A 69,209-nucleotide genomic window follows, 5' to 3' on the forward strand; every position below is an offset into this window, starting at 1 on the left:
AAATTATTGTTTTCTTTGTTTGCAAAAGATTCATAGATAGAATATCTTCCATACACAATAGAAGGTGTGATTATTTATATCATAGTTTCTGTTTCCATATTGATTGTGCTGTATTTTTTAGTTGGAATGATATGTAAAATATTTAGGAAACAAAATCTGAAGTAATGATATTTTTAGAATTTTTTTGGGATTAAATTTGTAAATAAGTTTTTTAAAAAGTACAAATAAAAGGGTAGAACCCAAAATGTACTTCGAAAATGTATACATAGATGGTTCTGTTTTTTTTTTTTTTTTTGATTAGAAACAGAGGGATTTAAGAAACTTTTGAGTACCTAATATATCTGGATTTGCGTTTATTGCAGTATGTTGATTACTGAGTTGTTTGGTGTTTTGTTATTATTGATACAAGTTTTTTCAAAGATTCGAGTGTGGAAGAGCGAGAGCTTTCTGAGTTGTTGGTGTAGTATCAGGTCTTTGATGAAGTTTATGTAATTGGTTGAAGTTTTTTTTCTGCGTGTTCATTCTCTCAAACACAGAGCATGAATAGATTCGAAATCCCCACAACCAGAGGAGTAGCGTGAAGATCGATGAGGTGAACTTGCGAATGGAGGGTTTAATGAAGGCGTTTGCACAATTGGAGAAGATAATGAAGTCTCACATCGATGAGATGTTGACGGTGCTGAGACATAACCAGGTATATACTCCTTACTCGTAACCAGGCCGTAGTGATAGGGTTTACAGGTTATAGACTTATAGTAATAATGATAATCTTGTTACCGAGGCTGAGAGAGATGCCAGTGTTTGAAATATTTTCATCATTATGGTGGTAGGATTTTTTGTGTAGAGAGGTTTCTTTGTATGAGCTTTAATAATCACTGTTATGTAATCGGTTTCTCTTGTATGAGTTTTAGTAATCACCTTGGTGTAATCGGTTGACTGTTATAAATTTTCATGAGTTTTATGTAATCAGTTTCTTTTGTATGAGTTTGTGTAATCACTTTTATGTAATCGGTTGACTATTTTAGGCTCTTATAATATTATGAGTTTGTGTAATCACTTTTATTGTGTAAACACTAAACAAAACAATAGTATGGATGCAGCCGCATAAACGGCCAGGAAATTTAGTTATTACTCTATTTGCAAAACATCCAATATTTAAACAAAAAATACCATATAAAATATAAATAATAATAAAAATTATATGCACGCGATGTACCACAGGTTAAAATATAGTTTAAACGAAAAATCTATTAGGGTTCTATAAAACTAATTAATGAACACATGTCACATATCTAATAATTCAGTTAATATAAAAAATGAAAAAAAAATATAACTAAAATAATATATACATACTTTTTTCTTTATAAACTGTACCGTTTGGAGGTGCTCTGAGATTTAAGTCATTTATCATGCATGTTTTTAATTAAAACCTCAAGAAAACAATGACATTTCCTTAATTAACTCAAAATAGGTAGGTCTAGGTTAAAAGAGACAAAATTTGGTTTTTTTTTGTCTAAACAAAACTAACCCAATATAGAGACACAAACCACCGTTTCAGAGCTTTCAAATTAAGTTATACAGATCCAAAGGATTCGATGGTAGCTCTGGATCACTCTATCTCAAGATTTGAGAATGTATCATTTTTCTAATGAAAAGATGCGTCAAACTTTGAATTTTTGTCTTAAATAACTTCTTGTTGACTTGTCTGCCCCAGTTGCTATCAACCTTATCTATGAATAAATGGTTTTGCTAGCTTGTAGCATAACTGGTCCTATCGTTGATTTGTACCATAATATTGTTCTATTTTCTACTAAACAAAAACGATGGAGGTTGCTTCGTTCGATCGTACCCGTGAGCTTAAGGCTTTCGATGAAACGAATACGGGTGTGAAAGGACTCGTCGAGGCAGGAATCTCACAGATTCCACGCATCTTCCATCACTCATTTGCCAATCTAGCAAACCCTAAATCGCTTCCCTTGGACTTGCTACATCTCAAGACGATCCCAACGATTAATCTTGGAGGACGGATCTTTGAAACCGCGATCGAACGCAAGAACGCGATTGAAGGGATTAAAGAAGCAGCAAAGAAGTGGGGTTTCTTCCAGGTGATCAACCATGGAGTTTCACTCGATCTTCTTGAGAAGATGAAAGATAGAGTTCGTGGGTTTCACGAGCAATCTCCACAAGTGAGGAAAGAGCTCTACTGTCGTGATTTAACAAGAAAGTTTCACTATTCAAGTAATTTCGATCTCTACACTTCTCGAGCAGCAAATTGGAGAGACACAGTTACTTGTAACATGGCTCCAGATCCTCCGAACCCACAAGATCTTCCAGAAATTTTAAGGTATATCTATGAATCCATATCTTTAACTTGATGTGTAAGTCAGCAAGTGTAATCTCTCTATTCATTTCTATATATGGCGAATTGTTTTAGGGATGTCATGATAGAATATTCAGAGCAGGTGACGAATGTGGGTGACTTTCTCTTTACGCTACTATCAGAAGCTTTAGGGTTGAACCCTAATCACCTCAATGACATGGACTGCTCTAAGGGTTTGGTGATGGTTGGCCATTACTACCCACCGTGTCCAGAACCTGACCTAACTTTAGGCACAAGTCAGCACGCAGACAACTCTTTCCTTACCGTCCTTCTTCCAGATCAGATCGGAGGCCTTCAGGTACTTCGTGAAGGGTACTGGTTCGATGTTCCTCATGTTCCCGGAGCTCTAATCATCAACGTCGGAGATCTCCTACAGGCAAGTTTGCTCAACCAAAACATTGTTCCTCAATTATGCACAAGTATCCATATAACGCTAGATTTGTTAAAAGAATATTTTTTGGTATTAATATTGCAGCTTATAACAAACGACAACTTCACAAGTTTAGAGCATAGAGTACTGGCGAACAGAGCTACTAGGGCTCGGATCTCTGTAGCATGTTTCTTCACCAGCTCCATGGGACCGAACCCTACACTATACGGACCCATTAGAGAGCTTGTGTCTGAAGAATACCCTCCCAAGTACAGAGAGACCACCATTAGAGACTACAATGCTTACTTCAATGCCAAAGGACTTGACGGAATCTCTGCTTTGGTCCACTTTAAAATATGAAACATGGCGAGCTAGGTACTATTTTCTTACACATTTACGTCATGATATGTAAAGATGTTGAGATGTGTGAACCACATGTAGAATTGATGAATTAATATTGTTATTTCGGTTTGGACGTCCAAATGAAGGTGTGATCTGATATGGTTAAACGATATGTTTCATTGTGGAAAATTAAACCATTACAGTTTATGCAAATTTCTACAAATCCAAAGGACTCAATGGTATCTCAAGATCTGAGAATGTCATTTAGTTTCTCTAGTAAAGGTTCTTAGGATTTTGATGTTCTCTGAAAATCCGACAAATCCATCATGTCCTGTTTCCGTAACACCTTGCTTTGAAGATCGGTCCAAAAATGTCTTTTCCAATTGAGAAAATAAATGAATCAGCGAGTACATCTATCTCTAAGAATAACTAAATGTGGAATAAACTATTGATGTACGGAACGGTATTTTTCTCGTCATGTATCTAGTCAGAAGCATCAATCTATATATGTTGAAGTGGCACCATTATGCACATGCCATCAATCAATAAGTATGCACTATAATCATGTCTTTATCTAACCATCTTTCTTACATCAAAATTCCCTACGAATTAGGACTTTAATTATAGTATCTACATATGATTTCTATGAACATATTACCTACAAATATTTTAAGTATGTTGTATAGAATAATCTAAACTAGGTAATAACCCGTGCTGGGCAAAATTGTTTACATGTAAATCCATAAAATGGTAATATGGATTTAATCTCTGGTATAGTTGCTCTCTGTTTCAACTTATTTAGTTTATAAGGATTTATTTCTTTGTTTTTGTTCGTTACTAACTATAGCCGGTATTCAATAATGGTTCACTTGAAATCCGGTTTTTCCTTGTATACACTAACCGACCATCATTCTTTAAGGGTTCCCGGTTGGGATAATTAAAATTAAAAATCTTATACAGTTTGTAAATATAAATTATATTACGACAATTATTAAAAATAAAATATGAACCAATCAAATATAATTATGATAATGCATCAAATATTCTGGAAAATTTTCTTGAAGACATTCCTTGTTTTGCTTTGAGGTTTTTCTTTTGGATGAGTTATCAAAATTTTCAACCCTAACTTAGAGCTCACACAAGACATTGCAACATATAGTTGACCATGAGAGAAAATAGGTCTTGGCAAATATAATCCAACATTTGAAAGCGACTGTCCTTGGCTTTTGTTGATAGTCATTGCAAAAGCAACAGAGACAGGAAATTGCCTACGCCTCATTTTGAAAGGCAGTCTTGAATCTGATGGTATTATTACCATTCTTGGTAGGAGAACTGTTTTTCCAATTCTGTACCTGTAATTATGGAACGGTATATTTCTTTGAGATTAATTTCTTAATTATATAGGAGATTATACTTAGAATTAAGTTGTAAAAGTCATACCAGTGATTATTCTAGCTTGTAGAACATGGTCTGCCATTTTTATAATCTGAAGTCTAGTTCCATTCATTAGACCACCATGTGGATCAATATTGAGCAATAACACCATTGGACATCCAATTTTTAAGCGAAGAGCATGGTTTGGAACACCAAAAATTCTCATCGTGTTTAAAGAATCTGGGCTATATGCTGGGTTTCCTGCCAATCGTTTATCAGATGGGTCTAAACTATCTGCACTTAAATAAACCCTTTCTTCTCCTACCAAATACAAAAATAGAAGAACAAAAAATTACTTTATTTTTAAACTAAATAAAACAAAAGTATAATATAAGTTTATGAGTATTGAAATACTTACCATTTAATCTTGATAGCATGTGATCATTGATAGAGTTTGACATCATCATTAGTTGGACAAAAAATAACTCTGCTTTGGAATTAACTTGCAACATGCTCTGAGGCATAAGAATCTCCATAGACTGCATTAATGATGGATTGTATTGGAGAGTTTGTTTCAGTTATAAGCAACTCTTCTGGGATTTCAATATCAGCAACACCATCATTCGGCTCACTAAGCCTACCTTCACCTACATCTAGAATCCATTTAGAAAATTCTTCAATTTTCAGCGCCTCTTTTGGACTAATGTTCTGCAGCAGCCTCATATTTTTCGTTAGGCATAAAAGTTTACAATGTTTCCAAAGGTAAGATGAATTCAAGGATGAGTTTATTATTTGTTTTCGACCAGCGCCAACAATAACCAGTAGAATCTGACAGAAATTACCACCAAATGATCTTCCCACCAAAAGGTTTATCATCAGGATTACACATTATATCTTTCAGGCTTCTATCCAAAGTTTCGAAGCAATATTTACTCATCAGAAGACCTTGACATGTTGCACATAGATGTTAATTTCATGAACATCTAGAGGAATACCAAATCTTGAATGAGTTATTCTTCCGCCTTCTAACAAAAGAGATGCTATACCGCTAGATGCTACGTTTAAGACTTTGTCTCCTCTTGATCTGATCGCTGCAGAAATTACTTTCCAAAGGAATGTTTTACCAGTTCCTCCAAAACCATATAAGAAAAAAACTCCACCTCTGTTTTGTAAAACTGCGCCTATGATATCATCATATACCTTCCTTTGCTCTTATGTAAGCATATGCAACCATTCATCATGATTCTTTTTTAAGTCAACTTGATTACAAAATCTTCTCTCATCTCCTATGAGCTGGTTTAAAACTGGTACATTCTCATGTCGTAGCTGGGGTAGTTTTTTAAAAGACTTTAAAGAACTACCATTCCTTAACAATTGTTTGTTGATCTCTGTAAGCAAAGTATCTTTCTTTCCTCATCTGTTAATGTGAGTTCTGCAAGAATAAGAGTGTTACTCATAAATTATATTGATCCATAAAATCAAATAAATGGTGACAAAAAAAAAAGGTTTAAAAACAGAACCTGATCGCTTCAATTTTTTTTTTTTTTTTACGTCTTAATATATCTTCAGATAATAACTCTCAAGTATCTTCCCATACAATATGAGACATACTCAAAACGGCTAATAGTAGCATCCTCACAAACATTATACGAACATACTTTGGAGAACACATGAAGGATGCTTCTTTGATACTTTCAATGTATTCTTTGTCATCATCTAACAACCCAAGAGCATAGCAAGCTTCAAGATACGTTTTGTGTATGACCCCATTCACTGTTTTGATGTCATCAAAACTGGTCTGACCTCTTTTGGAATTAAGAAGAATCCTCAAATGATATGCATCGTCTATGATTGGAGGAACATAATTAATTCTCCCTATAGCGAAAGCTCTTGTTTTCCTCTTGTAAAAAGCTTTATCCTTACCATCCCAAATATACCTGCTTGGTGTTTCTTCGTATAATAGCTCTCGAGCCTCCACATAGCCTCACATGCAGAAACATATCTGTGAAAGAGAAGTATTTTTTATTAGGTTGAATCATAAATTAGAAAATGTTTTATTTTTGAAAGATTGAAAATATACCCGCAATCAAAGTAATCTTGTATTTCGTTTTTTTGTACTGTCTTATTCTCTTGGGCAAGTTTCTTCTTAGGATCTTCAACTACTTATTTTTGGTGAGGTCCAACAGTGACAGTAACTCGATCATTTCCTTTGTGTACATACTTAAATAAGTACTTAACTGATCCTGTTTGGTTGCACCACTCAACATTGATATGAGCATGATATTTCAAGGACAAAGCACGATTGTAAGGAACCACATATCGATAAAGCGACCATCCTTTCTTCTTCTATAAACAGGGTATCCTTCCTTGTCAATATTTGTAGTATCAACATTAGGTTTAGGAAAAAACTTGGAGCAACTACCCTCCTCCATGGGAGAGAACGGATTCACGCTTCCGCATGGGCCATGAATCATACACTCTGATATTATATTATAGAGTTCTGGATCTTTTTCCTTGTCTGGAATTTCAGCACAAATAATTTTATCAATCTCATCGGCAGTTGAGAACTTACATTTAGCATCCATCCAGACGATTTTATGAGCATGTGGGAGACCCTTTTTTGAAACTCCACAGTATACATAGCTGCAATTCCATGAAAATATTGAACTATAAGAAGTCGAGATGTTAAATTGTTAAATAAAAAGAAAAACAAAGTGACATATGATCGTGGTAAAACTTTTGTCAAATACTCATCATTACAAATATTATTATTGTCAAATTTCAAAAACGTTTCACAACTTATTCACAAAATATTTGACATGTAACAAATTCATCAAAGCAACATCTAATAAGTAACCACGTATAATTTTACTCTATGTTTTACCATTAAAAATATGTTCTTATACCCAAAATTATTTTATTGTTAAAATATGCTCTTTATCACCACCAATAAAATGTCTTCTAAACAAATTAAACAAATTTTATGTTGCTTTACTTTTGTTTTGGCATAATTATAGTTATTATAATTACTAAAATTGTTTTGTGACATAATTTCTTTAACCATGAAGTTTTTTTTACTCCAAAGATATTTTGGATGAACAACTGGTGAAAATTATCTACTCGATTACAATGATTTTATGACTAACTCAATAAAAGTTGAGAAATTGAAACAAAGCTAATATAATATAATGAAAATAATAATTTGAAAATTATAATCAGGATGGTACATATAAGTCTTAAATAACTCATATACACAAAATAGACACTTTATATCCAATCCAAAACATGACAAATGTTATAATCACGTTAAGGATCAATGACCTATTTACTCTTCAGAAATATCCAATTGTACCAAAACAACTTAAAGCTATGACCTCGTCTCAAATATTTTCGAATCATAAATTCACAACTTATTTTTACCCGAATCAAAAGTTCACATATATTTCTCTATATACCTTATTTAAACGGTTTACGAACCTAATCTGATAGAAAACCATATAAATCCGATTTGAAACCAATTTAAAAATGGTATACCGTTCCAACTTCCCAAATTTGAAACCGCTTCTCAATTACTCGATCAAACAGTTCTTGTTTCAGTACCGGAATCATCAACATTATTCAGAAAAGACAACTCTAAATTTTGACCAAACACATCAACGACCGACTTATCTTCCAAACTTATAATGCTACTAACTGTAGAATCACTTTTGGAACCTCCATCAGTGTCTCTATCCACGATTAAATTAGCGGACTTATATACTTCGATTTCATTTCATTGCCTCTCATAGTTTCCATTAAAAACCTTGCACGAATCAAAGACCCACGTAATAGATCGACAAAATTATATCAGGAAAAAAATCAAAGATCAAAGCTTTCTATATAAACATGTAATGTTATGTAGATATAATGTTATTTTCTTAATTAGCTGTCCTAATATGTTTCAAAAATAATAATTTTTTTGACATAACTTATGTTATTCTTTTTAAATGTGTTATTCACTATTTATTTATTAACAATAATATACATGCTTAGTGAATTATTTTTTTGTTTATACATGTCAAAATCTTATTGAGAAAACACGAATAATATAAGTAACTTACAATGAAAAATAGATTAGTTTTGTTTATTTTTTTTTAGATATAAACATGTAAATTTTATTTAGATTTGATGTTATTTTCTTAATGAGCTGTTTTGAAAAATAATATTTTTTTGACACGTGTCAACATCCCATCAATGTAATTGACACGTGTCATGATCATGTTAATGACTAATTTGAAAATCCAACTTTATATAATAAAATTTTTAATATAATAAAAATATTAGTTCAGACTTCAATTCAAGCTTTTTTTCCTAAGACTGCCAATTGGTTTTTCACGATCTTCGTAAAAAAAATCAAAGATCAAAGCTTTCTATATAAACATGTAATGATATGTAGATATAATGTTATTTTCTTAATTAGCTGTCCTAATATGTTTCAAAAATAATAATTTTTTTTGACATAACTTATGTTATTCTTTTTAAATTTGTTATTCACTATTTATTTATTAATAATAATATACATGCTTAGTGAATTAATTTTTTGTTTATACATGTCAAAATCTTATTGAGAAAACACGTATAATATAAGTAACGTACAATGGAAAATAGATTAGTTTTGTTAATTTTGTTTTTTGATTTATTTTTTTTAAGATATAAACATGTAAATTTTATTTAGATTTGATGTTATTTTTTTAATCAGCTGTTTTGAAAAATAATATTTTTTTGACACGTGTCAATATCCCATCAATGTACTTGACACGTGTCATGATCATATTAATGACTAATTTGAAAATCCAACTTTATATAATAAGATTTTTAATATATATAATAAAAATATTAGTTCAGACTTCAATTCAAGTTTTTTTCCTAAGACTGCCAATTGGTTTTTCACGATCTTCGTTTTCTTCGCGTGTGCCTTCACAAATCTTGTTGCAGTACTTAGTGTCTAAAATTGGCTAACCATAGAGACATAAAATTCATTTATTTATTTATTTTGTGCAAACAAAGACATAAAATTTAATGTGTTAGATTATATATTATAATTATACGACCAAATATGGATGGCACATAATATATTTATTTTAACATATAGTGGTTGAGAATCTTTATAACAGTGAAACTTTGATATGTATGACAGATAGTATATTTATCTTAGTTGTTTTATTTTTAATATAATAAGATTACAATTATCTTGTGTTTTGTTTTACTAATCTTAATAACTCTGATTTTTAATCGTTAAAATTGACATGTGTCACGATCTGATGAACTTTCTAATTTTAATTTTTAATCGTTAAAATTGACACGTATCACGATCTGGTGAGTTTTTAATTTTGATCTTTAATCGTTAAAATTAATACGTGTTACGATCTGGTGAGTTACTAACTTTGAGAACCAAAATTTATATAATAAGATTAGGTTTCTTTGACATTGACCTTAAAAAGAACTTGTCTAAACAGAAATAAAAGCCGTTAAGAAACTACATCTTGTCAAAGTTTCTACAATAACCACAATGGACCAATGTAGTTAAACAAGAAAATGAAAACCTGCAGGCGCAATATTAGAGAGTGTTTCCATATATAGGATTATGAATATAATAAAAAGACTATCTTCTATACAACCCTATAACCTTCTTAATTCTTATCATGGTTCAACTTTTTGATGCAAAGTTTCATATCCAACCATTCACTACTACGCAATAAAATCTGAGAGCTCAACATGAAATTCTCTCGAGGTGTTTTAAAACTCAAGAATCATCTTCACCTTTGGTGATTCGTAAGTGATAATATGTGTCCAGCCACAGTATAGGAGAGATGATATGTGAACTGTCCTACTTCTGGAAAAGATGGTGCAATGCAGCCTAAAGATAGTGCAATGCAGCCATAGTATAGTCCCATGTTATACTCACTTTTGATTAATACATGGTCCCTGATGTACATTTGGGCGCTAAAGAAATTCCACGACTATACCTATACTATACATGTATCTTTGCTAGTAACTTTGAAGGTGGTGGATCGAAAACCTATAGGATTGTAGAGATTTTTGTATAAGCCAGTGTATGTACTATAAGAGGATATCTAGAAGATATGTAAATCTTCCATAATCAAATAAATGATTTGTAAATATTCTATATGATCTCATTAGTTAGGAAAGTAGGTTAGATGACATTCATATAAGCTTGTATATTGTAACGCCATTCTTATAAGAATAAATACTAAATCTTCCAATCACAAATTAATCTCATCACATTTCTACATATACAGTCGGGTTCTGGGCATGAACATGGAGAAAAGGTGCCTTCCAGCTGATGGGATGATTAATGATTTTGTCCTATAAGAGATATTCTTGGTGCAACCTAACTTTGCGTTTTGGCATGGGACAAAAACTGACTCAAGAACACTCTCCATTGCTCTGTAGCGAATTTGGCCAACAGGTAAACCACATGATGGGGACTTGTGTTATTAAGTTTGGAAGAGCAAGAAGAGCAAGTTATACAGTAAAACTTCTATAAAATTAATAATGTGGATATTGAAATTTTATTAATTTATAGAGATTTCAATTTATCTAAAAAATATTAATTATTAATTTATCGATAAACTATTAAAATATGAGTTTATGAATAGATTTTTCTATTTATATTTTTGATTTTTTTAATTTGAAAATTAAGTTTTTTTTCTGGTTCATAATATATATTCTTGTATAGTTTTTTTTTTTACTTTTACTGGAGATGAGTTTCACCAATAATGCATACTAGAAAGTAAGCAAACATGCAACTATATCTGCGTAAGTCATATCATTATCTAATTAGGAATATCGATATTTCCGATTAAAGAATAAGTTAGAAATTTAGGATTAGTCTGACAAAAAAAAAATTAGAAGTAGTCATGTATATATATATGATTTACGCAGATATAGCTGTTTTATTATTTTCCGAATAAAAATAGAACAGATAGTATTTTATATTTATTATCAAGTTTTTATTAAATCTTCGTTTCACCTCTATATACTACACAATTGTTCCTCACGAAAACGGAAAACATAATCAACTGGTGTCTGAATTTAAAGTTGAACTGAATTAATATATACAATCTTGTCTCTGCCTAGAGCTTTCGCCTTTCAGTGTGCACATAACAATCGCAATTGTAATCCCTAAAGTCTTTAAGTTAATGTGTTAAGTTTCGTGTGGACATAACAAAACTTTTAGCACTCTCTTAAACTTTAGGGATCAAATATTTTTAGATGATACCCTCGCAGTCATAAATTTCACTTCAACCTCTTCGTTCTCCTTCTAAGTGGAAAACAATAAATAACATATACGAATTCTACTTTATTATTTCTCCCAACATCAATTTCTAGAGTTTCAATTTCTAGCTGGCTAAGTTATATTTTTAGTTTACTAGTAATACTTTCAATTAAATTTTAAGAATTACTTTAACGCTGAACTTACGGATTAAAAGAAGAACGATACATAAATTTTTTGCACGACAAAACAAAACAAAAAAAGAAGAACGTACGCTACTTCCCAAACTCTGTTACTCTACTAGTTTTCCTTCCAGCCATAACATTTTACATCGAAGGGGGCTACATGGGTGATTCAACAGAGATGATAACAAAAAGACAAAAGATAACCAACACAAACGCGGTACGTCTTTCAATCTCAAACCAAACTATATTTTATTACACTTGCTTCAACTTCTTGATGCAAAGTTTCATATCCAGCGAATCACCACGTAGTAAACTGTCAGGGATCAACATAAAACTCTCTTCGGGTCTTCGGGAGCTCACTTTAAGAACTTTCCCCACCTCGGGTGATTCATAAGTCAGAGTGTGTCCATCCACAGATAAGAGAGATAATATGAGAACTGTCCTAGTTCTGGAGCAGATGGTGCAATGCAGCTTACGGTTACATACACACCACATGGCTCTCTAAAACATTGCACTACAAACAAGAGCTTCATCCTACGCTCTTTCACAATTAACATCTTATTACTGATGTTCATGTGAACACTTACAAAATTGCCACATGTGAAATTGTTTGATGAGTATGAGCCATGGATGTTATGGTGGGTATAAAAACAATAGTGAGCGTAAAGATTTCTGTATGAGCAAGTGTAATTGTAGTCCTCTATAGGGCATGAGCATTGAGTAAAAGCACATTCCTCTTCATGAGTTGTGTCTTTCCCATAAGATATTTTTAGGGCGCATCCAAAGGTGGCGTTTCGGCATGGGATATAGATCGATTCAAGAACACTCTCCATTGCTCTGCAACGATTGTTACCAACACGCAAAGCACATGAAGGGCACTTATTACTCAGTTTGGGACAGCAAGAAGAGCAAGCTAAATGTCCATTATCACACTGAAAAGAACAAGAATATGTTTATGTTATCGCATATAAAAAACCAATAAGCTAAAGAAAAGTCTTGGCCTTAACATATTGGAAAGTAGAAACGTAACCTGGAAGATAGGAATAGTGAGTGGCTCGCAACAAAGGGGACAATCGAGAACATCAAAATCAAACATGGCCGGACGTGTTTTATCCTCTGTTCGTTGCTTCTTTTGCAAGCTAATGTTGCTCGAACCATTAACACTGCTTGAGGCACCCTCCATATCTATAAGCTTAAATTCAAGATGAAAATGGAACTGAATCATTTAAACACTACGTCTACACTCTACATACGCACATATAAATAGGAGAATCGAGTCTTTTTTATATGTAAGAAAGGAAATAAAAGGGTTTTACTTTTGTAAAATCACTTTTTTTTAATATATAAACCTACTTTTGTCTTCTCAAACTCCAAAGAGTTTGATGGGACTTGTTTGTAACCACTAACCACTAACCACTAACCACACGTAAATGACTTTTACCACCAGGGTTTACACTGATTTACCACGTGTGCACTTGCGTGGTAACCATTGTTCATCAGCGTAATTACAATGTTTAGCCACGTCTTACAATGATTTGCCACGTGTTTAGTCCTGTAACAATTGCTCTTTAGATTAATTATAAATGTGTCCACAAATCTCACCAGATGATAGATAATATCTAGCGTTCGATATGAGTCGAGATTATCTGAGTTAATCTCATGTGAGATAATATAGCTAGGGGCGAAACAATATAGGTGCAAAGGATGGGTTTCTCTTCTCACTCAATGGTTTACAAATGCCTAATTTCTTTTAAGTTTTAATTAATTCAGCATAGTTGTTGTAGTTTTCTTATGGCTTTTTGAGACTATATATAAAAAACATTGTATATTGGTAATATAAATAACTCACATTCTATAACAAAATTCAATAAAATTAAAAAGTATAGAAGAATGGCTAAACTATTTTGTATCATAACTTTTAATTTTTAATGTATTTTGAACAACTTTTGTATCATAACTCAGAGAGTCTATATATGAGCATTAGTTAAAATCAGTTATATTCTTTTCAAACTACTATATTTTGTTTGATATAATATTTTGGGCAACTGATTACAATCACTATTGTTAATATATACAAACAAATTATAACAAGGAAATGTATGATGAATTAAACTTTGTCTTAAGAATCTTATAAAGACATACAAAAAGAGGGCTACGAAGGCTTTAATTGTACGTTTTATAGAATCCAATGTAACAACAATTCTTTTTGACATCTATATCACATTCTTACCTGTTATATAATTAACATAGAAGCACTACAGTTTGTTTAATTCAATGCTTAACATGATTTCAGAAACCAGGTTACACTAATTAATTAAACAATTAGTCACACCAATGAATGGTATTTCTGTATGCTATGATCTTTATTACATTAATATAACAACCCACACACAAGTAACTCTCAATTGCCTACAAAAAAATCTCCATTTACATAACAAGATAATTTATCTAAGGTGTTTTATATAATGCAAACTTATATATTTTGTTAAATGATATAATACATTATACATGGTTTTCGAATTTAAAAATATTATAAAATTTAATAGTAATTTGTAAATATTTCCAATTTTGACAGAAATCCTACTTACTATTTACACATTCTAATATTTTGAAAATTAATATCAAACTAGTGACCGGGGTTAATTTTAAAAGTTAAATTTGTTATTATGTTTGCATTATATTAAATATGTTTATAAATGTATTTTTTAATAATTTTATTAAATTCATATTCATAATTCGTACCAAGTAAAGAACACTACATGAAAAAAAACAAATATATTAACAGAAATGTGGTATGATTATTTCAAGACAGAAAACTCATTTCGTACATCTCATAATCGTAGTTTTAATATCCATTTGAGATTATATATTTTAATCCAACATATAAAGAAATATGTAAAAGATATGGCTGGGAAAAAATCATACTCGAATACATTTGAAACCCGACCCCAAATGATCGGTTCAGGCTTGGATTCAGGTATACCTAAATAATTTTTTTGGGCTCTATATTGCTAAACCGATGGGTTTGGGTTCGGGTTAGGGTAATATCCGCTATCCAAACAGGTACCCATAAAACCCAAAAATACAGAATTATCTACAATATTACTAATATTTAACACGGATATAATTCAATTATCAAAAATTGTAATTATAATTTTGAATATATCAATTATTTTTATACCTAAATACCTAAAATAATTAAAGTATCCAAAAAATATTTGTTACATATGTCAAAATTTAGTTAAATTTATTTAAATTTAACTAATTTTAAGAATTTTTTTTTGTACCCGGTAGTTTGGGTAGTAATCGGGTTCTGAAATTTGTAATCCAAACAAACACAAACAAGAGAGTATCCAAACCAAACTCAAACCGAAACACTTAAGTTACCCAATGGTATATTTTCCTAAACCGGTTTATCTGAATTCAAACGGTTAATACCCGAGTCCAAACAGATTATTCATATACCCAGGCCTAGTAAGAGAGATATTGTGATTTGAACTTATGAGAATTGCCTATAATATCATTAACTTTTATAATTTAAAATTATATTAGTGTAGTTTTCGATTTGTTTTTAGTTTGTGTTAGACAACAAGAAGACAAAATAGTTTATATATTTTAGATTATATATTTTACTAGATTAGGACCCGCCCGATGTGCGGGTTTATAATTTTTAAATTAAAATTAAATTTATCAAAGAATATAAAGTAAATATTTTTAGTAAGTAAATAGATACACCGAGGTGTCCAATGTGATATTTGATGTAAAATATGCGACTTTACTAGGTTGAAACTATTAACCACGTTTTTATTTTGAATGTCCTCGTTCGTGTGAAGTTTGGGATTTATCTCTGACTCCGGTCTTGTCAGAGGCCAGAGGATTTACCATATGAGTCGGTGTACTCGAATTTGGATTTTGTTTTCAGGAGGGACGCCTCTCAACAGGGTGATCATGATCAACTTCTTAAATTACCATGGATTTTAAGACCATAAAAAAAAATCAAGGTTAAGAGACATATGCGAATAATATAAGTACTCAGACTTTGGGTGATAATTTAGCCTGGGAATAGACGTTGTCTTTTATGGCATTAATGTCAGCTCCATCTTCGTATTCAGATGTCCAGGTTTCTTCACCTCGTTGCCAGATTGATGGTTCTTAGAAAACAACTAATGTGCATTAATGACTGGGCTGGTGGTGTTGCATTGGTGAGGAGCGAACCTTGTTGTTGGGGGTCAAGTGTCTAACACAGAGCCCCTCCCCCTACATTTGGAGTTAAAAACGTTGTTGTGAGCCATTGAGCGGATACGTGTTGAAGGGATCACTTGTCAACGTTTTGAGACTGATTGTGCTAAGTTATTCACAATGGTGAAGTCTTCTGAATATTGACCGTCCTTCTCCAACTTTCTCGATGAGTTTAACTCGCTGGAATCTTTCCCACTATTTTCCATCTCTTGGATCCCGCGTGCGTCAAATATGAAGGCGGATTGTCTTGCCCGTGCTCTGTGTTCTCTTATCTCTGAAGTTTCTTTTGTAAATCATTTCCCTCTGGTTTGGGCAGCTAACCGAAAAAATTTCCTTTTAATTGTTTGATAGAAAAAAAAAACATTAAATAGATACACTTTTAGTTAAAGAAAATAGATGTAGATGAGTTCAAAGTTATTAAAATAAAATTAAATTTAACAAAAGAATATATATTTAGTTCTTTTCGTAAGTAAAAACAATATATAAAAGTAAATAGATAAACTTTTAATTATAGAAAATAGTTTTTTTTTGCTGTAATACACTAATGTATATCTATTTACAATCTAGTATCTACATCACCACTAAAGGTGTATTTGTACTATCAACAAATTGTATTTACTACTACCAACAAATTGTATTTATCTTTATGAACACATTAAAAAATATATTATATGTCTCTTTACTTTAACATTTGTGTAGTTGCAAAAACGCATATGTTAATCTTACATACTCCTATCTTATATATTACAATAGCAGTCTTTTTGAATAGATTATTTGATTGCTGAAAAAAATATGAGACAATCTATTTTTTTTTCAACAATTTTTCTTTGTTTAAAGGTGGGTATTTACATTTTTTTAGAAACAGTAAATAATTGTATAATTTTCACAATCATTTTTTTTATATAAAAAGTAATATTTTTCTTGTAAAATTAGCAACTTAAAATTAATTTAATTAAACAATATTATAACTTCGCATTTTATAATATATATATATAATTTCCTTATAATGATTTTTTTCTAAATTTTAAAACTGTTTAAATATTTGAAATTAAATTAGGTTTTCTTTTTTCTATTTTACTTTTATATAAAACTTTTTTATGGTAGGTTTTGAATTTTTACATTTTTCTTTTTTATATTTTTAATAAATTTAAAATTGACATGTGTCAACATCTGAATGATACAATTAACACATGTCACGATCTTGTTAATAAATAATTTTGACATCAAACTTTATATAATAATATATATATATATATATATAATTTCCTTATAATGATTTTTTCTAAATTTTAAAACTGTTTAAATATTTTTAATAAAATTAGGTTTTCTTTTCTCTATTTTACTTTTATATAAAACCTTTTTATGGTAGGTTTTGAATTTTTATATTTTTCTTTTTATATTTTTAATAAATTAAAAATTGACATATGTCAATATATGAATGATATAATTGACACATGTCATAAAATTCTGTTAATAAATAATTTTGACATCAAACTTTATATAATAAGATTCCCATAGATAAGGAAATATGTTTAAAAAAGTATAATAAGATTCCCATAGATAAGGAAATATGTTTCTTCCAAAAAAAAAATTAGAAGATGGGAATATGTAAGCGATTCAAACCCACGCGTACTAAATGGAGTAGAAGTGAAGAATTCTAAGTTTGGCTAAACAAACATTTACTTTCATATTTTATAGTATTATGTTTGATATGTCACAAACGAAAAAAAAAAAAAAACAAAGATAGTGAAGGAGAAATCTTTCTTTTTGATTGGCATCAGCCTCTAGGAACCAGCTGCATCTTAGACCTCGGTGGCAGTAAAATTGTGTGCTTCCGAAGCGGCCTCCTTAGTCTCGTCGTTGGTCTTTGGTGTCACTTGTATGATTTCCAACCATTATCTTAATCTGCAACAATGTCAAACCCAAAAGAATGTCACTAAAAGTATGCAGTTTATGAAACCTCATATTAAAATAACAAAACTCACGTTTACCTTATGAACAATCCTAATGTTGATGTTAACACCTCTGTTGTTCAACACCAAAGAAGACACAAAAAAAGAAAGATAATGGTTTACATAAAAATTGATGCATGGTAATAAGAAAGAATTGAGTAATTAACTTACTCTTCTCTGTTGCCAGTCCATCACTCCATTCTTCTTCAAGATCTCAAAAGATTGTTACTGATGCAGCATATTTTACACTCTTGTTGGGTTTCAGTGTTGAGTTTCTTGCCCAACAAGTTACGGTGGTGTCGGCTTTGGTGTTTACTTATTTTCCAATTAGGCTTTATGTTAGTTTTCTATTTCTTTATGGGAGAAGAATATTCTCTTTGCTTTTAGGTTTCCTTTGTGTTAATCTACATCTCTATATATAGAGATCGTGGACAACTTGCTTTTGATTTTGATAAAAGAAAAAAACCAAAAAGAGGTAGTTTTAACTACCCAAAAGAGCTTGTCTTAGAGCCCTGCAAGGAGGACTTGCACAACCCTTGTTGAGATCGATTCCTGGAAGAGATCCCAACTCTATCTCTTTTCTTCCCCACGTTTTATCATCATCATCGTCTTCTCTCTTGGTACTCTGTTTTTCTCATACCAAAACAGAGCAACCCTCCACATTTGCTCAGTATACGTCTTCTCCGTTTAAACACCGCTCCCTATCTCTCTTGCTATAGCTTCCGCCCCTCATCAGTTACCATAGTTGTGATTGCTAAATACAGAAAGGTAGATCTAAATACATATCATATGACATGGTCAAGTTATAATAAGGAGTGTTTTACCAAATGATTTAGCAATCAGTTCTAATCGCAAATGATAATGATATGATGGATGAGTCATAAACTAAACATAATGAACAAAAACTAATTAAAACTATTAACTTTGTTGTAAAAGTGATATTTCTCATTAATCACTAAAGAGAGTACATAGGGAGTATTTATACTCTATACATGTGTATAAGTATAGAGAGCTAAAGGAGACTCAACTATACAGTATACAACCTATATACATATATACTAATAACTCAATATACCCCCCCCTCAAGCCGATAATTCTTTGTTCTCATAAAGGCTTGTAACAGACATTCTTTGAAGAAGATGATGGAAAGGACCATGATGGAGTGGTTTTGTAATAATGTCAGCCAATTGATTCGCAAAGGAGATATGGAATAGTTTAAGAAAACCATTCTTAACCTGATCTCCCGTAGTGTGGCAGTCGATCTCCACATGCTTTGTTCTTTCGTGAAAGACATCGTTGCTTGCTATGTGAAGAGCCGACTTATTGTCGCAGAACAACTTGGCCTGTGAAACGGGTGTGATGCGTAAGTCCTGGAGTATTTGTCTAAACCACAGTAGTTCCTTGGTTGTTTGAGCCATACTCCGATACTCTGCCTCCGTGCTGCTTGAACTCACGATGTTCTGTTTCTTCGACTTCCAAGATATAAGTGAGGTTCCAAGAAAGATGCACATACCAGAAATTGACCTTCGTGAGTCTTTACAAGTTCCCCAGTCAGCATCGGAAAACCCATTGAGGCAAACCTTAGAAGATGCAGAGTAAAAGAGTCCTTAGCCTGGATTGTTCTTCAAATACTTGAGGACATTGCGAGCAGCTTGAAAATGCACATCCATAGGACACGAAAGGAACTGGCTTAACTTGTGAACAACAAAGGTGATGTCAGGCCTCGTGATACACAAGTATAATAACCGGCCAATCAATTCTCTATAGGGTCGTTCATCAGATAACAAAGTTCTGGTTTCCTTTGTGAGTTCAACCTTAGGATCCATGGGAACAGAATTAGGTTTGCAACCTAATAAACCACTATCAGCTAACAAGTCCAAGCAGTATTTTCTCTGGCAAACCGAAATGCCATCTGAATTCCTGGCTATCTCTAAGCCTATAAAGAATTTCGCAGGACCTAAATCCTTTGTATTGAACTGTTTTGCTAGGCAAACTTTGACAGAAGCAACAACTTCATCATTATTACTTGCAATTAAAATGTCATCCACATAGACGATTAGAGCTATATATGAGGTACCTTCTTCTTTGACAAACAAAGTGTTGTCAGCATACGACTGTGAGAAACCATCATCAAGCAGAGCCTTTGAAAAACATCTGTACCACTGTCGAGAAGCTTGCTTTAACTCGTAGATGGACTTGTTTAGTTTGCAAACTGCATTAGGTGGTAAAGTACCGGAAGAAGGTGTGGAACCTTGAGGAAGACTCATATAGATTTCTTCATCAAGCTCGCTATGCAAAAAGGAACTTGTGACATCCATTTGAGTAAGGCTCCAACCCTTCTTAGCTGCTAAATCCAATATCAGTTTCACACTAGCAAGACGACCAACATGTGAGAAAGTATCAAAGTAATCGACGCCCTCCTGTTGTGTGAACCCTTTTGCAACTAGGCGAGCCTTATACCGTTCTATAGAACCATCTGCGTAGTATTTTATTGTGTAGACCCACTTACACCCTACAACATTCTTACCAGGTGGGAGTGAAACAACATTGAAAGTCTGGGTATGCTCCATGTTGCCCAATTCCACATTCATACCCTCAGTCCATCGCAGGGATGCTAAATTTTTAGGTTCTGTTTCTAAAGTAACAGATAGGATATAGGACCTATAGGTCGGTTTGAGATTAGAATAGCTAATATAGGATGATAGAGGATAAGGAGTGGTAAGTTTTTTTGTGGTAAGAGAACATGAAGGAGATAAAGATGAAGAAATTTGGTTAAGAGAACAGTGATAGTCACAAAGATAACCTGGTGTTCTGGATGATCGCTTGGGCCTGACATTTGATGGTGAAACAATGGTCGTCTCGGGAGACACAGTCTCATCATCATCAGAAGAGTCACCAGTGGAGTTTATGTTTGTGGATGCATGTGCAGGATTAGATGTATGAGATGCAGGAGTATGAAAATAGTCTACTGTATGAGGAATATCCAATGGCAATATGGACATATGAAAAGGATCAGATGAGTCATGTGTAGTCCGATTGTCAAAGAAAGGAAAAACATTTTCATGAAAAATAACATTGCGAGAAACAGTAATGCGATTGTCATCTAGATGAAGTACCTTGTAACCCTTATAACCAAAAGAATATCCTAGGAAAATACACTTATCAGCACTAGGGCTAAACTTGTGATGATCTTTGGTTAAAGTAGAGACATAACAAAGACAGCCAAAAGAACGTAAAAAGGAGTAATCTGGTTTCTTTTGATTAAGGATTTCATAAGGTGTACGGTTTTGTAGCAAAGGTTAAGGGGTCCTATTGATAAGAAAAAAAGCTGTGAGAAGACAATCTGTCTAGTAAGCTAGAGGAACATTTGACTGGAAAAAGAGAGCTCTAGCAACATTAAGGAGGTGTTGGTGTTTCCTCTCAACAACAGAGTTGAGTATAGGAACAGGAAAACTGGTGTATCATACCATGAGTCTTAACTAGATCAGTGAAAGCTAGTTCAGGGGCATTGTCACTCCTAATTTTTTTAATCTTTGCATTATATTGGGTAAAAACAAACTTCACAAAGGCAGGAAAGATAGAGACAACATCATTTTTATTCCTTAAAAGGTAAATCCAGGTAGCTCTACTACAATCATCAACAATTGTAAGAAAGTATTTATATCCGTCTATAGATTCAACTGAATAGGGTCCCCATATATCTAGATGAACTAAATCGAACAGAAGAGAAGACAAGAGATTATTAGAAAAGAACGGTAAACGTTTATGCTTAGCTAGAGGACATACAGAGTAAGGAACATCGTTCTTAAAACTTGATAGAGACAAAGTACCAGTAAGAAGCTTTAACTTGTCAGGGGATGGATGTCCAAGGCGTTGGTGCCAAAGATGTCCATCGACTTCCAAGGATCCAGTGAAATGAGGAGATGCAGATGACGAAGACGGTGAGATGAGAGAGGATGATGTATCGAGATGCAGAACATAAAGGTTATGCAACAAGTAGGCTTTACCAATCATCAAGCCCTGAGTAGACTCCTGAAGATAACAAGAATCAGGGAAAAAATGAGTTGAACCCTGATTATGTTGTAAAAGACTACTAATGGAAATGAGATTGAATTTGAAAGATGGTACATGCAAAAGGAGTGTCTTTGTAGGCTGAACAGAACCACAATGTGTGATATCCACCTTATCCTCATTCGGTAATGAGACTGTGACACCAGTGACAGTAACTGTTTCACTAAAAAATGTCAAGTCAGAGCAAACATGACTAGTTGCTCCAGTATCTATGATCCAACTACCATGAGGAATGTGTTTGGATAGAGATGATAAGCATTGATGTTGAAAAGTAAGGCGGTTGTTCTCAAAGCGTAAAGAGGAAGATGGAAATCTAGAGGGAAAGGATAGAGAACTACCAGAGGAAGATTGAATAGCCATAGCACCATGTTCTATGATGGAAGAGACTTGAGAAGATGAAACTGGATTCTTGAAGTTTTAACCTGAGCATTCAGTTGTTGAATCAAGGTTTGTATCTGTTCACCAGTTAGAGCACTCACATCAAGATTGACAGCAGGAGCAGGAGTAGTTTGTGGATAAGATGGAGTTTGGTTAGTGACCACATTAGCAACAGAATGTGTCTGTGGACGAGGTGTATGTCCTCGAAACTGAGTCACAGGTGCAAAACTCTGCTGATTTTTCGCTTGATAGTTAGCAAAAGTTCTCTTGAATCCTGGTATGTAACCTGGAGGATAGCCATGTAACTTGAAACACTTCTGTATGACATGTCCAGTATGACCACAGTGAGTACACAATGGCCTAGAACCTCTAGGGCGATAATTTTTTTGAATAGCAGCATACGCAACATTATCGAGAGGACCAGGATAAGCAACATTGTCTTGTACAGGAGTAGAGGTTTGGAAGATCATACTATCAGGCTTTGGTGTAATGGTCTTCTGTCTTTCATCAGATGTCACCATGTTGAAAGCTTCTTCGATGCTTGGTATAGGTTTCAGCATGAGAATATGTCGATGAGTAGCCTCATAAGATGCATTCAGCCCCATCAAAAACTTTGTAACACGACCTCGTTCCTGTAACTTCTCCCATAGAGCAGCTGCATTACATTCACATTTACCACAAGTGCAGATTGGTAGCTCAACATAATTTTTGTACTCCTCCCATAAGGTCACTAGTAGATTATAGTATGATGTGACATCCAACGAGCCTTGTTGGATAGAATTCAGCTTTTGTTCTATTTCAAAGACCCTGGGAGCATTATCTTGCTTAAAACGGGACATAAGTTTCTTCCATATGCCCTATGCGGTCGATATAAACAACAAACTAGCACCAATCTTCTTATCAACAGAATTTATGATCCATGTAGACACAATATCATTGCAGCGTGACCAAGAACCAAAATCACGATGATCATCAGGTGGTTTCTTGATCGTTCCATCAATAAATCCATATTTTAGAATTATAAAAGATTTGATTGAGTTTTTAGGAGATTTGATTAGTTTAAGGTTTTTATATTTAAAATACAAGAAAATAAATGTGACTCTATAAGATTTCGTTATTAAACTTTGGTGATTTAGAATATTTTAGAACACAAAAAAACTTTTTGTTAATAAACGAAACGACTACTGTTTATAAAGTTTATGTTAATAACATATCAAAGGCGCGACATATAGGAATCATCAACGGGATTGCTTTGCTAACGAGATCACACTTTATACAAGTATATTTCAATAATCCACATATCAAAGGATCTCTTATCGTAGTACTCTCTAAAATAATCCACAAACAGGATTCACTTTTAATAAAACCGATAAACCGTAGAATCGTAAAAACCAAACCATAACCAAACCGATATACATATGGTTTTTATATGGTTTCAAAATTTTCAATTTTATAAAACCAAAAAAAATCGTAAAACAAAAAAACCGAACCGAAACCAAACCGAAAAACCGAACACCAACCTCTAATACTACCATTGTATAAAGTGTGATCTCGACATCTCGTTTACTCTCTAAAATAAACACAGCCTCTCTTACCTTAGTACTAGATCTCTAAAATAATCCACAAACAGGATTCACTTTTAATAAAACCGATAAACCGTAGAACCGTAAAAACCAAACCCTAACCAAACCGATATACATATGATTTCTATATGGTTTCAAAATTTTCAATTTTATAAAACCAAAAAAAATCGTAAACCAAAAAAACCGAACCGACACCAAACCGAAAAACGGAACACCAACCTCTAATACTACTATTGTATAAAGTGTGATCTCGACATCTCGTTTACTCTCTCTAAAATAAACACAGCCTCTCTTATCTTAGTACTAGATCTCTAAAATAATCCACATAAAGGACGAAATGTTCATTTTTTTGGTATTGAACATATGGGCAAACTGCAATACAAAAACAAACCCAGGTTAGTGTTGAGATTAACCTGCAAGGCTGCAACAAAGAGAAAGGAGTTAGTGAGAAGATGATGAAGAAAAGAAACGAAGCACAAGGAGAAGAAGATGACAAAACAGTCTATAAGAATCTAACAACGAACAGCAGAAAAGTTGCAGCAACCAAGTACGTAATAAAATCCACATTATCCGTGTTAGAAGGAGAAACCATAGTACAATGTTTTGGACAGACCCACTGACCCACTTTCTTCTTGTATCCACACAAAAAGAGTATCTCAAAATTCGAACGTTTGTAATTTTTATCCATAATGAAGCGATTGACAAGAAAATATCACTTCTAGCTTACCTCACAGCTTTATCCATTTGGGGAGAAGAAAGCGATTGACAAGAAAATATCAAATACGACTGCAGTGCCAATACTTGGGCTTAGGCCAATCCATGTCTTTTATTTACAAAAATAGTTTCCTTCTGTTTCTTTCCTCATACACACAAATCCTCAAAACCGATTACGGTAAAACGAATATTATCACCTACAATCCAAAAACTGCTTCATTTCATCATAAAAAAATCCATCTCTTCCACAATAGCCATTGGGTAAGAAGCCAATCCAGCAGATATAGTCACAGCTTGAGCCTTCCAAAGTATTAGCCACGGTGAATAATCACACCATGTAGAGATGCAGATAAGCCTCTATAGATACCTCTAACCCCATCTTTCTTGTGAATCGTCGATAAGAGGCGTTAGACCAAGACCCTATTCCAATTGCCGAGAGAACCTGTAGACATTCCAGTTGGCGAGAGAGATGAGGATTGAGGGATACACAAGACCCAATTTGCCAGTGGTGGGAATGGAGCAAAGGTGTGGGGAAGAGCCAGTTCTGTTTCAATTTTTTTTTGCTAGTAGTAAATACATTTTTTTTTCTTGCTGCAACCCTTTCAAAATCTACCTCAAAGGATGTGATTTGGAGGGAGATATTTTTCAACTAGAATCATGTAAAATAGCATTTTATAAAAAAAGTTCTGAAATTTTGAATAATAGTAGATTTTAAGTCAGTTTTATAAATCATTGATTGAATAACAAGAGATTGTAAATTATTTTAAATGATTTTTCGGAAATCTAAGTTAAATAACATAGGATTTTAAAAGATTTTACATAAATCTAAGTTGAGTAACAAAGGATTTTAAGAATACTCTAAAATCTTTTAAAATACAAGTTCAATACCCCCTCTTTAGCTTTTTAGACTCTTCTCAGCATAACATATCATTAAAATCATTATCCAATGAAAATATTTGGATTAATACACCTAAAATTTCTAAGCTAATAATAATTCGTTTTGTTTTCTATCATTTTTTTTTTATTTTTTATTAAATAGATCAAACAAACACATGTGAGTTAAAGTCCAACAACATGTACAAATACATAAATGATTTTGAAATGATTTTGGCCCAAAAGCCTAACAAAAACTTCCTAGTGAAGAAGAATTATCATAATTATCTTATAAGAATCCACGTGTCAGCAGTAAAGAATAAGCAAAATATGTTGGGATGATTTTATGATAAACTAGATAACAACCCGCACGATGTGCAGAATAAAATAATTATTAAATAAATTATTGTAATTTTTGTTTACAAAATTCATTATAATTATCTGTAAAAATATTATTTGAAATCTAAAACTTTTTGTGTAGTGTATATATTTTAGTTTTATTTGAATATGTAAAATTTTTGTATAATAATTAAGATTTAACCAGTATGAGTTATTATAATATCAAGTTTATATTATCACACCATATGAACTAAGAGTTCATAAAATTTATTTTAAAGATTTTATGAAAGTATAATGAAAGGACAAAATTAAGTTAGAAATATAATATAAGAAATTAATTTTGGTTGTTAATTATTTTTTTGGAAAAAAATATAATGATATGTAAATGTAAATATTATTAAAAACTGAGTGCAAGTAAAAAAATAATATTTTGAATGACACATCAGCTTTTTTTAGAAAATGCTTATCTATTAATATATACTAGGATCGGATCCGTGCTACAGTGCGGAAGAATATTTATCGATATAGTATAATTTTATATTAATACGTAGGAGTAGTCAAAAACAAAACAAAAAAGTTTTAAAAAACTGCAATTGGCAAAAAATTACACACTTATTGACTACAGTGTATGTTTTCACAGACCTACTTGCAAAAAAAATCATTTGTTAAAATATCAAATCTAACCTTCTCAAACATATAATTGTGAATTTTACAAACCACATAACTCTTAGAGCAAAAATAAGTGATACTACAGAGGTATTGACATATAGTGGGTACTTACATATATTTTAACATTGTTTGTATTTAAGTATTAAAATATATAATACAGACAAAAAAAGAAAAATACTATCCATCGCAGATGAATACTTTTTTTTTGCATGTATAGTATTGGTAGATTTTAACATTGTTTGTAGTTAACATTGTGCTTAATTTTTTTTGTCAAACACACATTAATTAAAAAACCAGTCGACAATTTAAACAGCAAAATGTGTCATATAGTTTTCCAATAAAATTTGTTTTCGTATATATTTGAATAGTATATTTTGTGAATACAAATTCGTGTGTACCATCTACAAAATTTGATTGAGTCATCTACAAACAAATTTAAAGTCTGATCATTCATTAAACGATGCATACTTATAACACACCAACCGAATATTATATTCAAAAATTCTAACTAACCAATTCAGGTACATTTTCTTGAGCTTCCACTTCATAGTTAATTATTCATTTTACAACCAATTCACATCTACAATAATATGAAAATGAAAGTTACAAACTAAATAATGTCCAAGAAAATACAAATAAAAATGAAAAATGTAGTAGACTTACCAATGCTTTTGATTTTCTAGAAGAGCAGTATCCACAAATTAGACATGGTGCAACTAAATTTATATAAATTAGAGATATAGTTAAGCATATAAAAATGACTTTACGGGTTAGGTTTTGTTTTTTTTTACCTTCAAAATATTATATTTTCCAAAACCTACAATTTCAAATAAAAGGACTAATATTAAGATTAAACAAAATGAATGAGAAAATGTCATTTCTATTTTACTAATATATTAGAAAGTGAGAGCTAGAGCTTACATATGATTCGGTCAAAACCATCAACTTTGTAATTTGTCTCTCTTGTGATAGTAGAGTATTGCTCCCAATGAACGACTTTCACCTGAATTTTTTCTAGATTTGTTTGAAAGGTTTGATAGCATTGAGGCTTGTGAAACCATCATTACCAGCCATAATTTTGTTACAATTTTGCAAATAAAGTTTAGTGGGAAAATGAGAATGATATGTGAATCACACAGCATGATGCTAATATTTATAGTTTAGAGATAACCGACTATAGGTTTAGGGTTTTGAAAATATTCTTTGAAAATTACACACATTTGTTAAGATCAAATTTAGTTAGTATCTCTTTTGTGTACATAGGTATTACTAGCTCTGGGCGTTATATCCGAACCCAAATACCAGATCCGTCTCCGATCCGAAAAACTCGGATACGGATATGAACCAAAGCAGAGATAATAACCGAACGGTTATCGCTTTCTAAAACTATGGGATATCGGATCGGTTCGGATAATAACCAATATCCGATACACACCCGAACACATCCGAACACTTGCCTTATCTCCCCCGATCCTCTTTGATACACCACCTTCAACTTCCCTTATCTCTCGCGATCCTCCTTGATACACAGTCTTCCCGTTCCCTTATCTCTCGCGATCCTCCTTGATACACCTTCTTCCAATTGCCTTATCTCTCACGATTATGTACATATAAATAAAGGTAGAACCCTAAACTTTCAAGCTGGAATCCCTAATACCAATCTCGCCGCCCAAGTCTCCTCAATCAGAGGCATCAAGAAATCGATCTCTGGTATGTCTATGATTCATCTTCTTCCTTAGTTATCATCTTCTTCTTCCTTCGTTATTGTATGATTCTTGATTATTTACTCCTAATGGTTGGATTAACTTATTTGCTGATTTTATGTTTAATAATTAGAGATGTTATATGTTCTTTGATTTAAGATCAGCTTGCAACGATGTAATTAGGTGATTGTTAAAGTTCTGGTTTAGAAACTCTGTTACCTTTAGTGCCAATACATTTCTGAAACGGTTGTAGCATTAGCAATCATTTGAAAAATTTGCTGCAACTAGCAAGTAGGATTTTAAATTTTCATTGAGACTGGTTTGATGGTGATAGGAAGTGTCCGTAAATATCAGAGACAATCTTGTCCTCCGGTAATTTGAGAAAACCAAAAGCTCTTTGTATCTCATTTTGTTCAGTGAATGAATTGTCTTTTAGTTTATGTCCTTAGGATGCAGATAAGGTCTATAGTTTACAACTTTAAATAGAAACAAAACTTTAGTTTGTTAACTATGCATTATTTTCTGTGTAGATGGATTCCTCACCATTTCCAGACAACATTGGCATGGAGAGAGATGACCCAAATCTGACACCTGAGAGTGGAACCAAAAGGAAAGATGCTCCGAGTCCAATAGATGCCCCGACAGATGCTCCGAAAGATGGTGGAGTTACTTCACAACCAGCCCAGCCAAAGAGAAAACCGAGTACAAGATCTACTGTTTGGGGACACTTCACGAGATTTGATGATAATCTCAAGAGATGTAAGTGCAATTGCTGCCACAAATGTTACAGCTGTGATTCAAAATCAGGGACTTCTCACTTGAAGGCTCATATGGATAGCTGCAAGCATTTTCAAGCATGGAAGCAGAAACAATCACAGACAATGATTAATAATCAGGGTCAACTTCAGAGTGGAAAAGTTACTGAAGAAGTTTTCAGAGAAGCTTTGAATGAGATGATTGTGCTATCAGAATTGCCACTTGCTTTCTTTGAAAGCATCGGTTGGAAACATTTCTGCAACAAAGTCAACCTCTACAAGCCATATTCGAGAAGAACAACTACAAAGGACATTGTTAGAATGTATGTGGAGATGAAAGCATCCCCGAGAACTTGGATTGTTGCTAGTAAGCCAAGAGTCTCTTTGACAACTAACATATGGGTTGCTAAAGCTACAGGTGCTAGTTACATGGTGATTACAGAACACTTTATTGATGTTTCTTGGCGATTGAGGAAGCTAATTATTGGGTTTAAGTACATTACTGATCACAAAGGAGCAACAATATCACGGGTTCTTCTTGACTGCTTGGCTGAGTGGGGCATAGAGAAGATTTTAACTGTGACAGTCGACAATGCAACTGCAAATACTTCTGCTTTGAAAAAGTTTCAGGAGGCATTCAGCTTAAGGAGCAGTGAAGCATTTGTTTTAAATGGAGAGTGTATGCATATGAGGTGTTGTGATCACATAATCAATTTGATTGTGAGGGACGGTTTGCATGAGTTGAGTGAAAATGTGACAGCCATACACAATGCTGTTCAGTATGTGAGGTCTTCTACTTCAAGATGTGATTCCTTTGAGCAGAAAGTTTTCTCAGGGAAGATGACTAGAGGGAGGTACCGTTGGACATCAAAACAAGGTGGAATTCTACATACTTAATGTTGTCAAGAGCTATTGATTTTATATTGGCATTTGATAGAATGGAGGCGGAGGACAAGATGTACAATGACTATTTAAATGAGGTCGAGAATGGGAAGAAAAAGACTGGGCCGCCTACAAAGGCTGATTGGAGTGCCGTAGAAAGGTTAGTGAGATTTCTAATCATATTCTATAGTTCTACTTTGGTTGTGTCCGCTTCAACTTCAGTTGCTTCTTATAAGTGTTATGGAGAGATAGTGACTACAGAGAGGAATTTGATGTCACTAAGCAATAATATTGATAGTGAGTTGAAGTCAAAAGTCGATGCTATGTTGTTGAAATTTGATAGGTACTGGGATGGAATGAGAAACATCAATGTTTTTCTGATTGTTGCAAGTGTGTTTGATCCACGGAAAAAAATGCAATTTGCTAAGATGTGCTTTGATAAGCTTTATGGGAAAGATACAACAGATTCGAAGGAGATGAGTGATAAAATCACCACTTTTTGACATCTCTGTTTAAGGAGTATAGCAATCGTCTTCAGAAAGTACCAAGTGGTCAATCATCACAGTCCACTCAGACATCGACTTCTGTTAGCCAAGGTGAGTCCACTGATTTAATGTCTGATAGTATGGGGTATGAGAGGATGGACTTTGCTTATAAGGAGTTGGTCGATGAGATTGGGGTTGACGATGGTAGGGATGAGTTGGATGTGTATTTGAAAGAAAAAGTGGAAAATCCTAGAACTATGGTTGGATCAGAGTGGGATGTATTGTCCAGTTTTATCAGAAATAACTAGGGATGTTCTTGCAATGCAGGTTTCATCAGTTGCATCTGAAAGTGCATTTAGTACTAGTGGGAGGGACATGGAGCCACACAGAAGTTGCTTAACGCATAATATGGTGGAAGTTTTGATATGCACGCAGCAGTGGATGAAGAATGAGAATCACTTTGGCGAGAAAGCAATTGTTACGAATACACAATTGCTTGCGGAAATTGAACTGCTTGATAAACTTGAAAAAGGTATGCCCAAACCTAATTACTTCATTCTTAGTAGTTACTAGTTTTAATAACTGACACTTATCAATTACTATTTTTCTGTCTTTTCAGAGTTTGAATGTCAAGACTTAAACTAGAAGACTTGCATAAACACATCACTCGTTTGTAAGGTAAATGTTTAAAATTTGATGTTTGATTTATGTTAGGGACATGAAGAAGTTAAATGAAAAACCGATGCTTAAATTGATTTTTAACTAAGAATTTGTTTCTTTGTTGTATTAGGGACATGAAGAAGTTGTAGTATGGGACTAAGAAGAATCTTAAGGAGGTCGTTGTTGCTGGCTTGCATTGGAGGTCATTAATGCAAGATCATCTTTTATCATTCTACTTATCTTTGTTTTTTTGGATGGTGCTCTACTTTGGTTTTCAAATTTTAGGATTGTGATTTACTTTGTTTTTATCTTTCTACTTATCTTAGTTCTTTTGGATGGTGATTTACCTTTTTAGGATGTTATTGCCTTATTGGCATAGTTTTCAAATTTTTAAAGATGTTATTGCCTTATTGGCATAGTTTTCAAAATTTTAAAGACATTATCGACATGGTTTTCAACATTTTAATATGTTCTTGGCTTTTTTTCTTCTAAGTTTTGGATTGTTCGGATATGCAAAGAATAATTGGGTTTGAAATATCTGAAAAGAGTATCCAATACATGAAAACCTGATCCGAAATCCGATCCGAATTTTACAAATAGTTCGTACGGATATTAGGATCAATATCCAAATTATCCAAAATCCGAATTACCCGATCCGAAACCAATTCGACATCCAAACAATTATGCCTAATAATCCATATGGATATTAGAATCAATATCCAAATTATCCGAAATCCGAATTACCCGACCTGAAACCGACCCGATATCCGAACGCCCAAGGATAGGTATTACCCAAAATAAAATGATTTAAACTACAACATTCCAAATTTAAATAAAATAATATATAAATAATAAATTAAAAACATTCCCATAAATTTTGTTTACTATTAATTTATTCATAAAATATAAAATATTCAAGATCCCTATGATTACGGGTTCTACCCATAAATTGTATTTCTATAATTAAGATTTCCTAAAATATTTTGTTTGGTATTTTACTATTTACTAATTGATTAATATAACATTAATTTTGTTAGTTTCCTAACTTTCAGGTACAGAAAATATTCTCGCAACTACTGTAGTTTTATTTTAGAAAATGTATTTTAGTTTCATTTAATATTTAATATTTTATTTATGATTTAATAAAATATATGATCGAGTAACCCATTTATAGAATTTGGATATTTCACAACCGAATCCGAGTACCTTTGATTTTGTTTATTTTTTAATTGACCCGACCCATAATCAATTTTGTACTTCTCTTTTACTTATATAGGGATAATGAATGCTTACCTTTGAATCTAATTGAAGTTGATTGTTGCAAATGTTAACATAGTAAGAAAAAAAAATCTAATTTTTAAATTTCACCAACCTATAAAAAATCCTAACAGTATATGTGAAATGGGAAAATCACATTTTAAACCTTCAAAGTGTCACTGAGTAGCACTTTAAACATTGAGATTATTTCACTAACACTATAAACCTTTAAAATAATTTTACTAACACTTTAAACCTTAAAACTAACTTTCATGTTTTTACCACCATTAAAGATGATGAAACAGTAATATCTGTCAACATGAAATAGTTAAACTATGCTAGTTTGTTTTAAATACTCATTTAATTATTTATTACGACTGATAAAAAATTTAAAAAACAAAAACAAACAAATAAAATGCATCAAAGAAAAAAAATGAAGAATCAGAGGTAAGGTTAAAACATTTGACAAATGTAAAACTGAAGACGACAACATATTTAGAAGATTCATTATTTTCAATGAGAAGTCAATCGGTTTGAATCAGAATCCAGTGGAGATGCATTTTTTTTTTTGGTAAAACAGAGGGAGTTAGACTCCCAATTTTATTAATGAATCAAGACTTAAATACTAACATGTCTCGAAATTGCATGCCCAACAGAATCCTGCAACACAATTGCCGCAACACTCGAATGAAGATGCATTTATTAAAAGGATTAATAATGTGAACACTAACATGTAAAAGTTTTTTCTAGAATGAATATGAATGCACATTTATATATATATATATATATATATATTTTATATATAAAAACTAAAACTAATTAAATTTTAAATTAAACCACCATAGTTTAACTATTTTGCGTTGACGTATATTATGATTCTGCTATTTTTTATAGCAGTACAAACATGAAAGTCAGTTTCAAGATTTAAAGTGTTAGTAAAATCATTTTAAAGGTTTAAAGTGTTAGTAAAATCATTTTAAAGGTTTATAGTGTTAGTGAAATTCTCTCGAGGTTTAAAGTGCTACTCAGTGACACTCCGAAGGTTTAAAATGTGATTTTCCCTATGTAAAATTAGAGGTGGACGTACGGTTTTCTGATTTGGTTCGCTTCATTTTTTGGGGTTTTCAGTTTTCAGGTTTTAAAAAGAAAAGAAAACCAAATATAAATCAACTATATGAAAATTTAGTTCGTTTTTTTTTTGGTAATTCCTTTTTGGTTATCTTTATAAAATTGAGTTCAAATTAATAATTATTACACAAGAAAGTAGCTCAACTAATGACAAAAAATTAACAAGATTTCTTAAAAGATTTCTATCACCAAATATTATTTGATCAAACCTTGTACTGGGAAACTAATAAAGATAAAGTTATAAAAGTTTTATACTACATTGTAGTCAAGCACATCGGTTATAAAAGTTTTATATATATTTATGCATAGATAAACTGAACAAGAAAAAAAGATTTGTCAGTTTGGTCCATGCATAAATATATCATGGAATTTTTGATTGAGAATTGTTTTGTTGGTTGATTCCACAAAATTGTCCATCATCACACTAACAAAACGTCCATCATCACACTAAATGCAAAACCAAACGAGTTACAACTTATAACAAAAGCTTTAATCGAGTTACAACCCTATCATCGGGTCTAATCTGAAACCTTGCTAAGTCAAGACATTGACTAATCTTAGTTCATCATGTCAAAACTTTTAACTACAATGACAACAAAAACAATAATTAATAAAGGGACCTTCTTCTATATCCCCAACTTTGTTATTTTTAGTTCAACTTCCGGATGCATAATTCTATATCCAACCAGTCACCACGCAAGAAATGGTTCGGGATGAACATGAAATTCTGTTGGGGGACATGAAAACTCACTTCGAGAATCCTCTTCATATTTGGTGATCCATAAGTCAAAGTGTGTCCATCGTCCACATTGTAGGAAACATGATATGAGTACTCTCCCACTTCTGGAGTAGATGGTGCAATGCAGCTTACAGTTAAATACACACCACACGGTTCCCTGAAACACTGCACTGCAAACAGTAGCCTCTTGACGTCTTCCTTTTCGATTTTCATCGTGCCGCTGATGTTTATAAGGCTGGTAAAGGAAACGCCACAACTGAAGGAATCAAGCCTGAATCCTTTCGAGTGAGTAAGAGCATAGTGATTGTAGAGATCCTTGTATGGGCCAGTATAATTGCAGTCTTGTTCAGGGCATGAGCATGGAGAGAAGTTGCATTCTTTCTCATGATTTGATTCTTTCCCATAAGAGGAACTCTCGGTGCAACCAAAGATGGAGTTTGGGCATGGGAAAGAAACTGATTTAACAACTTTCTCCATTGCTCTGCAACGACTGTGACCAATAGGCAAAGCACAAGCAGGGCACTTATTTTTCAGTTTAGGACAGCAAGAAGAGCAAGCTATATGTCCATTATCACACTGAAATAGCAAACCAATGAGTTCCGGTTAACCCTTGCAATGTGTACTAACATTAGTATATGAGAGAACATAATGTAACAAATATGATTCATTAATGTTTTAAACTTCGTGATATATACTCCTTGTCTTCCTAAATTCTAAACATATTTTCAAGAACTAACAATTTGTTTACTAAAAAAAAAAACATAACTTTCGAAAGTTCAATAAAATCCCCAAAAATCGTCAAAATAAAAAAAGCTAGGGATACTCAAACCTGGAAGATAGGAACCGTCAATGCTTCGTAGCAAATAGGACAATCAAGAATATCAAGATCCATCAGCATCATCTCCGAGCGTCTCTTTGCTTCATCACCGGAAGATAACGTCCGACGTGTTCTCTTTTCCAAGAGAATGTTGTGAGATCATTCCCTGCGCTCGGAGCTCCCATCATGTCAGCGGCTCTAAGAAATCAAAACCGGAGAGAAACCCTAATACGTCTTTATTTCACAAGTGTTAATATTATTTCCTATTATATATCGCAGTCAGTCTAATATTTTTTTTTTTGGTAAGACAAAGGGAGAAACCTCCCTGAAAAGAAAAAAGAAAAATTACAAACAAATCCATCTGGCAATGGCATCCCCTCTCGCATCCTTCATCGAAACAGAAAGAAGATCCTCCAGCCAAGTATCAAACAATTGGAAGTCTGATGGATGAGTAAAAGCATAGTTTGTTAACCCGCCTGCAAGACGATTAGCTTCACGATACACATGTGTAACCCGGACTGACCAGTCCTTTAAAAGGAAGTCATAGCACAATTGTACTAGGAATGACAAGGGATGAGAATCCAAAATCCCTGTCTTTAATAACCCAACTACCAATTCTGAATCTATCTCCAGCTCCACATGAGTGATCTGTCGCTCCCATGCGAGATAGAGACCATAATAAACCCCCATAGCTCTGCCAATGCGGCCGTACAGTAACCTATGTTCAACGCAAACCCATGGATCCATCGTCCCTCACTATCACGAATTACCCCACCAGCCGCTGCAGAGCCTGGATTACCCCGTGAGGCACCATCCGTGTTCAGTTTAAACCAGTTCTCCCTAGGTGGAACCCATGAGATCTGCCTCTCTACCCTTACCCGTTCATTCGATAACACTTGACAAGCCAAGTTTGCACGATGAACTTCCTTTGCCATATCCTTCACAAACTGAACCCTGTCCCTACATTTTCCCACCACACCAAACACATTACCACACCTCCATTTTCATGCCCACCATACACAAATACCGAACAGGATAGCCCACGGAACATCAAACCGAACTGACACATCCCCTAAGTTCCCTGACACCCACTCTAACAACACAGTCAGTCTAATATCAATATCAATATATTATTATTTGTTTTTAGACGGGTATTGAATGTGATTATGTAAGATTTTTTTTTTATTAAACTTTGGTGATTTTAAAATATTTTGGAATACAAAAAAGAAACTATTTGTTAATAAAAGACACGACTACTTTTCATTTTTTAAAAAATAATATGTTTTTATTATATTTAGTTTGTTTTGTTTGATTAATTTTGTTTGGATTGTTAATTATTAGAAGAATAATAAGGGAATTAAATACATAAATATGTAATTTATAAGCTATTGTCTCATTAAGTCACAATATTACCAATGTTTTAATTCTTTTACAAAATTTTAGTTAAATTACCTGATTTAATATTTCTCATATTCTAATATTAGTAGTATTGGCCAAATAATTAAATGAAGAAAACCTGTGTTTCAAGACCGAATTAATAATATTTTATATTTATATTAATGTTAATTCAAACCATCATGTATATATAGATTGTCAGTTTCTAAATAAAATATATACTGAATTAAATGTATGTCCTCTTGCTAAAGTTAAATATTTGTGAATATTGGTTTTCTAATCATTCTAAAATTGAATTTTCGGTTTAGGAAATTTATTAATGTTAATGTAACGCCCGCGAACCAAACTTCGTGTTTTGGGGGTGGGTGTCGATCGACACTCATGGTGGTGTCGGTCGACACCACTTATTCTGGTTCGACCAGATCGATTTAATATCGATTTGAACCGGTTTGGTTTATGAAACACCATTGGACCGGGTAATATAAGGGAATTGTCGACCAGAAGGGTTTTGGAGTTTTATTTTGTCTGCCGCTTTGTGGTTTTTAAGAAAAATACAGAGAGAAAGGAGAGAAACTGTTCTTGAGGTTTTAGAGAGAGATTTGTGAGATTTCTTGGCTGTTCTTGAGAGATTTGGAGCTAGGAAGGATCTAGAGGTTTGCTAGGAGGGTTGGATTCGTTGATTTTGGTCTGAATCTTCCTGCTAAGAGGTGAGTGCATGACCATGACTAATCTAAGCCCTTGATTTCCTTGTTCTTGTTTGTTTGTTGTTGTTTTGTGTGTTTTCTTGCTGGGGATTGGATTATACAGGTTCCTAATGATGTTTCCGGCATGGGTTTTGAGTATTAAATGATTTGGAGGAGATTGGGAAGCCAGATTCGACTCTCGGCTTCGCGCGGATCGCAGTTGCAGGTGGAGTGTCGATCGACACTACTTGGTGTCGGTCGACACCAGCAAAATGGGCATCGATCGACACTGTGGGGTAGTGTCGGTCGACACCTCCCTTCCAGTGAGACGATGTTCGTTTTCCTGGTTTGTGTGCTTTGTTTGTTGATTGTTTGGAACATTGGATTCATTGTTGCTTGTGTGTATAGCCCAGTAGATGGGAGGATTGCCTCACTGAGTATTTATCAAATAGTCATGCATCTCAATTTGTTTTTGTGGTGTAGGTAAAGGCAAAGTGTGATCGTGAGTTGTGATGTTTGGGATTGCATGTCTTGATTGATTATGTGAGTTAGTAAATTGTGTGTGGCATGGAGTCCTAGAAAATCCTCTTCGAGCCTTCAATGAGATTCCACGGTGAGTTATTGTTATGTTTTTTGTGTGGTTTTGATTTGTTCTATGCTTGTTAGCCTCTGTTCTTGGAACATCAGTGGTTAAAGGTGTTTGAGTTGCTGGTCGTGGACGTGGGCGTTGTCGTGGCCGTGGTCGGGCGAGTTCTCGAGGCGAGTGAGTGTGTGGTCCAGAGTTCCACGAGGAGGTATGTTAGAGGGTCGCAAGCGTATCAGGAGGGACCAGAGAGGGTTTCAGCCGGTGAGTGTGCCGGATGTGCTGGGAACCCAGGTGTGGGGTTGCAGCTGGTGAAGCCCAGGGTCGAGATGATCGCTTGGCGGATCTGTTGACGTGCTGTTGGAGCGGTGACCGTGAGGGGTACCAGTGCAGGCTCCAGTTGTACCGCATGTGGCGTGGTGCAGCCGAGGGCTGAGGAGGTTGAGGATTTTTCCATCTTATGTTAGGAGGATGGAGAAGTTGTAGATGACTGGTGCGAGATGCTTTGCGAGAGTTGTTGAGCCTAGAGAGGGGGATAAGTGGACATATGTTTTTGGAGCAGATATTTTGCTGTTTGGTGGTTAATCCAGTTGGATGTTAGAAGTTGAGTGGGCAGGTGTAACATTTCAATGTTATACTCGGACCATAGGAGGTACTTTTGGTCAGAAGATGTTTATAGTCGTTAATGATTGTTGCTCCTGAAGGGATGGTGGTTTTCCCAAAATACCGATAGCTCGAGGGGCTGTGGGCTCCGAGAGGGGCAGAGGGGATGATGTTCTCCTGAGGGGATGATTATTTCCTGTGATACCGAGATCTTGAAGATTATGGTCCAAGAGTGAGATGGTATAACTCGAAGACGGTGGTCTGAGAGTGAGATCAGTATGACTCGAAAGTTGCAACCTAAGGGTGGAAAGTTGGAAGCAGGCAATACCTAGGACATGAGTATAAACAAACCGATTGAATGTAGACCTCGAGGGATTGACGGTGGTTTAATCTCAGGTTTTAGATGTGTTGACCAATGGGCCAGGATTTTATTGACCAGAGCGATTATGAATTTGTGGCTGTTGTGCCAGGATTATGAGGTCGGTGGTGCTGGTTTGAGCCGGGAAAGGCATGTTTTCCAGATACATAAGTTCACGAGAAGCCTTCATGGTAGGATAATCTAATCGTTGCGACGATGTTGGATTACGTTCATTGGAGATGGACAAGGTTACTAGATTCAAGGTTTTGGTAAGCTTGCTGTGGGAAATAAGGCAAGTGGTTTGAGTTGGCAGCTTGCAAAGCATTTGATGCGGTGAATCAGAATGTGCGAAACGTATGGTACTTGTTTGTTTATTACGCTCGTATTGATGATTTGCTGTGGAGAATTGCTAAGCGAACAACTAACTTTCTAATAAGCTATCTTGTGGAAGTTTCCCTAAGAGGCAAGTTACTAGAGGTTTTTGGATGGACAAGAGGTGTGGATATGTGGGTGGTGGTGCGTTGATGTCAGCATATTTGATTATTAGTCTAGTAGAGCTGAGGAATAAAATTGGGGATTCTTACGTCTTATCACTTTACCGTGGGGAGCATCGGTGTTGTTCGTCAAGTAAAAGGACGTGGTATGGGTATGAGTTTGTGGCGATACCGTTTGGGTTGACTAGCGCACCAGCTGCGTTTATGAGATTGATGAACAGCGAGTTTCAGGAGTTTCTGGACGTGTCTGTCATCATTTTCATCGACGACATCTTGGTTTATTCTACGAGTCCTGAAGAGCATGCAATGCATTTGAGGGCAGTTCTGGAGAAGCTGCGGGAGCAGAAGTTGTTTGCTAAGTTGAGCATGTGTAGTTTCTGGCAGCGTGAGATGGGTTTTTCTGGGTCACATTGTGTCTGCAGATGGTGTTTCTGTAGATCCGGAGAAGATTCAGGCTATCAGGGATTGGCCTAGACCGCAGAATGCCACGGAGATCAGGAGTTTTCTCGGGTTGGCAGGGTATTACAAGAGATTTTTTCAGGGGTTTGCGGACAGAGCACGTCCTATGACTAAGTTGACGGGGAAGGATGTTCCTTTTGTCTGGTCACAGGAGTGTGAGGAGGGATTTGCAAGCCTGAAGGAGATGTTGACTACTGCACCGGTGTTGGCTTTGCCTGAGCAGGGAGAACCCTATGTGATTTATACAGATGCATACAGAGTTGGTCTGGGGTGTGTGTTGATGTAGCATGGGAAGGTGATTGCCTATGCTTCGCGGCAGTTGTGGAAGCATGAGGACAACTATCCTACTCATGACTTGGAGATGGGTGCTGTAGTTTTTGCCCTGAAGATTTGGAGATCTTATCTTTATGGTGCAAAAGTACAGGTGTTTACAAATCATAAGAGCCTGAAGTATATATTCACTCAGTCCGAGCTGAACTTAAGGCAGAGGCGGTGGATGGAGCTGGTGGCGGATTTTGATCTTGAGATAGCCTATCATCCCGGTAAGGCTAACTTGGTTACAGATGCTTTGAGTCGGAAGCGGGCGGCTTCGGCTCAGGAGTGATCAGTGCATTGATATGGATTCTCTGGTAGGAGAGATCAGTGCATTGAGTTTGTGTGCGGTTTCTCAGAAGCCGTTAGGTTTGGTTGCAGCTGATAGAGCAGATTTGTTGAGCAGAGTGTGGTTGGCTCAGGAGTTGGATTTGGGGCTGGTGAATGGCTCAAGGGATGTTGACTCAGAGTATCAGGTTTCGGCTAATGGTACTATTCTAGTGCATGGGTGGATCTGTGTGCCCAAGGATAAGGAGTTGGGGTAGGAGATTCTGAGAGAGGCTCATGCTAGCATGTTCTCTATTCATCCAGAAGCGACTAAGATGTACCGAGATCTCAAGCGGTACTATCACTGGGTCGGGATGAAGAAGGATGTGGCTAGTTGGGTTGCGAGGTGCGATGTGTGTCAGCTAGTGAAGGCTGAGCATCAGGTACCTGGTGGTTTGCTGAAGAGTCTTCCCATTCCAGAGTGGAAGTGGGATATGATTACTATGGACTTCGTGGTGGGTTTGCCAGTGTCCAAGACATTTGATGCTATTTGGGTCATTATGGACCGGTTGACTAAGTCAGCACATTTTCTTGCCATTAAGAAAACTGATGGAGCAGCAGTCTTGGCTAAGAAGTATGTGAAGGAGATAGTCAGGTTGCATGGGGTGCCAGCGAGCATAGTGTCTGATAGGGATTCCAAGTTCACTTCGGTGTTCTGGAAGGCATTTCAGGCAGAGATGGGCACCAAGGTGCATATGAGTACAACTTATCATCCCCAGACAGATAGACAGTCAGAGAGGACGATCCAGACGTTGGAGGATTTGCTAAGGATGTGTGTGTTGGATTGGGGTGGCCATTGGGCAGATCATTTGAGCTTGGTAGAGTTTGCTTATAACAACAGTTACTAGGCGAGTATTGGCATGGCTCCTTATGAGACTTTGTATGGGAGGCCGTGTCGTACACTGTTATGCTGGACTCAGGTGGGGGAGAGGAGCATGTACGGGGCAGATTTTGTTCAGAAGACTTCGGAGAAGATTCGGGTTCTCAAGCTGAACATGAAGGAAGCTCAGGATCGGCAGAGGAGTTATGCCGATAGGAGGAGGAGAGGTCTTGAGTTTCAGATTGGATATAGAGTGGACCTCAAGATGTTCATGTTGCGGGGACCGAACAGGTCATTGACTGACACTAAGTTGAGTCCGAGGTATATGGGTCCGTTCAGAGTGATTGAGCGAGTTGGACCAGTGGCATATAAACTGGAGTTATCTGAGGTTATGCGAGCATTCCATAAGGTTTTCCGTGTGTCTATGTTGCGGAAGTGTCTCCGTGAGGATGATCAGTTGTTGGCNTGCCATTAAGAAAACTGATGGAGCAGCAGTCTTGGCTAAGAAGTATGTGAAGGAGATAGTCAGGTTGCATGGGGTGCCAGCGAGCATAGTGTCTGATAGGGATTCCAAGTTCACTTCGGTGTTCTGGAAGGCATTTCAGGCAGAGATGGGCACCAAGGTGCATATGAGTACAACTTATCATCCCCAGACAGATAGACAGTCAGAGAGGACGATCCAGACGTTGGAGGATTTGCTAAGGATGTGTGTGTTGGATTGGGGTGGCCATTGGGCAGATCATTTGAGCTTGGTAGAGTTTGCTTATAACAACAGTTACTAGGCGAGTATTGGCATGGCTCCTTATGAGACTTTGTATGGGAGGCCGTGTCGTACACTGTTATGCTGGACTCAGGTGGGGGAGAGGAGCATGTACGGGGCAGATTTTGTTCAGAAGACTTCGGAGAAGATTCGGGTTCTCAAGCTGAACATGAAGGAAGCTCAGGATCGGCAGAGGAGTTATGCCGATAGGAGGAGGAGAGGTCTTGAGTTTCAGATTGGATATAGAGTGGACCTCAAGATGTTCATGTTGCGGGGACCGAACAGGTCATTGACTGACACTAAGTTGAGTCCGAGGTATATGGGTCCGTTCAGAGTGATTGAGCGAGTTGGACCAGTGGCATATAAACTGGAGTTATCTGAGGTTATGCGAGCATTCCATAAGGTTTTCCGTGTGTCTATGTTGCGGAAGTGTCTCCGTGAGGATGATCAGTTGTTGGCTAAGATTCCTGAGGATCTTCAGCCTAACATGACTTCGGAAGAAGAAGATTCCTTTGATGAGAGTCCTTTGGGACTGTGATGGTGTTGAGGAGCAGACTTGGGAGCCTGAGGCGAGGATGAAGGCAATGTTTAAGAAGTGGTATGAGAAGCAAGCCGCGACTTGAGCTTGCCTAGCCTGGTCCCGTCTGTAATCCGTTGCTGGAGCGGGAATGGAGTATTCCAGCCCATCTCTGTTGTTTACTTTGTCGCTTGGAATGGTTGGTTGTGCGACTAAGTAACAAGATGAGGTGGTATTTGGGGTACAAAGTTTCCGCAAGGCAGTGTTTTGGAGGACAATTTTCTGAATTAGAAGCTTCTATAAGTGGAAAGCTTCCAGAAGTGGTAAGTGTTAAAAATGGAAAGTTTTATGTGAGTTAGAATTTGTCCATTTTTGGTGGCGGAGAGCCTGGGAGAGGGCTTGTGTGGCCTTTGTGGCGGGCTGTTTAGCCGTTGTGTGGCCTTTGTGGCGGGCTGTTTAGCCATTGTGTGGCCTTCGTGGCGGGCTGTTTAGCCATTGTGTGGACTTCGTGGCGGGCTGTTTAGCCAGAGTGCCTGTTGAGGCGGTCCTATTTAGGACATTTGTTTGGCCTTCGTGGCGGCCTGTGGGGCAGTGAGATGATCCTTGTGTGGTCATGAGGTATTCCAGTGAGGGGATATGTGGTTGGTAGGACATTGTGTTGTCTTATGCGAGCCACGGGAAGGGAACCTGGTTAGGGATAGGACTCAGACGTGTTCAGAATTGTTTGCTCGCGACTCTTGGGGGACTTTGGTTCTCCTAGTACCGTCATATTCCAAGACTTTGTGGCTTGGGAGTGTGGTTGGTATATCGACTTCGGATGACGATCCGAAGGCGCGCTGTAGGGTGACGACCCGAGAAACGAATATTGGATTTCTCCTTATACATTATGGCATGCGGGTTTAGGCCCGATGAGGAGCCAACATTATGGCATGTAGACTTAGGTCTGATGAGGAGCCAACAAAAACTCAAGGTTTAGGTCTATGAGTAAAGGAAAGTCCAAAAGTCGAGAGCAAATAACGCCTGGAGCGTGAGTCTATCACCTGGAGGTGACCTTTCGTATGTCGGTCGGAGGAGTGCGGGCTGTGGAGTCGGTAGCACATGAGTCCTTGGTGAGTGTTGTTCGAGATTCAAGGACGAATCTATTTTGGTGGGGGAGAATTGTAACGCCCGCGAACCAAACTTAGCGTTTTGGGGGTGGGTGTCGATTGACACTCATGGTGGTGTCGCTCGACACCACTTATTCTGGTTCGACCAGATCGATTTAATTTTCGATTTGAACCGGTTTGGTTAAGGAAAAACCATTGGACCGGGTTATATAAGGGAATTGTTTACCAGAAGGGTTTTGGAGTTTTATTTTGTCTGCCGCTTTGTGGTTTTTAAGAAAAATACAAAGAGAAAGGAGAGAAACTGTTCTTGAGGTTTTAGAGAGATATTTGTGAGATTTCTTGGCTGTTCTTGAGAGATTTGGAGCTAGGAAGGATCTAGAGGCTTGCTAGGAGGGTTGGATTCGTTGCTTTTGGTCTGAATCTTCCTGCAAAGAGGTGAGTGCATGACCATGGCTAATTTAAGCCCTTGATTTCCTTGTTCTTGCTTGTTTGTTNGGACTTTGGTTCTCCTAGTACCGTCATATTCCAAGACTTTGTGGCTTGGGAGTGTGGTTGGTATATCGACTTCGGATGACGATCCGAAGGCGCGCTGTAGGGTGACGACCCGAGAAACGAATATTGGATTTCTCCTTATACATTATGGCATGCGGGTTTAGGCCCGATGAGGAGCCAACATTATGGCATGTAGACTTAGGTCTGATGAGGAGCCAACAAAAACTCAAGGTTTAGGTCTATGAGTAAAGGAAAGTCCAAAAGTCGAGAGCAAATAACGCCTGGAGCGTGAGTCTATCACCTGGAGGTGACCTTTCGTATGTCGGTCGGAGGAGTGCGGGCTGTGGAGTCGGTAGCACATGAGTCCTTGGTGAGTGTTGTTCGAGATTCAAGGACGAATCTATTTTGGTGGGGGAGAATTGTAACGCCCGCGAACCAAACTTAGCGTTTTGGGGGTGGGTGTCGATTGACACTCATGGTGGTGTCGCTCGACACCACTTATTCTGGTTCGACCAGATCGATTTAATTTTCGATTTGAACCGGTTTGGTTAAGGAAAAACCATTGGACCGGGTTATATAAGGGAATTGTTTACCAGAAGGGTTTTGGAGTTTTATTTTGTCTGCCGCTTTGTGGTTTTTAAGAAAAATACAAAGAGAAAGGAGAGAAACTGTTCTTGAGGTTTTAGAGAGATATTTGTGAGATTTCTTGGCTGTTCTTGAGAGATTTGGAGCTAGGAAGGATCTAGAGGCTTGCTAGGAGGGTTGGATTCGTTGCTTTTGGTCTGAATCTTCCTGCAAAGAGGTGAGTGCATGACCATGGCTAATTTAAGCCCTTGATTTCCTTGTTCTTGCTTGTTTGTTGTTGTTTTGTGTGTTTTCCTGCTGGGGATTCGATTATACAGGTTCATAATGATGTTTCCGGCATGGGTTTTGAGTATTGGATGATTTGGAGGAGATTGGGAAGCCATATTCGACTCTCGGCTTCGTACGGATCGCAGTTGCAGGTGGAGTGTCGATCGACACCAGCAAAATGGGCATCGATCGAAACTGTGGGGTAGTGTCGGTCGACAATAGGCTGGTGTCGGTCGACACCAAGCCAGTGTCGGTCGACACCTCCCTTCCAGTGAGACGATGTTCGTTTTCCTGGTTTGTGTGTTTTGTTTGTCTATTGTTTGGAACATTGAATTCATTGTTGCTTGTGTGTATAACACAGTAGATGGGAGGATTGCCTCACTGAGTATTTATCAAATACTCATGCATCTCAATTTGTGTTTGTGGTGCAGGTAAAGGCAAAGTGTGATTGTGGAATCAAGGCAATGAAGAGGAAGATGTTCTAGGGACTCGATTGGATGTTGTCTGGCATTGCTAGGTTGCTAGAGTTGGGTCATTAGAAACATTGCTAGGTTGCCGGTTCTATGTTTTCTTGTTGTTTGGTATTTGGATATTGTTATAATTATGATATTGGTTTATTATTGGTTATTTATTGGTATTGGTTATTCCGCTGTTCGTTGTGATTGTGGTTAGGTGACTAGTGGGTATTGGACCATTTGTTGTAGTTTATTATTATTATTATTATTATTATTATTATTATTATTATTATTATTATTATTATTATTATTATTATTATTATTATTATTTATTATTTATTATTAAAAAAAATAAAAACGGGTCAGGTCGTTTCAGTTAATATAATTATGGAGATTATAATTTTTTTTTGACAAATCTGTTGTATATCATTTAAATTTGAGAGATTCTAGCATCCATAAAAATAGTTTTTGAGATTTAATGGGTTAAAACTTTAATGGATAGAGTTGTTTTTGGAAAAATCATAATGTATATATGTTGTTAAGATTTTTTGGCAATAAATGTAACAAATGTTGGTCAATTTAAAAAAGTTTAGTATTTGAATTTCTCTGCAATGTTATTTATAGAATTGTTTTAGGGGTTAATGTTGTAAAAAAATTAAATAAGTAAAATCAAAAGGGCATAATAATATAGATGTTACTAACATATCAAAGGCTCTCTTATCCTATTATATAAAGTGTGATCTCGACATCTCATTTACTCTATAAAATAAACACATACTCTCTTATCCTAGTACTCTCCAAAATAATCTACATAAAGGACAATTATTATGTGTAAAATTATTATCATGACACCTTAAATTCCAAATAATAAGGTTGAATTAAAAGGAAAATGAATCGTAGTGTTTCTTTCTTGTTGAGTGCTAAGAAGATTCATAACATGGAGAAATTAAATGGTAGTTTTGAATCCATACTCTTATCACCAAAGAAAGAGAGAGAAATAAGAAATGCAAGGTGTGTACAGAAATAAAGAGATGAAATCTATATCTAAGAAATAAAACACTAATACATAATTTCTTATTTAAAAACTGTTGTAATTTTAAATAATATATATTACTTTTAATTAATTTTTGAAACTATTAGAGATTGATTTTGATAGAACCAATTATGAAGAAAACATATTTTATATGGAACCTACATAACAGGTTCAATGTCTCTCAAGTAATAATCAATCTCACTTACTTTTTTCTAAACCAAAAATTTTAATATTTTTTCTTATTTTTAGTGGTGAGAGACTCAATGAGAGAGCCGTACTGCACATGCTTTTAGAGTAAGCATGACCAAGCAAATTTCAACCAAAACACAATTAGATTATCCTAAACCCAAAACAGGCATCTTCAAACGTGTGACAACAAACATAAAAATATCAGAATGTACCTGGATTTTATGCTTGCTCCATAATCTGGATGATCCATGAACTCAGCCCACAACCGTCTTTGAATCCTGGCAGAAGTGGTGAACATCTTCAACTAGTTGCAAGTAAGAAGAGAACAAAAAAAGGTTAGGGTATTTACCTTGACTTCTGGATTGGCTGCCTGTGATATGTGTATCTTCAATGGCCAGAATAGAGAACATCTCAACTACACAACAATGTCTCGTCTCAGCTACACAACATAGAACATAAAAAAAAAAAACAAATAAATGTTAATCTTAGAAAACTACATAACAGAGATCAAACCGAAAAAAAAAATAAGGAACAAAGTTGGAAGACAAACCGTGGAGGAGAAAGAGAGAAGCTGGATTGCTCTTTGAGATTGGCTTTTTGAGTTTAGCTTTGCGAGAAGCCTACTTCATCGAGTCCACAAATCAACAGAACAAACATTAACTTGCCTCTTTCTGTTATGTATTTTCACAACCAAGATGCACCTACAAGAAAGAGACATCCCAAAACAGATTATACATCATCGGACAATCTATAAGATAAGTAAAACAGACAAACAAACCAAACAGACCTTGGTAGGCATGACTCTCATCAAACAGATCAGTGGCAGCTACGAATGGCTTCCAGGAATGACTCTCATTAAACATCACAACTCCGAAAGCAATCTTTGGTTTCACCAAATACCATAGGTCTCGTCTAAGATAGACAACATAGAACATCACAAAGAATACAAATACAAATAAATCTTACCAAAATCAGCTAACATAGATCAAAGGAAAAAAAAAGAAAAAAAAAAGAAGCAAAGTTGGAAGGCAAACCGTGGACGAGAGAGAAAGAGAGAAGCATACACAATCTCTCTGGCTTCATACAGACATACACCTCTTGATGAGAGAGAACCTGCAAAACAAAACCTAAACCTCATATTCTTTTTGCATGAACCTAGACAACCCCTATCAGGATTGAATAATGAAAAAAAACCTTGCCTCTCGCCGGTGCACCTCGCCGTCCCTTATCGCACTCGGAGATCGAAAAAATGTGTATTATATTTAATCAACACCCAACCAGAATTTGACACGTACTTTGTCTTCAAGGTTGCTTCCAATTCTCGTTTGAGAACGATACTAAGCTTAGTGGGCCATTTTTTTGTTTTTGTTTATTTTTGGCCCATAAATGGTTTGAGCAACCCTATTAGAAATCTCACTGGACATGCTCTTAGAACTTCAATAGATATGCATAAAACATTTGTCCTTTTTTTATTGCTTTGGTTCTTTCGAAAAAAATTAACAATATAATCAAGTTTTCATGTTGCGACTGACTTATAATTATTTTATTTGATGGTTGGTTTAATTAGGCTGATTACATGTTCGTTTGGTGGCTCACTTGCCACTTTGGATACATCATTCCATGTCATTATTCCATGTCATGATCATCAAAGGAAATATGAAACGTCTTTTTTCGACTCTTGTTCTTCACCTTGTTCAAAAGTAAAGGATTTACATGTTCTTCAACTTTTTCTTCACATCAACAGAGATATCCATAACTTCATTTTCCTCATTCTTCTTCATTTTCGTTCATGGATCCAGTTCCGGTAATTGGGTAAAGAAATTTAACATTGCAGCTAAAGAGCATATGGGTGTGTCTCATATATCCCTGTGCGATCCTAAGTTTAAGAGCAGTTATTTGGTTAATGAATATGCTGATTAAATCATGCCTCTAGATACGGCACTCTCTGTCCTCAAATTGCAACTAACAAACCGTGCTTACCTGATTTTACTAAAGAGTTTACCGTTGAAACTGACGCTTCTGGAGCTGGGATAGGAGCCGTTCTGTCACAAGAGAGAAGAGAGACGTCACTACCATTCATAAGCCAAGCTTTCTCTTCACAAGGGAGCATTAAGTTAGTGTATGAGAGGAAATTACTGGCCATATTAAAAGCAGTCACCAAGTGGAAGCACTACCTTATTGGTCGTAAATTTGTCATCAAGACAGATCAAAGGAGCTTAAGGCATCTTCAGGAGCAGAAAGCCATTTCAACCGTGCAGTAGCAGTAGGCTGCCAATCTCATTAGTTTGAATTACCGAGTACAAACCGGGTGTGGAGAATAGAGTAGCTTATGCACTGTCAAGGAGGCCCCCTAATGAAACCTTGTGTCAGCTCACATTGGTGGCACCCTTAATCGTGGATAAGAGTGAATTGTTGGAGCAGGTGAGAAAGGATGAATAATTGGGAGTCATCCTCAAGAGATTGGAGGATGGAGAACAAGTGAAAGAAGGTTACAACTTGGAGAAAGGAATGTTATTTAAAGACGGACGATTAGTAATACCTTCGGGATCTCCCTTCATTCCAATACTCTTGGAACAATTTCACTCAAGTGTTTTTCGAGGTCATGAGGGAGCTCTTAAGACGTACAAGAGATTGACGTAGGAGGTTTATTGGCGTGGCATGAGAAAACATTTGGTGGAGTATATAACTAATTGCCAAGTATGTCAAAAGAACAAGTACTCAACATTGTCCCCGCAGGCCTACTAGCACCCTTGCCCATTCCAGAACAAGTTTGGTCAGATATTACCCTAGACTTTGTTGAACGTTTGCCTAATTCCAAAGGTTTCAATGTTATCCTAGTAGTGGTAGACAGGTTAACCAAGTATGGGCACTTTATTGGATTAAAGCATCCTTTGACTACTAAGACCGTTGCTGAAGCGTTTGTGCAGGAAGTAATACGTTTGCATGGGTTTCCAGAGATACTGGTGTCTGACCGAGATCGAGTATTCCTGAGTAATTTCTGGTCCAAACTTTTTAAGTTGTATGGTTCAGCTCTTCACAAAAGCACCGCCTATCACCCTCAAACCGATGGCCAGACTGAAGTCGTAAACCAATGCTTGGAGACTTTTCTCCGTTGTTTCACCAGCAGGAAACCATCATTGTGGGCACAATGGCTACCTTGGGCAGAATATTGGTATAACACCTCTTACCATTCATCTCTTAATAATACACCCTTCAATGCTCTCTATGGTAGAGATCTCCCAAACGTTTTACGCTATAGAGATGTACCTACGGCGAATGCTCAGGTAGATGAGTTGCTTCGAGACTAAGATTGTCTGCTAGTTGAATTGGGCGAAAACTTGGAGCTAGCTCAGCGGACAATGCAGAAAGAAGCTAATAAGCATCGCCGAGACCTGCAATTTCTGGTGGGAGATTGGGTGTATCTCAAACTTAGACCTGATATGTGTATATTTTACACTCTTTCATCATGCATTTCTCATTCATTTTATTCTCTTAACTCATTGTTTTGCATTGTTTTAAGTATCTTTTGCATAATATTCATATTAGATAGTCTTTGTATTGGTCTTGCATGCATCTTGCATATTGGAGTTGTTTCAGGTGTTTTAGGAGATGTCCAAACCATCAAAAGCAAAAAGGGAACACGAGAGCAATCCAACGACCCAACCTACCACGTCTTTGATCGAGTCGAGTGAAGATTTTACTTTGGGATTCAGCTTTTGACGTCTTCATTAAAGTTGTAGAGAGTCGAGTCATCTTTCTAATGCCATTGATTTCAAGCCAATCGGAGGCGTGGTTCATAAGTTATCACCGTTTTAGTGGATGCATGTACGTTCTGAATTCCGACTCGACCTGGACGCAAAGGAGACCTCCCACTCGATCGGATATGTTAGAAGCGACTCTACCAAGTTCCTGAACCGACATTTTATCTTGTCGTTTTATATTTGAGGGCTTTCCATGTTTTACTATAAATACATTTTGTTAAGTTTTTACCCGAGACATCTCGAATTTCCTTAAGGTTTACTAGCCACCTAAAACGTTCTCTAATCTTGTAATCAAGATAGCTTTGATTTTATTGAGTTTTTTCATTGGATTTCTTATACAAAGTTGTTCACCTCATGTTTATCTACCTCATGATGCTTGATTCAATGCTTTCTGAGTTTGTATCCTTGATGATGATTTCCGGATATGAGTAGTGTTAGGGTTCTTGAGGATGGGATAGATTAGGTGGAGGATCTTAGTATGTAGGGTGTTTAAGTTTAGATTCGTATACTCCCTTCTGAACTAGAGTTAGAAATACTAGTTTCTCTCTGATCAATTGGAACTAGGTCTTAGACATTTCCGCATCCAAAAGGTGTTTGATGAAATGTCTGACCAACTAGTGCCAGAGACTTGCATTCCTAGCCTAAGAGATTAGTTGTCTAGGGTGTTGGTTGACGTGAATGAACTGGTTAGTCATGCCTACTCGACCATGTTTCTCTAGCGAGAGCTAGGTTTGGAAGTGTTCGAGTTTGAGTAGCTTCTGCCAAGAGATTGGATTAGCTAAGTTATGATGTTCATTGTCTAGGGATAGTTTTCTTGTGGCATGTTAAACAATTGGTAGTTTAGGAGACTCCGCTGACATCAATTACTCCAATCCTTAGGACTTCTATCATTTTGTATCATCTGGTATCAGAGTGCAGTTCTCGCTGTTCCCTTGCAAGGTTTATCTTTTCCATTTACTCTCCTTTGATTTGTAGCTTTTGTTTTATCTTATATATAAAAAAAAAACCTAGTTTCTTTTATTTCACAGCCTTGTCTCTACGTTGTTTAGCTTTTATTTACAACCCTTAAATCCAAAAAAAAAAAAATTATTTCCTTAAGTCTCCTGTTTCACTCTCTGTATTAGTTGCCGTACTAGTTCACCTCGTATTTCAAAAAAAAAAAGTTTATTTCATTTTTTTGTGATTTCCTTTTCAATTTCTGTGGTACGTTGATCCTTTGTTGTTTTTGTCTAAGCGCAGATCCGTTCTAGACACTCACTATGGGAGAAAACGCAGAAATACCCCAAGACGCCATGATGCTAATGATGAGAACCCTCACAGAGCAGTTGAGAGGACTTGGCGATAGGATATTCCGTTTGGAGCAACCTCAGGCGAGGGTTGACGTTGGACCAGATCCAGAACGAAGGAATGTCCGCGACGTGGAAGACGAATCCATTGACATGGATGATGATGATGATCCACCACCAGATCCATTAAGGCGTCAACATCGGCGGAGAGAAGATCCTTTGATGCGGAACCGCGTTAGAGAGGTGGAACCACGAGAACAAAACCGAGATGTTAAACTAATACCTCCTACTTTTGCAGGAAAGTCTAATCCGAAAGTTTACATGGACTGGGAGAGACGTATGGAATACATATTCCAATGTTATGGCTATGGAGAAGCCCGAAAGGTAGCCCTTGCATTGGCGCAGCTCACTGACAATGCCTTGTCATGGTGGGATAGGACGGTAGCCGATAGAAGGAGGCAGCGATTTGCTACCATCAGCAGTTGAGGAGATATGAAGTACCTTTTAAGGTTGAGGTATGTCCCTAATCATTATCAATGAGACTTAAAAAAACGTTTTAGAAAATTGTCTCAGGGAACAAGGACTGTGGATGAGTATTTTGAGGAGTTTGAGAAGCTCATGAACTCCTTGGAGCTGGAAAAATCGAGTGAGTCCCTAATGGCTCAATTCATTGATGGTTTACAAGAGCGTATAGCCCGAAAGGTAGAGACATCGAACTACAACACAGCCTACATGAACTACTTCACAAGGCTGTACAAGTGGAGCAACAAATCCAGCGTAAGATGTCTTTAAGGAACCGTACTAGAAACAACACGCCTTGGAATGCAAGCAACAACCGGAGCATGGACAAAGGCAAAACCGTAGACAATGACTCTAGGTTCAAGAACAAGTCTAATGAGGCACCTAAAACCTCTAAATCCGAACCAGGTAAGATCCCTAACACTAGTAAATATCGTACCCGTGACATTACTTGTTTTAAATGTCAAGGTAGGGGACACATGGCGAGAGAATGTCCAAACCAAAGGGTGATGATTGTCATACCTAGTGGAGATTATGAGTCTCAAGACGAGCAAGATGAGAACCAGACCGATCCGAAGAATGACGTGGAGTATCCTGACGTAGGAGAGCTCCTTGTGATCCGACGTATGCTGAGTGTACATATCAATCCCGAGGAGAAAGTTCAAAGGGAAAATATTTTCCACACTCGATGCACAATCAAGAACAAGGTATTTAATTTGATAATTGATGGAGGGTCTTGTACTAATGTTGCTAGCAAGTACATGGTGGACAGGTTAGGTCTTCAGAAAACAAAGCACCCGAGGCCATACAAACTTAGGTGGCTGAACGATGACACTGAGCTGAAAATTGCTGAACAAGTTACTGTATCATTCAGCGTCGGGAAATACCAAAATCAAGTCATTTGCGATGCATTTCCAATGAGAGCCGGACATCTTCTTCTTGGAAGACCATGGCAGTTTGACCGAGCTACAACTCATGACGGTCGAACAAACCATTACATTTTCACGCACAATGACCGTAAGTTCAACCTTGCCCCTCTAAGTCCTTCTGAAGTTCATGAGTTGCAGAAACACATGAACAATGAGGTCGAGGTAAGGACTTCTAACCTCTATTTGAGATCCAATGAGATTTGTAAAACCATGAGTGCCAAGGGCACCATGCTGCTAATGTTGTTCAAAGAATGTTTAAGTATGGGTACAAGTGAGCTTGAACTACCCGCTGAAGTACAAGCTGTACAAGATCAATACAAAGACGTGTTTCCAGAGGAGAATTCACCATGATTACCCCCTATTTGTGGCATTGAACATCAGATCGATCTTGTACCAGGTTCTGCTTTACCTAATAAACCAGCTTACCGAATGAATCCAGAGGAGTCTAAGGAGTTAGAGAAGCAAGTGCATGATCTAATGGATAAAGGGTACATCAAAGAGAGCCTCAGCCCATGTCCGGTACCAGTTCTCTTAGTTCCAAAGAAGGATGGTACATGGAGGATGTGTGTAGACTGTCGAGCAATCAACAATATCACATCCAAGTATCGACATCCCATTCCAAGACTAGACGACATGTTGGACAAGTTAAGTGGTGCAATCGTCTTCTCCAAAAATGACTTGAGGAGCGGCTATCACCATGTCCGAATGAGGGAAGGAGACGAGTGGAAAACCGCGTTTAAAACCAAGCAAGGTCTCTATGAGTGGCTTGTCATTCCATTTGGGTTAACCAACGCTCCAAGCACCTTCATGCGACTAATGAACCAAGTTCTAAGGTCATTTATTGGTAAATTTGTTGTTGTTTATTTTGATGACATACTTATTTACAGTAAGTGCCATTCTGATCACATTAAACATCTAGGGTTAATTTTGAAAACGCTTCGGAAGGAAGGCCTTTATGCTAACCTAAAGAAGTGCTCCTTTTGTACTGATAAGTGTGTGTTCTTAGGTTTTGTAGTGAGTAAAAATGGCCTACAGGTGGATTAGGAGAAGATTAAGGCAATAAGAGAATGGCCTACTCCAACTTCGATTGGACACGTTCGCAACTTTCATGGTCTCGCAAGCTTCTACAGGAGGTTCGTCAGGGATTTTAGTATAGTGGCTGCACCAATGACTGTCGTGATCAAGAAAAATGTGCCTTTCTCATGGGGAGAAGCTCAAGAACAGTCCTTCAACACATTAAAAGAAAGGCTCACACAAGCACCAGTCTTAGCCCTCCCAGATTTTGAAGTTATGTTCGAAGTAGAGTGTGATGCATCAGGCTTGGGAATTGGAGCTGTACTAAATCAGAGAAAAATAACTGTGGCTTTCTTCAGTGAGAAGTTGAGTGGAGCTACGTTGAACTATCCGACCTACGACCAGGAGCTTTATTCCTTAGTTCGAGCACTAGAAACGTGGCAACATTACTTGTTATCCAAGAAAATCATCATTCACACTGATCATGAAACCCTCAAGCATCTCAAGGGTCAGACTTCACTTAAGAGGAGGCATGCAAAGTGGTTGGAGTTCATTGAGACGTTTCCATACGTGATAAAGTATAAGAAAGGTAAAGAGAATGTGGTTGCTGATGCATTGTCAAGAAGATATGCTCTCATAGCTACTATGGAGGCTAAAGTAATGGGATTTGAGCATATCAAGGAGTTGTACAAAGATGATCCATAATTAGGAGAATGCTACAAGGAGTATGACAAAGGAGCATACCAAGCATTCTACCTGCAAGATGGGTTTCTATTTAGAGACAAGCGGTTGTGTATTCCTCAAGGTTCCATGCGAGAATTGATACTCACTGAAGCACATGTTGGAGGTTTGATGGGTCACTTTGGTGTCGACAAAACCTTGGCCGTGGTAATTGAACACTTCTTTTGGCCCCATCACAAGAAAGACGTTGAGAGATTTTGTGCTCGATGCATTGTTTGTCACAAAGCAAAATCCAAGTTAAATCCTCATGGTCTTTACTTACCATTACCTATTCCTAACGCCCCTTGGGTAGATATTTCTATGGACTTTGTCTTAGGGTTGCCAAAGATTAAACACAAGGATTCAATCTTTGTTGTTGTGGACCAGTTCTCCAAGATGGCACACTTCATCCCGTGTGACAAGACCAATCATGCGACTCAAACCGCAAATTTGTTCTTCAAGGAAGTGGTGCACCTCCATCGAATTCCAAGGACAATAGTCTCTGATCGTGACACCAAGTTCTTGAGTCACTTTTGGAAGACACTTTGGAGAAAGTTAGGTACCAAGGTTCTATTCTCTACAACTTGTCATCCCCAAACGGTTGGACAAACTGTAGTGGTAAACCGAACTCTCTCAACCCTACTTAGAGCCACTCTTGGTAAAAATATGGCAACATGGGTTGATTGCATTCCTTTTATTGAGTTTGCTTATAATCGTCCTGTCCATTCGGCTACAAAACTATCTCCTTTTAAGTTAGTCTATGGAATTAACCCTTTGTCTCTATTTGATTTAGCACCCTTGCCTCAGATAGAACAGGTTTGCCAAGATGGGCTAAGAAGAGGAGACATCATCAAGAAGTTGCATGACAAAGCCAAAGCAAATTTGGAAAAGAAGAATGCCGACAACAAACGCAAGGCTGATCGGGGAAGAAAGGAGATGTTGTTCAAACCGGGAGGTTAGTTCTGGTTGCATATGAGGCCTGAGAGATTTCCAACACAACGAGCCTCTAAGTTATCACCAAGAGGCGATGGTCCATTTAAAGTTCTTGAGAAGATCAATGACAAACCAGTTCCCCATGTATGAAACCTCTTTTGGCAGGTCAAGGAACCTCAAGAATCCAAGAGAAGACATTGGATCTACAAGAGACATGTGATACAAGTTACACCTCCGAGCAAGATAGTGAAGATCAAGACCAAGACATAGAAGACATGAACGAGCATCAAAAGGCTGATCAAGATACTCTAGAAGAACTCCAGGAATACCCCTACTTCAGTAAACAAGCCAACAAGCCAGTACAAGACAAGAACCCTAAAGTAGTTCATCGAGTAGTACAAGAAGTGGTTCAGAGAACATCGATTGGACCTAGATCGCATCCAGGTAAGTCCTATTCAATATTTTCGATCCTTGCAGGTTCCACCAACCCCAACAACGGCTAGAAGGCGTGCTCATCAAGAGAGATCAAGTTTGCTTTAGTATTTTCTTTAATTAGTTTATTTATTTTCCAAAACAATGTTTTGTGTTTAATTTTATTTGCTTTCCTTTGTTGCATTATTTTGCATTTATTTTCGGCCTTAGGGCTAGCTGAAGGATTCTTATAAAGTCCCCCTGCAGCAGTTGTACGATTTTGCATCTTTGATATTAATAAAACTCTGAATTTTCTTACTTCTTCTCTATAAGTGTTCTTAAGAGAATAAGCTTGTTATTTGTTTTGTATGTGAGATTCCGCAAGGCTAAGTTCGTGTATTGTATCAGAGACCAATCACATCACTGTGGTGTACTTCGCTCCGCCAACACTTCCCCTTTATCGATCCCACACGAGAGAAGCGACCGCCATCGTGTCAGATCTACATCATCGACCATCTTTCCTTCACAAGAGATAAGCGACCGCCAGCTTGTGAAGCCATCATCTCTATCCGGTACAAGTCTCACCACCGAGACTAGGATTTAGCATGATAAGATGGGGTCTCCACCGAGTCTCTCTTTTACATGTCAAGTCAAACCGTTGTCTGTTTCTCCACTCGATCCGTTGACGTGGTCGACCAAACTCTGACCAAACCGAACACTCACAGTAACAGTCGTCCTTCTACTCACTCGATGGAGAAGTTCACGTTATACCTTTCTATGCTCAGCGTCTTTGTGAAGTTCTTGCCGACATCTTACGCGGCCGTGACTTGACCAGTTGCTACTCGTCGCCGTCGTGAAGCCTTTTTGACTCGATTGGTCTCATCTCGTCGTTGACTCGATCCTCCTCCTACGTACTCCCACTCGATCGACGACGACTTATAGCTACTCCTGGAACCAGCATCCGACTCGACCTGCACGACTCGATCGACGATCCTGGGTAAGCTCCATAACACAAACACTGCGACTCGACCGACATCCCTAGAAGCACTGCCGTGTCGGTTCTCTCACGTGAGCAAACAAGGTCTGACTCCATCCGACACCGTGACGTTGCTCTCGCCATCATCTCACTCGATCCACCATCCCATACGCTACTACAGCTCAACGCAACCATCTCTGCACCTTAAAGAAGTTTTATCCCTTAGCTCTCTCATTTCAAATTTATTGTTATTGATATTCACTCACTAACCTACTAATCTTTGGTTTTGAGTTTAAATTGTTTCAGCTTAACAATGTCTGACAATTTTTGGGATGAGATGTATGAGAAGTATGGTTGTGTTGTTACTTCTAATCCGCCTACGCAAGGCGTTGACTCACGCAGAGCATTAAAACGATCTAGTAAAGACAAAGCTCGTGGCAAGAAGCCAATGCAACAGAGGGATGAGGGTAGCGATTATGAGATGGAGTAGGCTCGCAAGAGTGCATCATCAAGGAAATCTGTCAAGAAGAAGTCTAAATCGAAGCTATCTGCCCAGGAGTACTATGATTTGTTTCAGCAACATGAATTTATGGGAACACGATATCCCCAAAGTCAAACCATGAGGGACCTCGGTATAGCAGAAGATGTTGAATATCTTTTGGGCGAATGCAGCCTCAACAAACTTATCAACACACCGAAAAACGCTTACAGAGAGGAAACTATACAACTTCCAAGCTCCTTGCAAGCCCACTTGTTTGCTGGATGGCAGTTTAGGCTATTTCACGTTTATGATACATGGTCAGACTTACAACCTTACTGTGAGGCAGCTTGAGGAAGTGATTGGATTCACTAGTGGGACTGGCACTACAGGGGAAATCGACAGGGAAGAGGCATCGACATTATGGGCTTCGATTAGCACTGAGCAGCGCTTCAATGCCTCAAGGTCGAAAGGGACGCTAATAAGAAGCCCAGTGCTGAGATACTTCCATAGGGCTGTTTCGAACATTTTCTACGCGAAGGAAATCACTGACCTTATCACCAAGGCAGAGCTTGAAACGTGGATTTGGCACTCAAGGACCCGTTAAAGAAGACTACAGAGGGTGTTATGCTTAGAGGTGACGCATCAGACACATCGTTCGCTTTCTTCCTGTTGAACCATCTGTAGAGTTACAAGACGTGGGTGGTGAGACTGAACAAAACTCATTCACCCAGAGTTATGTGTATGGGAGGGGTTGTGACATGGATATTAGAAGCAGCAGGCGTCCCTCTCCCTTTGGACTCGTTTCCTCCGCGCTGGATGGATATGTACCACTTGAAACAGATTCACACTTTAGATTGGGAAAACAAGCATGGAAAGTTTGTCTACAAATTCGTTCACCCCGAGGTGGAAGAAGCAAGGATCCTTCTTCCTTGTGCGAGTCTAACAACGATCCTAAATGGTGAGAACATTGAGTTTATTCCTGATAGAAGCATTTTGTATGTTGAGGAAGAAAGTTCAGCGAATGGAGTTAGGCGAGGGACAAGACACTCAGTAGTTTCAAGAAATGGGGCAAGGCCAGGGACAAGACACTCAGTAGTTTCAAGAAAACTTTTATGAACTTATTGAGTAAATTCAGTTGTTCGACATCCACTGCCGCCATCCTAATGCCTTCCCAAGATGTCATGCCAGTACAGGGACGCTCGTCTACACGTCTTTAGCCAACTCGCCGAGCACAACCATCTCCAGCACGGCGGTCTGCTTACACACCACAAACACAGCAACCCTCTCCAGCTCGACCACAGCATTCCTCTCATGAGCCGCGAGAGAGACCGAGAAAGTCGTTGAAGAAAGCCAAGAAGGGAACTTCATCAAGTCGTCCAGCTGAGAATTACCAAAGCGGTCCTTCTGAGCACTTACCTGAACTAGTGGTTGAACAGTAGAACCAGTCTCAGATCGAATACCAGACCAGGCTAGCAACTGAGCAGCAAAATGAGCCTCAAGATGACCATCCGCATACGGAGGATGTTGTGCTATTATCGGATCATGGTGAGTCTTGCGTCGACGATATGCAGCGCGATGGACAACAGAACGTTCATCCAAACACGCAAGTGATTGATGAGAAAGTCGACAAACCAGCTGAGGCCACTCTTGCGGACCCTGGACAAGGCGAAGGACAAATTCAGTACCACGCTCCTCCTTGGGCAAGCATCGACTCCTTCTTCTACTACTGAGGTACTCATACGTTTCCTTTGCAATTATCCTGTTATGCATTGAAGTTGAACTCATGGATACTATATACATACTTGGATTATCGTTCTCCTTTTTACCACCCTTGTTAATCCAAGTAGCTGATTCCCATCTTTGGAACAGTTTCCCGCACCCTTAACCAACCGTTCTTTCAAGCCAATTGTATTCTTGAGTGTGAGGCCTTTTCCGAGTTAAGCTTGTTAGAAAGTGTTAGGTTTTAGCCAACAAGAGTAAGATCCTGTGTAGTTATAGTTCACATTTTCTGGACTAGTAGGACTAGGTGAGTACTCGATTTTGGGTTTCGGGATTGGATTTGTACTGAAAAGAGAAAGAAAAAAGGGTACAGAGTCTTTAGGAGGGGAATGTATTTTCAAGTTTTACAAGTCTAGTAACCGATGTGGGTTGTGCAATGTAAAAGTGTTATTGGTTCTGGGCATAGAAAGAAAAAATTTAGACAAAGAAGAGAAAGCAAAACGCTTAAGATGTCTAGAGTTCTAAGAAGAAAAGCAAGAGACCATAGTGATAAAAACGTTTCCCATCCGCTAGATTGATATGAAGTAACCTCCTCCTAAGGCTAAGTGAAAAGAATGAGAGAATGGGTTTAAAAAGAGATATCGATGAAGGGTAGAGATAGAACCAACTTCTGGGTTAGAAAGTTAGAGCTAAGTTCCTTTGGGACCTTTGGGTAGACTGGACTCTGCTCTTGTATGTATCAGTTGGTTTCAACCTTTAGCCTTCTCTTAAGCTCAACTCATTTTTGCGAGAGAACCTTGTTCTACATTGTTAAAACCAATTGCAAAGGAGACCATTTTTGTCTCTACCCTTTCACCGCAGCCAAATGAGTTTGATGACATTGCATAGTTTGATTCATGGTTCTTTGCTAATGAATGTTAAAGGGAATGATAGAAATGATAGCATGTGTAGATTAAGGTTCGGAATTGTTTCAAGTTGTGATGAGCTTGTCTAAAGTTTTTAAAATAGAGTTCCTTCACCATGCATCATAGAACTAAAAACAAGGAGATTGATTCTAACTACTCTATTCAACATGTTTTAAGTTCTGATACCCCATCTTCAAACCTCTCTTCCATACCTTGTTCTTGATCGTTTGCTTGAGGGCAAGCAAATAATAAGTTTGGGGGAGTTGATATGTGTATATTTTACACTCTTTCATCATGCATTTCTCATTCATTTTGTTCTGTTAAATCATTGTTTTGCCTTGTTTTAAGTATCTTTTGCATAATATTCATATTAGATAGTCTTTTCATTGGTCTTGCATGCATCTTGTGGAGTTGTTTCAGGTGTTTTAGGAGATGTCCAAACCATCAAAAGCAAAAAGGGAGCAGGAGAGCAGTCCAACGACCCAACCTTCCACGTCTTTGATCGAGTCGAGTGAAGATTTTACTTTGGGATTCAGCTTTTAACGTCTTCATCAAAGTTGTAGAGAGTCTAGTAATCTTTCCAATGCCGTTGATATCAAGCCAATCGGAGGCGTAGTTCATAAGTTATCACCAATTTAGTGGATGCACATACCTTCTGAATTCCGACTCGACCTGCACGCAAAGGAGAGCTCCCAATCGATCGGATATGTTAGCAGCGACTCAACCAAGACATCTCAGGAGGGCTCCTGAGCACCCTCAAGGCGCGACTCGATTAGCAGCTCCCAGACGACACTTTTCTAGCTGCCTCTCGATCGACGATTTCAAGCTGCCACTCGATCGACGTTCTCAAGCCGCCATTCGATCAAACATTCTAGACCCCGACTCGATCACACTCTCACGACGCGAATCGATCAACGCTATTAAACCGACTTCCTGGTTTTGTTCTGAAGACGCGTTCGAGAAGGGTTCCTGAACCGACCTTTTATATTGTCGTTTTGTATTTTAGGGCTTTCCATGTTTCCAAGTCTTTACCCGAGACATCTCGATTTTCCTTAAGGTTTACTAGCCACCTAAAACGTTCTCTAATCTTGTAATCCAGATAGCTTTGAGTTTATTGAGTTTTTGCATTGGATTTCTTATACAAAGTTGTTCACCTCATTTTTATCTACCTCATGATGCTTGATTCAATGCTTTCTGATTTTGTATCCTTAATGATGATTTTCGGATCTGAGTAGTGTTAGAGTTCTTGAGTATGGGATAGACTAGGTGGAGGATCTTAGTATGTAGGGTGTTTAAGTTTAGATTCGTATACTCCCTTCAGGACTAGAGTTAGAAATACTAGTTTCTCTCTGATCAATTGGAACTAGGTCTTAGACATTTCCGCATCCAAAAGGTGTTTGATGAAATGGCTGACCAACTAGTGCCAAAGACTTGCATTCCTAGCCTACGAGATTAGTTGTCTAGGGTGTTTGTTGACATGAATAAACTAGTTCGTCATGCTTGCTCGACCATGTTTCTCTAGCGAGAGCTAGGTTTGGAAGTGTTCGAGTTTGAGTAGCTTCTGCCAAGAGATTGGATTAGCTAAGTTATGATGTTCATTGTCCAGGGATAGTTTGCTTGTGGCATGTTAAACACTTGGTAGACTAGGAGACACCACCGACGTCAATTACTCCCATCCTTAGGACTTCTATCTTTTTGATTGATATTACATTTATGTTCTTGCTATCTAGTTCATGTTCAAAATCGTTCTCTGCTTTTACTCATTCAGTTTCGCTTCTTGTCATGCATGTTCGTTTCTGATCTTGTAGTTCATTTCCGTTTTGCATATCATTCTAGGATTGTTAGACATAAATACTCTCTTTGAATTTGCTTGACTTGTAAAATCCTGATTGCATCTTGAGTGATAGTAAAGTTTCCCAACTGGATTGACACCTTAAGTATTACAACTGCATAAGGTTAATTGAACCTACTAGGACACACAAAAATCCTAGTATCAAGACCCTATCGCCAACAATCATTGGTGCAGCGGAGAAATTTAAAGTTGGCACAACGATATTACAGTCTATATCATGTTGTGGAAAAGATTGGGAGAGTCACTTACAGGTTGAAGTTACCTGCCTACAGCTAGATTCATTCAATGTTTTATGTCTCACAGCTGAAAGGAGCGGTCCGAAGTACACATCAGGCTAAAGCTTTGCCGCCAATACTCACCCCAACCTTGAAATGGGCCACTGAACCAGAAATCATCACTTATATTCGCAGGACCACCACTCAAAAGAATGGAACAGAGGTATTAGTGCAGTGGCGAGGGTTACCAACAACCAAATCAACATGGGAGCCTCTTTCTACCTTGGTGAATCAGTTTCTAGAATTTAACCTTGAGGACAAGGTTAGTTCACTTCAGGAGAGTATTGATAGGTTGAGGATTCCATTGGCTTGTATGAAGAAGAAGTTGAGGACCAGTGGGAGGAAAGCTAGGAAATGGGAGAAGAAGCAAGCCAGTAAAAGCGGATAGATGGAAGTAGAATAGCAAAGAGACCTCTGTTTGTAAAAGAGGGTTTGATTAAGTTGGTTCTGTCGTTTAATTACTCAGCTTGTATTTAAATGAAACCTGAAACATTAGGTTTCCTTATCTTATGAATCAAACATTTAATCATCTATCATTGCCTCTTTCTTATCTTCTTTGTCTTATTTCTTCTCTCTCTTAAACTCTTCCTTAAAGAGTTAGGTCGTGACCTAACAGAATACATAAAACCCAATTCGCGGGTGGTGGGATTGGAGCAAAGGAGTGGGGAATAGCCAGTTCTGTTTCAATTTTGATTTCCTAGTAGGAAATACATTTTTTTTTTTTTGCTGAAATTTTTTCAAAATCTACCTCAAAGGATATGATTTTGAGGGAGATATTTTTCAATTAGAAAACAAAAATACATCTCGTAGAATCATGTAAAATAGCATTTTATAAAAAAGTTCTGAAATTTTGAACAACAGTAGGTTTTAAGTAGTTTTATAAATCATTGATTGAATAAAAAGAGGTTGTAAATTATTTTAAATGATTTTACTGAAATCTAAATGAAAACTCTCTAATTTACATGTTTTAATCATCCCTTTTTGTCCATATTTTGCATTGTTTTTACCCTAACATTAGCATTTTTAGGTCATTTACTGTAGGAATCCACATTTAGGCCATTTAGGGTGCTGCATTCTTACATTTGCATATTTTAGATGAAAACATGTGCTTAAGAGCCGAAAATGGGGAGAAACAAGGTCAAATCTGTGCATGTGCCAAAAAAAGCTATGGAGCAGGAAGAACAGCCCGAACACCAACCCGATCGAGGAGGATCTAAGAACAGGAAGAAACATTCCGAGAGCCTATCCGAAGTGCAACCCGAGCTCATCCTCGTGCACCCCATCGAGTAGACCCTCGGGCAGGACTGGGAAGCTTGAGTTAATGGGTTTCCATATATAAACCCCCCTCTTCTTCCACTCGCCCTAGCACGCCGCAGACCCTCAAACCAAAGAGCGAGATCTTCTGAGAGAGATCTTGAGCGACTTAAACATTTTTCTATCTTTGTTAGGATTTATTTTACTTCTTTTTGCTAATCTTTTAGATTTCTACTCTGTACTCTTCTCTTCTACTTTATATTTTAATACAATGCAATTTTCGTTCATCTATGCTTTTGTGTTTTCCGCAATAAGATCTGAGTAGTGAAACAAAGTTTCTAGGGATGGGATAGACGATTTTGTGTTCTTGATCGGTTAGGATGTCTTAGCTTGGTTGTTTATATTTTATAAATTCCCTTCTAGATTGGTGTAGATCTTGTTAAAACACCAATCTCGGTTGTTTAAGTTTTATAAATTCCCTAGACATATCGGTGGTAAAATGTTTTATATCAACAGACCGAGAGGTTGAGATTAGATCTAAGACATTTTACCACCAAGAGGTGTAGATGAATTGCTTGAATCAAACAATGCTAGAGATTTACTCACTTAGCCTAATAGATTAGATGAGTAAGGGGTTTATTGACAATAATGAATCGGTTTGTATTGCCTGCTTGGTCATGTTTCTCCAACGAGAGTTGGGTAGGGAAGTGATTAAGGTTGAATATTTCTATCACGAGAGTGTTTTAACAAGATTTTAGAGATTCATTGTCTAGGGAATATTTGCTTGAGGCATGTAGGACATCCATATTGGTCAGGAACACTTAGAAGTTGATTACCCCATCCTTAGGAGGTTTCGTATTTAGATGTTTACATTTTTATTCATCACTCGATCCCTTACCCGAACAGGTACACGATCACCTGCTTTGAGTATACCTTCGAGCTGTTCTTGCTTTCCTTCTTTACTCGATCACTCCACCCGATCCTGTACTCGAATGCTTGCATCGAGTGCTTAGGTCATGTAGTTCTTGTTTATTTATTTTCTTTTAATCATTTTAGGATTGTTAGATCAACCCCATTTATTGATTGGCTTGACTTGTATAGTTCTGATCATATCTCATCTGCTAGCATAAGAACTATTTGGATTGATAACCCTTTGTACTACAACTGCATAGGGAATTGATACCCTGGGTGAAAATCTTGTTATCAATTTGGCGTCGTTGCCATTTGGTTGAATTTCATTTTCTATGTTTAGGATTTCACCACTTGCTAGATCAAGTTCTATAATTTACTTTGGTTAGTTACTGACATGTTTACTTTCGTATTTGTTTGTCTTGCATTTCAGGTACAACCCAAGTATCCACCCGACCCGTCACTCGATCACCTGGATCGGGTTGACCCTCGTATACTCACTCGGTCAACTGTTTGTGCATGCAAACACGATCCAAAGGTAGCCAACACTTGAGTCCTTTCATCGACAACATCGACAGACCTAGGCTACTACGTCAACAACAAGTCCAGCAACCGCAACCACAAACAATTGAGGAGGCGATGAATAATCAGAATTGTCCACCAGCTACTCACACTCAAAGACATGGCATTGTGCCACCTGCTGTCCAGAACAACAACTTTGAGATCAAGAGTAGTCTCATCCAGATGATACAAAGCAATAAGTTTCATGGATTGCTAATGGAGGACCTAATGGATCATCTAGATGTGTTTGATAGGCTCTGTAGCCTAAGCACACATCTGGGAGAAATCACTCCCCAAGGAGTCCATCACCACCTGGGAAGCATGCAAGAAAGCGTTTCTAGCCAAATTCTTCTCCAACTCCAGAACTGCATGGCTGCGAAATGATATCTCCAGCTTTGTTCAGAAGAGCAATGAGATGTTCAGCGAGGCTTGGGAACATGTCAAGGGATACACTATACCGAGGAGTGGTCCCAAAGATACGTATGTTGCTGGACACCACTAGCAATGGAAACTTCCTCAACAAGGATGTCGACGAAGGTTGGGATCTAGTGGAGAACTTGGCTCAATCTGATGGGCATTACAATGGTGAGTACGATCGCACTGTGCGATCCACTGTGCGATCCACTGTAGAGGAAGATGCCAAGTACAAGAGGGACATGAAGACCCTAAATGACAAATTGGATAAACTCCTGAACCAGCAGCAGCATGTCCATGCCATCTCAGAGGAGGAGCAGTTTCTGCAACAAGATGGGGAGAATACTTGGTTTGCAGACGTGAACTACATCAACAACCACGGAGGTCACAAAGTAGGGCACAGTGCCTAAATCCCCAATAATCAGTATCTCAACCCAACCATTCCACACACTTCCTCATCCCTCAATTTGATCTCGATAATGCAGCAAGTCTTGTCCACTAAAAAAACTGAAGCAGTACAAATCAATACACGATTCGATGACCTTGCAAAATGGTTATCGACCAATGACCTCGCAAAATGGTTATCGACCAATGACCTCGCAAAATGGTTATCGAACAATTATCAGCAACTCCACCACAAATTTGATGCTTTAAGCTCTCGTATTCAGCTGCTCACATATAAATCGGCTTCGACTTCAATGAGTCAAGTGTTTGAACTCACATAATCCCACCACCCACAGACCAACCAAAAGGAGAAAAACAGAAAGAGAGACGATTCATCCCTCCACCTTACAAGCCACCCTTGCCATTTCCTGGACAGTTTCGCAAGGAACCTCTTGAGAAGGACAAAGCATTGTTCGAAAAACAGATGCAGGAACTCGAGCTCCGCATGCCTCTAATGGACGCCTTCACCCTGATACCTCCCTACCAGAAGTTCCTGAAGGATGCAGTGATGGAACGGATGAAGCAAGTCCAAGGAATGGTTATATTCAATCACGAGTGCAGTACTATAATCCAAAGGACTGCAACACCCAAGAAACTGAGTGATACGGGGTCGTTCACATTACCTTGCTCGATTGGCCCTTTGAATTTTGGAAGATGTCTATGCGATTTGGGGGCATCAGTTAGCTTAGTGCCTCTAACTGTAGCCAAACGCCTTGGGTTCGAGAAATTTAAATCCATCGACATACAACTAGTTCTAGCAGACCGAACTACAAGGTTGCCAACTGGAGTGTTGGAAGACCTGCCAGTCAAGATAGGATCAGTAGACGTACCAAACGACTTCGTAGTTTTGGAAATGGATGTAGAACAAAGGGATACACTTATATTTGGACGACAATTTTTAGCCACCGCGGGGGCAATGATAGACGTGAGGAACGGAAAGATCAACCTGAAGCTCGGGGAAGACCTCACTATGCAGTTTGATATTCAGGAAACTATGAAAAAGCCCTCAATCGCTTGACAAACTTTCTGGATAGATGAACTAGAAAAACTGCGTGAGGGGACATTTGAGGAAGTGATAATCAGGGATTGTCTACAAACAGCGCTAACAAAGGATAGCGAGGTGTGATCCATACACCAAGAAAAGGAGCTTTATAAGGAATTGCTCGACACCTATCGGGAAGTCATCGAACCAGAGTTAAGTGAAGATTCAGGGGAGGCTGAAGAGGAGAAGATGATGATAGACAGTCAAAGGTTGAGCAACTCGATAGTTACCTCCTGCGTCATGTCGTGCAGTTGCTCAACACCAGACCACCAGGTCACCAGCCCGATCACTACCACGATCAACACACCGAGCAAGGTGATCGAGCATCCCTCTGAATCCCACCTACAAGCCTCCAATGACTTGTCCGAGTCAAAGGCACCCAAAGTAGAACATAAACCTCTCCCGTCTGGGCTAAGGTACGCTTTCTTGGGACCTAACTCAACTTATCTGGTTATCGTTAATTCTAGCTTGCCTGAAAAAGAGCTAAAATTGCTCTGCACTCAGTTGAGCAATTATAGAGGGGCAATAGGCTACACTATAGATGACATCAAGGGTATATCCCCTGATCTTTGCACCCACCGGATAAACCTAGAGGATGAATCATACTCTATTGTAGAACCTCAGCGCCGGCTAAATCCGAACCTGAAGGAAATGGTGAAAAAGGAAATTATGAAGTTGCCCGATGCTGGAGTTATCTACTCCATCTCTAACAGCACTTGGGTGTCCCCGGTGCATTGCGTTCCGAAGAAATGAGGAGTCACTGTCATCAAGAGGGACATGAAGGCCCTAAATGACAAGTTGGATAAACTCTTGAACTAGCAGCAGCATGTCCATGCCATCTCAGAGGAGGAGCAGTTTCTGCAACAAGATGGGGAGAATGCTCAGCTAGAAGATATGAACTACATCAACAACCAAGGAGGTTACAACAAGGGGTACAACAACTACAAACCAAACCCGAACGTATCCTACCATAACCCCAACGTTTCTAATCCTCAAGACCAAGTCTACCCATCCAGAGTCCAAGGGAACCAAGGCCAGCAAAAGCCTTTTGTCCAATACAATCAAGACTACGCTCCTAAGAAGCAGTACTCTGGCAACTACCAACCAATTGCACCACCTGGATTTCAACAACATCAAGGCCCGCGGAACCAATCCAAAGAAGCTGATCTACGCGAACTGATACAACAGTTGATACAGAGTCAAGCATCGGCTACAATGGACAATGCCAAACGATTTGCGGAGATGAGCAACAAGATCGACTTTGGGTATAATGACCTAACCGCCAAGTATGACTCTCTCAACACCAAGCTGAGGTACCTTGAAGGCCACCACAAAAACCAACCACCACCAAAGATCAACCCGCTTCAAGGTAAAGCTGTTCAAAACCCAAAGGATTATGCGACTGCCCAAGCCATTTTCCTTGATGATGATTATGAGGACTACCTCACTAAGGACAGTGATGTTCAAGATGGGGAGGTTATGGATCATTATGGGATGAATGAGTGCCAGCATTACATATCTGAGTATGAACCCGAGCCTTTACCCGAGGAGACTGATCGAGTTGATGATCAAGTACTGGTTCGAGAATCACAAATCAAAGAACCATCCGAGGAAGAACCCAATGAGTCACCCAATGATTATGATCGGATGATACATCGAGTAGATGTCCAGATGATAGATCAACCTTAAATGCCTACACCGGAAGAAAGAGAACTAAAGGAAAGGTTCAATGCTGCTCTTGACATCCAATTAGAGGCGCTAGCAGATTGTATGGCCAAGCGAAAAGCTCCACCTCCTAAGCTCTTTCCACCAAATGAACTTCGAGAGGCAATCATCAAGGACACAACTCAGCTGGAGATTGAGGTTAAGGAAGCTGTTAAGGAGATTGGTAATAAAATTCTGAGGAGTGGGGTGTGTTTTGATCCTGAACTGCGAATCAAGGAGAAATTGGAGGATTCTCGCTGTTTTACTTTGTCATGCTCGATAGGACTTCAGATTTTCAAAAATTGCTTATGCGATCTGGGAGCTTCACTCAGCATCATGCCATTATCCATTGCTAACAAGATGGATTTTAGCAGTTTTAAACCTAGTAGTCTGTTTCTGGTTCTAGCTGATAGAACCATCAGACACCCCATCCGCATTCTGGAAAATTTGCCTCTCAGGATTGGAAGAGTGGAAGTTCCTACTGATTTCAT

At 37.3% G+C, this 69,209-nt stretch overlaps 3 protein-coding genes and 1 pseudogene across 3 annotated transcripts; 2 read left to right on the forward strand and 2 right to left on the reverse strand.

Moving 5' to 3' along the window:
* LOC104719461 (1-aminocyclopropane-1-carboxylate oxidase homolog 3-like) lies at window positions 1,824-3,264 on the forward strand. Its single transcript, XM_010437398.2, has 3 exons — window positions 1,824-2,344; window positions 2,435-2,756; window positions 2,856-3,264. Exons 1-3 carry the CDS (start codon window positions 1,824-1,826, stop codon window positions 3,108-3,110), a joined length of 1,098 nt encoding a protein of 365 aa, XP_010435700.1. The 3' UTR covers window positions 3,111-3,264.
* LOC104720541 lies at window positions 12,180-13,110 on the reverse strand (annotated as a pseudogene).
* LOC104719463 (E3 ubiquitin-protein ligase SINA-like 7) lies at window positions 34,151-35,255 on the reverse strand. The gene is made up of 2 exons (XM_010437399.1): window positions 35,184-35,255; window positions 34,151-34,930 (listed from the first exon to the last, which is right to left on the reverse strand). The coding sequence occupies exons 1-2, from the start codon at window positions 35,253-35,255 to the stop codon at window positions 34,265-34,267; spliced, it is 738 nt and encodes a 245-aa protein (XP_010435701.1). The 3' UTR covers window positions 34,151-34,264.
* On the forward strand, window positions 65,771-66,990 carry LOC104720543. The gene is made up of 2 exons (XM_010438433.2): window positions 65,771-65,912; window positions 66,269-66,990. Exons 1-2 carry the CDS (start codon window positions 65,771-65,773, stop codon window positions 66,988-66,990), a joined length of 864 nt encoding a protein of 287 aa, XP_010436735.2.

This window comes from Camelina sativa, chromosome 10 (genome assembly GCF_000633955.1).
Source record: "Camelina sativa cultivar DH55 chromosome 10, Cs, whole genome shotgun sequence".
Classification (NCBI taxonomy): domain Eukaryota; kingdom Viridiplantae; phylum Streptophyta; class Magnoliopsida; order Brassicales; family Brassicaceae; genus Camelina; species Camelina sativa.

Bases quoted from the DNA above. Each gene is read 5' to 3' on its own strand.
- LOC104719461 (XM_010437398.2), top strand. From the start codon at position 1,824: ATGGAGGTTGCTTCGTTCGATCGTACCCGTGAGCTTAAGGCTTTCGAT. The intron at 2,345-2,434 runs GTATATCTATGA...GAATTGTTTTAG, and splicing joins GATCTTCCAGAAATTTTAAG to GGATGTCATGATAGAATATT. The intron at 2,757-2,855 runs GCAAGTTTGCTC...TTAATATTGCAG, and splicing joins ACGTCGGAGATCTCCTACAG to CTTATAACAAACGACAACTT.
- LOC104719463 (XM_010437399.1), bottom strand. From the start codon at position 35,255: ATGATGCTGATGGATCTTGATATTCTTGATTGTCCTATTTGCTACGAA. The intron at 34,931-35,183 runs GTTTGAGTATCC...TTGCTATTTCAG, and splicing joins TGACGGTTCCTATCTTCCAG to TGTGATAATGGACATATAGC.
- LOC104720543 (XM_010438433.2), top strand. From the start codon at position 65,771: ATGAAGACCCTAAATGACAAATTGGATAAACTCCTGAACCAGCAGCAG. The intron at 65,913-66,268 runs GTCACAAAGTAG...CACCACCCACAG, and splicing joins CTACATCAACAACCACGGAG to ACCAACCAAAAGGAGAAAAA.